The sequence below is a fragment of the Equus quagga genome, chromosome 5 (assembly GCF_021613505.1).
Source record: "Equus quagga isolate Etosha38 chromosome 5, UCLA_HA_Equagga_1.0, whole genome shotgun sequence".
Taxonomy (NCBI): domain Eukaryota; kingdom Metazoa; phylum Chordata; class Mammalia; order Perissodactyla; family Equidae; genus Equus; species Equus quagga.
In genome coordinates, this window is record NC_060271.1 from 5,681,021 (window position 1) to 5,753,109 (window position 72,089).

At 41.3% G+C, this 72,089-nt stretch overlaps 1 protein-coding gene across 2 annotated transcripts; it reads left to right on the forward strand.

Moving 5' to 3' along the window:
• The first annotated feature begins 8,726 nt into the window (after positions 1–8,726).
• Positions 8,727–57,743, forward strand: NDC1 (NDC1 transmembrane nucleoporin). 2 transcript variants are annotated; one of them, XM_046662228.1, is made up of 18 exons: positions 8,727–8,960; positions 10,426–10,546; positions 12,963–13,064; positions 15,312–15,486; positions 17,111–17,249; positions 21,194–21,302; positions 22,990–23,041; positions 25,081–25,216; positions 26,037–26,129; positions 27,848–27,929; positions 31,374–31,511; positions 33,751–33,996; positions 34,087–34,199; positions 37,296–37,346; positions 39,339–39,402; positions 40,170–40,270; positions 51,914–52,074; positions 55,229–57,743. In XM_046662228.1, the coding sequence occupies exons 1-18, from the start codon at positions 8,904–8,906 to the stop codon at positions 55,290–55,292; spliced, it is 2,004 nt and encodes a 667-aa protein (XP_046518184.1). In that variant the 5' UTR covers positions 8,727–8,903; the 3' UTR covers positions 55,293–57,743. The 2 variants fall into 2 exon arrangements, with proteins under 2 accessions (XP_046518184.1, XP_046518183.1); XM_046662227.1 differs by having other exon boundaries at positions 8,728–8,960; positions 31,374–31,532.
• Positions 57,744–72,089: the final 14,346 nt, after the last annotated feature.

Here is a 72,089-nt window from a genome sequence, read left to right on the forward strand (position 1 = left end):
TGCCAAGGACCAGTGAAAATTTCAGGAACCAACCAGCACCACCATTTGGGAGCCGCTGCTCCTGCGACTCCCACGTGGCACTTAGGAATTGCATTCGCTGTAAAAGAAGTCTGAGAAGCAGTCCCTTGAACAAATGAGCAGTTTCATTTTTCTCATGCGAATAGAAGTTTAGAGATAGCCATAGGTTAATATGGCTGCTCCATGATTCCATCTTTTTGTTTTTCTTCTGCTCAGCGGTCCTTAGCATGAATTTGTCGTCATCTGATGTCAGGCTGTCTGCTCTTCCTCCAGCAAAGTGTCGGCGGTGAGGAGTCCGGCTCCAAGCCAGAAGCCTGTGTGTGATCTTTCAGGCCCAACCACAGGCAGTTAGAAAGCTGACAGGCCTGGGGAACGCTGCCCGCCCACACAGGCTCGGTGCAGAACCCAGCACTGTGCCCTCTGAGGGGGTCGCTGTCAAGGACTCTGGCCCCACCCCGCCATCACCCCAGCCTGGCTCTTACGCACAGCGCATTTCTAGCTCAGGCTCCACCATTCGGACGGAGGCCTCCTTATGGGGGAAGGAGTGAGACCCCTAGCTGTGGCCTCTCAGCTGCCTCTGCTGAGACCAGCTTACTTGGGGGGCAGGGGTTGAAGATGTTTTCTCTACTCTCGCTCAGTATTCAGTACTCTTCCACTCCTAGCCCTTCCCCCTCCCTCCTCCTAGCCTCCTGGGTCTGTAAAACGGCAGGAGCCTTTTGTTAAGGATCCTTTGGCAGAGAGACAACCCCCTCCTGTCACAGTAAATGATGAAAGGCTTGACTGTTACTTTCATTTTTTCTATTCTGCCCAGAGACCTGGCGGCTCAGCTCTCTCCGGCTCAGCTCAGCTCTTGACAGGCAGGAGGAAGGGGAAGGGCAAAGGGGGCTGGCAGTTGAGTTGATCTGCCTTTTAATGAGCCTTCTCCAGAGCCCCACCCAATGTTTTATGCTTATTTCTTATTGGTCAGAAGCATATCACATGGTCACCCCTAGCTGCAAGGCACGCTGGGAAATGCTCTTTAGCTGGGCACGGTGCCAGCCTGAGTGAAACCAGAATGGGCTTTAGATAGGTAACTGTTACATCTTGGAACCCCTACTTTAAGAAAAGTTAACGGATGGTGGTTTGTCCATTTTGATTTCACTGGTTGGCACTGTATCTTATATGGAATCATAAGAATTGAGAGAAAAGAATTCTGGGAAGATGGCAGTAGCATTTTTTTATTTCCCTGAATTCCCCCCGTAAAAATGGAGGCACTGGGATAGCAAAGCAAAAATCTGTGGACATCTACAACAAACAGGGTGACAAGATGGCACCACAAACCGAACATTCAAGTAGGTGGAGACCACTGGCAGCTCAAAGACTTGCATGGTATTGGCATTTTTGTGGAAAGAAGCAGAGGGAAGCAACAGTGTGTCTAAGAAATCAAAAAAGAAGAGAACCCCACAATAGCCAACAGGTACTCCCGGAAAGTACAGTGGACCAACAGGAGGACAGCTGCTGGAACTGGGGGAGTTTTGCACACCCAGTTTACAGCTGATGAAGCAAGGGGTCCAAAGTAAGGTCTGAAGAAGCTGGAGCAGCCCAGGTCCTGGGAACTCTCAAAGCCAGCCACAGTGTCTTTCCAGGACACCAGCGTAGAAAGTGCAGGGAACAGAGCACCAGTAGGGTGGGCCAGCGATGTTTGGGGCGAAGGACAGGGGAGTCCAGATGAGGGCGGGGAGGGGAACAGAGCCAGGAGGTCTCAGAACCTATGAAGCCGTATTTCTGAACACTCGTGAAAACAGAAAGGGAAGCTGTGGAGCCTTGAATTTCGCAAAGCTGTCCTAGCTCCCCCTCCCCCTAAGAGTGTGCAGGAAGACTAATTTCATGTAAATGAGCAACAGAAAGCACTGCACCCACATCTCACAATGAAGTTATTATAAGAAAAATGAGAACAGGGAGCAGAACAACATCCCTAATGAAATGAAAGCATTCCAGAAAGACAGACCCACAAACCCAGACAAAACCATAACTTAATATTTCAAAATGAGCTAGAGTAAATTAGGGAAATAATACAAGATATGAAACAAAAGCACAAATCAGAATTAGAAATCAGAAATTAGGTAATCTAACTTAGGAAAGAAGTAGAAAAAAATAGAAAACTCATTTCACAAATGAAGACTGGAGTAGAAGGAATATAGTTTTTGCACAACAGATAATGCCTTAAGGGAATAAAAACTGAAAAGAAGGAAAAAATTTAAATTCTAGAATGAATAAAGAGAAATCAAAGAATTCAAGAAAAAAACAACAAATATAGAGGACGGGCCAAAAAAGATCTAATGGGATATTATATGTGTCCCTGAAGAAGAAAAAAATAACGAGGCAACAGAGGAGAATAAATACACAAAACTAGAATTAAAAAAACACTTTCCTGAAAAAAAAATTAAAAAGACTTGAGACTGCATATAGAAAGGGCACACCTCCCAAATAGGGAAATCAACCCGGATCAACACTGAGACATATTCTAGTAAAATTAGTGAATTTTAAAGAAAAAATATTTGGGGCATCCAGCCTAAAAGACAAATTCACTTATAAGGGGAAGAAAGTCTGTCATCAGACTCTCCGATAACAGCACTTTCGGTCAGAAGCCTGTAGACTAACGACGTGGCTAAGATATGCAGACACAGGAAAGGTGAGCTAAGGATTTCACAGCCAGATGAACTGACTTTCAGGTGTCAAGGTCACAAACAAAATGTTATGTACATGGAAGTGCACAGGGAGTGTTCTCAGGAGACCTTTCGGAGGCATCCTCTAGGGAATAGACTTGAGACAGCCCAAATGACTGGTGAGACGTTGACAGAACCGGTGCTGAGCCCTCAGAATCTATTTACTTGCAGAACTAGGAATAAATGATGGTTATAAGGGAGAGAGTATAGTTTATAATGGTTATGTGCCTTGAATAAATATACAGGATGACTAACAAAAATGGAAGGAGAACAGGAAGAACATTTAAAAGGCAGAATAAGCTTGCTGATTACCTCATAGTTATTAACCAGCAGTAAAAGAATATTGCCTCAAATCAGATGCTGGAGAAGAAGGGGAGGAGGAAGTTACTAGATAATGTCAATGTTGTTCATAAGAGGGAAACAATTGACAATAATCGCCCTCCCCAGATAGAGGGGATTAAAGATGTTACATAAAGGAAATGAAACAAAAGTACAAATATTTGTAAATACTAAAACAAAAAAATGGAGAGAACAAGCAAAGAGACCATACAGTGAAAAACTACTTCTATAAAAGACTTGAAATGTTCAAGCAGATGGAGGTGTGAATCCCTGCTTCACTTCACCTCTCTCTGCTCGGCCTCCTCTGTAAAAGATTATGTATGTGTATGTATAATCAATTGTGAAGGGCAAGTGTGAGAATTAAATTTATGTGATACGATTTCCAGGGTCCAATATATAATAATGTTCAACCAAAGCAAAATCTCTAGCTTCTCAGCCAGGGAGGGGCAGAGCCAGGCCTTGAGAGCAGGACTGTCTGGCTCCAAAGCCTGCCCTTCTCTGCTGTGCACCTCGAGGCGGGCTGTGTCCACGAGTGGGGGCATTACAGGATTTTCAGAAGGAGAGATTCGACAGGAAAGGCTTCATGGAAGACGTGGCGTTGGAAGACATGCGAGTCTGGCTGAAGCAGAGGCATGAAGGAGAAGCAAACAAGATGTGTTGGTGAGGAAGCGAGGGGTCAGTAGGCAGATCTTAGGCCCGTACTCACCCTTTTTCCAAGAATGACTTACAAACTGAAAACTGATAACCAGCCCTGCTGGATGCATTAGTTGAGAGTCTGGTTTAGGAGAGTGAGTGTCTGAAGATGGGGCCTGTACCCTAGGCAGGAAGGTCCTGATGGCAGGGACTCTGCTCCTACGGACCACACAGCGCCTGGCCCATGGGATTGCTGCGTAACTTCTGGTGGGGCGAATTAATAAGGTAATACATCGAACATAAAACAAAGTTTTTCAAGGACTTTTCAGGCCCTCCTCAGGTAGCTGCATCTATTATCTCACTATTTGTGTCATTCGGGATCGGTGAGATTATTCTATAACATACAACTCCAGAATATCAGTAATTTCAAACAACCAAGTTTTATTTCTCGCTCATGTTGCAAGTCCATCACAGATTGGCGGGGAACTCCTGTTCACTGTCGTTGCTCAGGCCCCGGGTTGACGAGCAGCCGCCATCTCAGATGTTGTTGGGCGCTGGGCCAGAGGAAAAGGGAGCTCTGGAGGGCCTCCCAGTGGCAATGATATCTCCACCTGTAAGTGACACGTGTCACTTCTGCTCACAATTCATTGGCTGAAACTGTCACACGGCCATACCTACCTTCAAAGGGGGCCATGAAGTGCAAGCCTGTTATGTGCCAGAAAGCAGAGAGCGGGAAATACTTGGTGAACAGTATTAATGACGATCACACTATTTGGAAGGTAGATAATGGGCTCAATTCAGACGGGTAGAAAAAAGAATGAACAGTGTTCACTGCCGTCCGCCTTTTTACAGTTGAAGGGGCTGATGCGCTAAGCGGTTGAGTTCCTCGCTCACGCTAACCTGCTATGAAGCAGGAAGCTGGATTCAAATCTGCATTTGTCTGGCTCCAAAGCCTCTACCTCTTGCCTCCCGGGCCCTTGGGTGTTCACAAAAACTTCTGGTCCTGCCTCTTCCTCATGTGCTTAAAGACGAGGCACCTACTAGCCTCACCCTCACCCACAGATTTCATTTCACTGTCTGTGTCATTGGCGGAAGGTTAAATCAGACTTTGTAAACAACCTAGGCCGGTTTAAAAGGGAGAAAAAGGGGCTGCCCTGGGGCCAAGTGATTAAAGTTCCACGCACTCTGCTTTGGTGGCCCAGGGTTCGCAGGTGTGGATCTGGGCGTGGACCCACTCCACTCATCAGCCACGCTGTGGATGCATCCCACATACAAAGTAGAGGAAGACTGACACAGATGTTAGCTCAGGGACCATCTTCCTCAAGCAAAAAAATAAAAAGAGAGGAATATTGGCAAAGAATGTTAGCTCAGAAGAAAATAAAAAGAGAGAAAAACCCATTTCTGAAATCTAGCTTACAACATTTCGCTTGTACTATGTGGATTTTCCCTCAAGGATCTCACTCTGTCTTCATTGCTCTTTCTTTTGAAATCTGACCCCCAAGAAAGAGGCAGTGGAGGCCAGCCCCAGCAAACAGCCAGCAAGAGGTGCAGCCCGGCTCCAGGGAGGGGGCGTCAGAGGAGAAAGGAGGATGCTGCGCCTTAAAAGTTTGGGGGATCTTTCGAATTCTTCCCCAAGGCTTGGAGTTTGGTTAAAAAGAAAAAAGGACTTAGGTTAATCCTGGGGGCTATGTGTTCTCTACGCCCCCGCTAGGAAATAGCATCCAAGTGTTTTCAATTTATTTTTTGCTTGACTCATCAAAATACTGTTGCACAAGAGACTGGATGTCCAAGGAGCTGTATTTCAAAATAAATGTCTTTTATTTTGCCTTTGGAAATGGCTAATCACATTTTCTCAAGACTCAGCAGCCTTCTCTCCTGGAAGGACTGAATTTGATACTAAACTGGTTACAGATGGGGAGAAAGAAGGGTTATTTGCCACCACCACCCCTTAATATTTTTCAGGGTATATGATGCCCAGCACTATACAATAAGTGAAAGTTTTAAAATAAAACTTTAGGAAAATGATGACTCATATTAAAATATTAGGACAATTTGAGAAAAAGTAATTCCCACATCCCTGTACCTTGTTGGGAGAGAGTGGTGGTTTAAAACGCAAGTCCAAGTTCTTCAGGGGCTCCCATTATCCACATGTTAGATCTTCTTTGCCTATCTTCTCTATTTGTTGCTTTTTAAAAAATCCTTTCTGGGGCTGGCCTGGTGGCATACTGGTTAAGTTCGCACACTCCGCTTTGGCAGCCTGGGGCCCACAGGTTTGGATCCTGTGCATGGACCTACACACTGCTCATCAAGCCATGCTGTGGCAGTGTCCTACAGACACAATAGAGGAATATTGGCACAGATGTTAGCTCAGGGACAATCTTCTTCACCAAAAAAACCCCACCAAACAACCTTTGTTTCCTTCTTTCTTCTTTTTTTTATTAAAAAAAGTCTTTCCTTTGTTATGGCATTACTGTTGTTTCTTTGTTCTTGAGTTCCTTCTAGTTCAACCTTCCTTTTCAGAATGATTTTTTCTTTGTTTCTATTTCTTCTTAGAGTCCTATCTCATAATTTCTGAGTTTTTCTACTACTAATTGGTATTGTTCTTTCATATTTCATATTATTTTTCTTATTTTATTCCGTTTTGAAGGATTAGGTTATGGTTTCATCTATTTAGTGCTCTTATCTTTCTAGCATGCTTTCCTTGTTTATAGCAATGCCTCTTACACAAGCTGAGAAAGACACAGTGACTTTCTAAGATCCTACAGTTCCTAAGTGGTAGAGCAGACATTCACACTCACATTTATGTGACACCAAAGCCTGTAATGTTTCTGCTGATAACATTTATCATATATTGAAAGCCTACTGTGTGGTGAGAATTTACAAACAAAACCTCATTCAATACAACACCTTGCAAGATGATTTTCTTATTGATGAGGAAGCTAAGGCTCAGAGAGCAACTGCAGGTGGTTTTGGGCATGTGTGGTGGTTTCCACAGTTGCAGGGTTCGAGCTCCTCAGTTCCCGCTCAGCAGCGATACTGTGGTCCTACTAGCAGCAGTGGCACTACCCCAGCAGCTCAGCATCAATTGTGGGTTCAGGGGCAGAAGCAGCAGCATCTTCCCCATATTTGGGTAATAACTCCTTTCTCCCTTTTGCTACTACAACCCCATTCTTTCTCCCCTATGCTCTTTCAGCTCTTCCAATACTTTGGTTATCAATTTCTTGCATTAAATCCTTATTTGATTTAGATAACAAAGTTTGTTTTCCTGAATAGACATTGTCTGATGTAGTTATTTTCTTCCATTCATTCATTCTTTTGTACATTTAACAAACATTTATTGACTACCTGCTAATGTTAAGGGCATTTTGGAAACAATGATAAACAAGACAGACAAAGCCCCTGCCCTTGTGAAGCTTGTATACTTGTGGGAAGACAGACAATAAATAAGTAACTACACAGGATGATTTCAAATTGCGGTAAGCGCTTTAAAATTCAAGTGGCTTAAACAATAAATATTCGTCTCTCGTGTAAATGAAGTCAGGAGGTAAAGGTAGGTAGCCCCAGACTGGTTGCTTCAAGTAAGCAAGTCTCCCGTTAGCTCAGCACTTGATTTTATCTAGAGCATGACCCTCTTCCTGTGGTTCAATATGGCGCTAGAGCTCAGGCAACACAAGTTCCACACAGCTGGATGGAGGAAGGGAGGTGGGAGGGGCAAAGAACACGCAAGCCCTCTTTAAGGGGCGATTCTGAGAAGCTGCTGTGCAATACTTTATTTTATTGGCCTGAACTCAGTCACCTGCTTCCATCTAGCTGCAAGAGAGACTGGAGAATGTAGCCACACATCCAGTTAAAATTAGGGATTCTATTACTAAGAAAGAAGGGGAGAATAGATACTGGGACAACTAGTAGTTTCTACCAAAGGAACTAAACAAGGTGATCTGCTTGCAAGTCACCTGAGGTGTGTTTATGGACACTCATTTAGAAAGATCTTCATCTTTCTCACCACCGGATGGAAGGTTTCTTCATGGCGGACACTTGACCTACCTTTGTTTTCTGTTTGTCCTGCAATGCTTCAGACACAATTGGTATTAACATGCTTTTGGAAGTGAATGTGATATATCTTAAAGCAACTCAGGAAACCATTATTAGCAAACACTGCAGAGCAGTATGTGTGATGTTTCTCTCACTAGACTGTGAGCGCCTTCAGAGCCCGTAAATCGCTGAACCTCTCTCTCTGTCTTTCTAGACTACTGAGTGTTGACCGTCTGTGACTGGGTATTACGAGGTGTTAGCAGTATGCCTCCAGGGATCTCACTGAGGCCTAACGCTATAGGAAGATTTCATCAAGTGGGACTCGGGTGGTGAAAAGCCTTTGTTCTCACTGGCAGGAAATTAATGACAATCAGTATTTGCATAGCATTTTATCACAGGTTCACAGCATCACTGGATGCCATCTTTATTGTTATCCTTTTTTTATATATGAAGAAATGGAGGTTGAGAGAGAGTCAAGAGATTCCACTTAGCAAGTGGCAGAGTTGGAACGAGAAACTAGTTCTTACGAAACCAGATGCTCCTATAGGGAAACAGATTTTTCCATTTCAGTAAAATTAGTAACTTTGTGGAGAGGGCCACGGAATCTTTTGATTTCACTTTCAGGCGGTCGATAAAGTGAAATCAAGAGAAATGAGGGCGAATCATTTTGCCAGATCTGCCAAAGTGCAGAATTCCGATCAACCAACCCTGCGACTAGTATCGGCTTTATAAACACTACGATTCCCACCATGCTACACGGTACCTCTGGGAAGACTTCCACTCCCAGCATGCCGTACGCTGGAACTCCGAGTCCCAGAATGCAACGCTCCTCCTCGCGCCCAGAAGGCCGTCGAAACTACAGTTCCCAGCATGCAGCGCCGCCCCCAGTTTCTGGAGCTCCGCTGGACCCTGCTTCGGAGAGACCTTTTGGACTCCAGAGGGCGGGTCCTGGAGTCCAAGTTCCCTTGGGGGCACGTGTCTGCAGGGCAGTGCTGGCCCGTCCGGCCTGTCCAGACGAAGCATCGAAGGAATGGGTTGGGACCTGGGCCGGGCTTTGCTCAGGCAGCGTTTGAGGCAGCCCCAACGGGGTCCTCCTGGGACCTTCCTCCCTTTGAACTGCGGTGGCGGGCGGGCTTCCCGTCGCCTGCTCCCCGCAGAGCAGGGGCCGCCATCACCATGGCCACGGCTGTGAGTCGGCCTTGCGCCGGCGGGTCGCGGGATATTCTGTGGCGCGTGAGTCTTGCCCGCATCGTGGCGCGTTCTCGGCCGCTTCGGGGGTCGGGCTGGGCGGGCGCCTACGGCGCGTGCGCACAAGGCGTTGGAGGGCTGGCTCGAGGGGAGCGCGCGGGGAGCGCGTGGGGAGCATGTGGGAAGCGCCTGGGGAGGGGGCGGCGTGACACCCTGGTTGCAGGTTGTAGGGAGTGGGCTGAGGGGAAGCTGGCTGCGGGATGTGTGTGCGCGGGACGTCCCAGGGCAAGCTCGTTACGGGATGAGAAAGGATTCCAGAGGGGACTGGTGCGACTGGGAGGGATGACCTGCATGGAACTGGGCAGGGAATGGGGAAGAGGTTTATGCAGGAGTGGTGTACCTAGAGGGGGCAAAATAACTTGGTGATTCCCTGGGATAAGAAGTGGCAAGGGGTGTCCAGAATGGGAAAGAAAGTGGCGTGGCCTTAGCAGAGGCTGGGGTTGGGACTAGGTAAGCGGGACAGGTATTCTTTGTAGGTTAGAGGCGTGTATGCACTGTGGGGCTGAGAGGAGGAATCACTTCTGTTGAAGCTGCATCCACAGTTCTGCATCCATTCTGTGGAGGGCAAAGGGAAATAGTAACACACGCCAGCGGCACTGCCCTCTACCCTGTATCCCAAGCTAAAAACTTTTGAGTCCTTAAATCTTACATATTCTTTACCACCTATGTTATCAATCACCAGTGTCCTGCAGATTGTACTTTAGAAATGTGGCTGCAATTTGTTTCCTTTCCGATTGTCCCTGCCTTCCTGCAGACGCTGACTGTAATTTTTGACTTGGGCAGTTTCCATGGCCTGCCTCCTAACTGCTTCCTGTCTGGGTCTTGTCCCTTCTGATCCATCTTCATCATAGCCACCTTACAAACACACGGCTGTTTTACCTTCCAAAACAAACCCGTTTGTCACTTTCATGCTTAAAACCCCTCAGTATCTCTTCTTATATTCACTTATTCAACCATAAATCCTGTTTACGAGTTCTGAGTATGATAGGCACTGGTGCTTCAGACATGAATGAGATGCAGTAAGTTGCCCCAAAAGGAGTGCATATCTAATAATTGTAAACACAATTACAGTATGCAGATGGTTCCCCTAAAACGTATACAGCTTTTAGATACTGACATATCTATCAATTAAACCTAGAGAGACAAGTAGAAGTTGCTGTAAAACATACTTGTAAAACTAGATAAGACCATCCCTCCCCCTCCCCCAATGTGTGATGTTTAATGTGCTGCCTGACTTTGGACTAACAGGAGCATCAGTTCACTGATATAAGATTCCATAGCAGTATGTAATGTTATTCATAGTGGTAACCATTGGAGTTTATATATAGCTGCATGAGCAGTGATGTGAGTGTCAACATTAGTGATTCGCATCTGTATGAAGAGATGGGATTTGCATAACTGAAATAGTTTAACTGGCTTCACAATTGAGGTTTTGTTGGTTTACTTGTAGGTCTTGGGCTGGAGGATAGTCTCAAGCATTGTCTGGTCAGTGCTGCTGCTCCCCGTCTGTACCACAGTGTTTATCATCCTCAGCAGCATTGATTTATTTCATCCTATACAGTGGCTGTCTGGTAAGTGATAGTCAGTTTGGAAAAAACAAATTTACACGACCTGCTCCTCAGCATAAAAATTGCGTTGTTTCAAATAGTTCATTTTTAATTACTGCCCTTTACTTCAAGGTAGTCTTAAAGCATGGCCTTCCTAACTAAGCCGCCTTTTCCTTATGTAATAAGATTAGTAAACCCGTCAGAGACTTTGTCACATCAGAAGACCACATAAATGAAAACTTAAGCTTTGTTTCTCTTTTCTTTTTGACAACTTTATTGAGATTGTCTTCTTAAGGAAGAGAGTTATTTTATTTAAAAATTGTGGATAGAAAATATGACATGTATCTCTTTAAAAAACCTGTCTAAGATTAAGAATACTTCATTTCTATATTGTGGCTAATAAGAAAGAAATATGAGAAGAAGAAAAGGAGGAAAGTTAAAGACTAAGGAATGTAGAGTTAAGTGCAAAGATTGGTGAGGAGGAAAAGATTGGAGCAGGCTGAATACTTCTCAGAATCCTTGGAGACAAAATAAAATTACTAAATTCATTAAAGTATAAACTATTTTATGTTAACTAAGAATAGCTACCAATTATTGCTGTCTTCGGTGTGCCAGGCCCCCTGCTAAGCTCCTTAGGTGTCTTACCTCTTATCCTTCTTACAACCCTGTATGGTAAAGAGGTGTGATCCCTCCTTTATTTTACTTTTCCTCCCAAAGCCCCAGGACACAGTTGGATATCCTAGTTCCAAGTCCTTCCAGCTCTGCTACGTGAGCTGCCGCCACAGCACGACTGCTGACAGAGGGCTGCTGTGCCTCTGCGCCTGGGAACCGAACCCAGGCCGCCAAGGCAGAGCGCAGCGAACTGTACTAACCACCAGGCTGTCAGGGCTGGCCCTGTCCCTGCTTTATAAATGGGGAACCTGAGAGTCAGGTGGTCAGTCTGTGCAGAGATGCGCAGCTAGTGAGGAACTGAGCTAGGACTTGAACACTGGTCTCTGACTTCAAAGCCTGTGTTTTTCTAGTATGCCCACACTAGAATTAAAAAATGGAAAAAGAGAAGTGTTGCCAAAATAAGTTTTGAAGTCTTTAAAGTCTTTCTTAAGACTAAGAAGCGCAAATACTTTTGAAATTCTTTTATTTCCCTCTCAACAGTAGTAACAGTAAATTTCTTTTCTTTGGAAAGTGGGAAGTGTGTTGTTAATTTTTCAGAGGAAAACGCCAGTTTTCAATTAGTTAGAAGCTTTACCTTGTGGCCTTTGGAGATGCTGCTGCTGAAGAATGAAAATCACGTTCAGTTTTTTCTTGAGACGTATCAGCCACTTCTTGGATGGGTCCCACAGGTCGCATGAAAGTGAGCCCTGAGGCAGAGCGGGGATGGCAGGGACTTCTGTCACCGCCTTGCCCAAGTCTGCGTCACTCATTGGCCCTGGCTGTCTAGCCGCAGCCTCAGAAAATTCAGCATTGCCGTCTAGAGCCGTTACCAGTGGTAAAGAATTCACACTTCACAGAAGAACTTGTTGCCATTTCATGGCCAAGGGCTTTTTAACCCTAATAACACTTTCTCCCAGGCTAGATTTGGTTTATGCCGTCTTTCTCCTCAAATGTTACTTGTCTGCTGCAACTTTTGCTTCATAAAGTCTTTTCAGAGAAATTGTACTCTTTCCTTACTTATTTCCAGTCATTTGAGTGAGTTCTTTCATCTTTTTAGCTCAGTATAATGCTTGGGTTTAATTGTGAATACTTAGTAAATATTTTTCATTAATTTTGGTCCATGAATTATGCTTCTAAAAATCATTGGTTTCATTATTGTCTTAGTCTATTCAGCAAACATGTCCTTGTTTTTATTCTCTTGTTCATGTTTTTAGGTATATACATATTTTAAACTTTGCCATATTTTTGAAATGGAATATTGATTGTTGAACTACTCTGAAGTGTGAATATATTAGTATTTTACAGAGATATCATTTTTTTGTTTTTTAATTCAACTCATTTTGATGATTTATGGATTATGCTATTTTCAGAAATGTTACTTTTTTAGCTATAGGGGCTAATTGCATTTATTAAGAGATCTGAAAAATATTATTTACATTTTAAAAAGAAACATTGTTGGTTTATTGCTAAATATGGTACCTCTCTGTTTCACATGATGAAATATGTTTGCATATGGCAGTATTTTGTCTGACGTTAACATCTGGGTTCTCTGAAAGAAATTCTGCTATAATTTTAAAAGACTTACAGCTTGGTCCAAATAGCTCACACCGTACTCCTTGAGTTGATGTCCTGTGGGACCTGTCAGCATGTATGAGTAAATTCTCAAAGAAAACATAACTTTTAAAATTAAAATTATAGTTTTGGTTCAGATCCTTTTTCTTTTTCAATATACTGAGTGTAACTACATGACTGAATGAATTTACTAATTCGTCTCTCTTAAATGTTTCAGATTCCTTCAATGATCTATACAGTTCCTATGTAATCTTTTACCTTCTGCTGCTGTCAGTGGTAATAGTAATAATAAGTATTTTCAATCTGGAATTCTATACAGGTGAGTTTTCAAATGTTAACTGTCTTAACAAATATCTGAATTTATTTTACTAAGGGCAGACTCAGTGCGTTTTTACGTGGGTGTGTATAAGAGGCTGTGTTTTGTGTCAAAGTTTAAAAAATATATACAGAATCATATACTTTAGATGTCTTACCTTAAAATTTATTTAATGCTGGTTTCTCTGTTTTTAAAAAATATTTAGAACTCTTAGGACAAATATTATAAGATTTCACTTATATATATTAGGTACCTAGAGTATCAAACTCATGGACACAGAAAGGAGAGTGGTGGTTGCCAGGGTAGAGGGGAGGAGGGAATGGAATTGGTTAGAGGGGACAGAGTTTCAGCTGAGGAAGGTGGAAGAGTCTGGAGGCGGATGGTGCTGATGGTCGTACAGCAATGTGAGTGTACTTATGCCACGGGACTATACATTTGTGGTAAGCTGTATGTATATTTTACCACAATAAAAAATAACTTAGATCTTTTAATAGTTCACAGCTGGTATGAAAGTTGTGTTTCAGCACCTGTGTTATAAAAATAACTGCTTTATAGGGTAGGAGATCAGGGCTGGGTGGTTTCTCCATCCTTTTCAAATATAAAAGTCTGTAATTGTGTGGTTTTCCAAAAAATTTAAAATATTACATGTTTTTTCTTTTGAAGATTAGCCCTGAGCTAATGTCTGCTGCCAATCCTCCTCTTTTTGGTAAGGAAGGCTGGCCCTGAGCTAACATCCGTGCCCATTTTCCTCCACTTTATATGTGGGACGCCAACCACAGCATGGCTTGCCAAGTGGTGCCATGTCTGCACCCAGGATCTGAACTGATGAACCCCAGGCTGCTGAAGCAGAATGTGCGCACTTGACCACTGCGCCACTGGGCCGGCCCCTCAATAAGCCTTCTTTATGCATTTACTATGTGCCATGTATTGGGGGGACTAAGAGATAAATGTTATGGTCTCATTTTTCCCCAGAGGATCACAGTTAATGGGGAGACAGACAGTAAACATCAAGTATATTCAAGTAGAATATACTGGCCATCATGGGAGTTTAGAGGAACACCATTTACCCAGCATGGGGAGCTTCTGGATGAGATGATGCTTAAACCAAGCCTTGAAGGATGAATTGTATTAAGTACACAAAGAAGGGAAACGATGTGCTAGGGAAAAGGTATAGCGTATAAAAAGGCTTAGTGAAATGAGAAGGTTTGGTGTATTCAGAGTATTTTAAGTCAGTCGCGCAGTTAGTAGGTCCTCCTGGGCCTTTCCAATGGGGCGGGAGAGGTGATGGCAGCCTCTTCCCCAAAGGTAAGGCACCTGAGCCCTCTCCCTTTGTACCTAGTTTTCCGCCTCCCCACAATCTCTTTACTGGGCGGATATTAAAAGAAGATTGCAGAGGGCAGGGAACCCTGTGGTAGCTGTTTTCAAAGGTCAGCATCCCTCATCTTCTGCTCACACTCACCTCCCTCAGTTCATTTCCAGAAAGTTTTTTTGGACTATCAGAGAGGTATTAGGAATACCCATGCAAGCATTTATTTTAATATTCAGTATTGTTGTTATTTACCTAGTTTGTGGTTTATTTTTCACAGATGGACTATATATTGATAATTTCAAATGCTGAAATAAAGATAACTTGCTGGAGGGCAGGCACCATCTTTTTAAAATTATTATTATTATTATTATTATTTTAAGATGTTATTTTTCCTTTTTCTCCCCAAAGCCCCTGGTACATAATTGTATATATGTAAATATATATATTTTTTAGTTGTGGGTCCTTCTAGTTGTGGCGTGTGGGATGCCACCTCAGCATGGCTTAATAAGTGGTGCCATGTCCTCGTCCAGGATTCGAACCGGTGAAACCCTGGGCCGCCAAAGCGGAGTGTGCGAACTTAACCACTTGGCCACGGGGCCAGCCCCTGTTATTTGTTCTTTTATGGCACTTACAAGAGTGCCAGCGTAGGCACTATTTGAGCTATCAGGAAATTTTAATTAAAAAGAACTGAAAATTGTTAATCATGTTGTCCTTAGGCTTCATCTCTCTAGGTTCTTTGGTTTTTGTGTGTGTGCATCTCTTTGTGTTCAGTCTTTTTTCAAATTATTTTAACTTAGAGTTGTTCTGTACTATATTTTACATTCGCCCTGGGTTTCTTCCTGCCCTTTGGAGTGTTTGTACAGGATGGAAGGGAGCAGTGTAGGTCCTCTGACTCTGTGTGCTGCAGATTGTAACATGACAGCCGTGTGCTCTGTTTGCAGTGGTGCCTTCCGTTCCCTGCTCCAGGCTGGCTCTGATCGGGAAGATCCTCCATCCTCAGCAGCTCGTGCACTCGTTTATTCATGCCGCCATGGGAATGATGATGGCCTGGTGCGCTGCTGTGATAACCAGGGGTCGATACAGTTTTCTTGTGGTTCCCTGCACTGGTGCTGAGAGGTAATATCAAATACAGTTTTTCTAAGGACTTTGTTTAGTTACTAAGCTGCAGGTGACCTGTATAGCTTAATAGTTTATGGATATTCTTTACTTTCCAGACTTCTACAGAAGGTGGTTTTTTTTACATACCTCAAACTTTTTTGATGTTTTATGTTTGTTGAATTCAACAGTTTTTTGGTTTTTTTTTTAAGATTTTATTTTTCCTTTTTCTCCCAAAGTCCCCCAGTACATAGTTGTGTATTTTTAGTCGTGGGTCCTTGTAGTTGTGGCATGTGGGATGCCACCTCAGCATGGCTTGATGAGCAGTGCCATGTCTGCACCCAGGATCCAAACAGGTGAAACCCTGGGCCGCCAAAGCAGAGCACGCGAACTTAACCACTCAGCCATGGGGCCAGCCCTTCAACATTTTTTTTTTTTAAACCATTTGTTCTGTGCAATGTGCTATGCTAGATGCTGTTGGATTTTTGAGAGTGATTCACACATGGACTCAGCTCCTTGAGAGTTAACAGTAGGGGAATTAAGACATGGATGCTAATGGATGTAACAGAAAAATAGGAATGTTTGAGAGAGAGGATGTAATAGGAAGAAAGTGAGATGTGCAGATAAAACTTGTGGGAGTTTTTATCTTCAAGGGAGCATCCACACGTGGCTTCTTGGAGGAGGTGGCATTTAGGTTGGAGTTTGAAGGAAGGATAGTTTGGGAAGCACAGATGGGCACCTGGGCTAACATCTGTTCCCAATCTTCTTTTTTATTCTTCTTCTCCGCGAAGCCCCCAGTACATAGTTGTATATTCTAGTTGTGGGTCCTCCTAGTTCTGCTATGTGGGATGCCGCCTCAGCATGGCCTGATGAGCGGTGCCATGTCCACGCCCAGGATCTGAACCGGTGAAGCCCTGGCCGCCTAAACAGAGCGCTGTCAACCACTCGGCCACGGGCCGGCCCCAAGAAAAAATTTTAAAATAATTATAACTACCTTCCTCAGTAGAGTACTTCTGTGGTTTTGAAACTTATACAGTTCTTGAACACGTGGCCTTGATATAAATTTCAAGTTGATCTTCTGACTTGAAAAATCAAAAAAGATTACTGGAGTTATCTTAAGTTCTCTGTTTTCCACTGACTTTAAAACAGTGTTCATGAGTACTGTTGAATACTCAATTTCCTTTTGTCCCCCTATTATATAAGGCAGTTCTTTTCCTACTGTGATAAATTTTCTTTAGTGAAAAGGGTCCTCATGAGGGCTGCCCGGGTGCAGGAGACGACGCAGAGAGAAGCGCAGAGTTGCAGCTTCTGTGTCCGGTGTATCGTTTATTTGCAGTCCCGCTCAGTCCCCGTGCAGTTTCCTGCCTTGCAGGCAGTGTTGCTTACTGTCACAGGGACATTCTTACTCTTGTCAGATTTCCAGAGCTCAGAGCTAGAGACTTAACTAAAGTGCAAATTCTCATGCATCAGGGAAAAGAGTTTTGTTAATCTTTTGCCCATACTTAACCTAAAAGGAACTGTTTTATTAGAATTTGGGGTGTTTCTTAAGTGATTAAGTCAAAGCTTTGCTTTCAGTGAATATTGAGCCTAAAACAGTGACGTGTGTCCCTGACTGTTGAGTTAATAACCTAACTTCTCCCTTCAGTTTAGAGAACCATTCTGCACAAACCTGCTTAAATGAGTATCACCTTTTTTTCCTACTGGCTGGAGCATTTATGGGCTATAGCTATAGCCTCCTGTATTTTATTAACAACATGAACTATCTTCCGTTTCCCATCATACAGGTAAGACGGCATTGGAGCATTACCTTATGTCAGAATTTGGCAGAGTTAAAATTGCCTTGGTAGATATAACGGGCCTCATTTCTGATTAATTCAAGATTTGATCGGCAAAATTTAGCCCTGAGATCCTCAGAGTGCCATTTGGAGGGGAGAGATTAGTCTTCATGGGACATTAGCGTATGTCTGAGGGCTGTGGGTGCCTTCCTCTGCCCCTCCCAGAAGACCGCTTCCTGCGGTCCTCCCTCCCTGCTAGGCAGAGGCAGTGCTGTGACCTGGCAGGGCTGGGTGAGGGTGATGACATTCATGCAGAGTGCCTCTGTGCAGCTGCCAGCTTCTTTCTGAGCCTAAGAACCTTAGAGGCTTGAGGCTATGCGAGTTACTGTCTCAGATCCTTTTCAGAACACGGCGTGATGTGTATAAACAAATAAATCAGTGTCAGCTGGTTTGAGTGGGACAGTTTAAACTATCTTTTGGTTAGGTTTTTAAAAATCTGCTAATCTGGTGGGAACTGTCTCTGGAACTCAGAAGCACGTCCTCGGGCAGGAGAGAGAGAGAGAGCGGTTGGGATTTCTCCTGTGGCATCAAGGCTCTCCCCAGCCTGTTCCCACTCTTCCAGACTGTCCCATTGTTCACTTCATTCCCTCTGTGGCAGGCTGAGGACTGGGCTTTGGAGCAAAATGATTGGAACCAGCCCCTTCCCATGAGGACCCAGTCTGGTGGGCAGGGAGGGATGTGTAAACACGTGATGTGTCGTGAGAGTGTGATGGCCTAGGGTTCTGCAGTGCTCACACGCCTGTAGTCCCCACGAGAACATGGTGGTGAAGACTCCGCTGCGGGAGATGGTGCTCACAGGCCAGGACTGGGCCTTCCTCCCTGGGCCTGGGCGTGTGACGGAGGATCGTTGAGAGATTCCTCACGTCTTGTGAAGATGAGTTAAAAGCAGAGTGTCAGCTTTGCCACCTAAAAATTTCACAAGGAGAAAAACCCCAGAATCCTGTACAGAAGTAGCCATGGTAAATTATCTTTGAGCCAAACATGATTAAGAATACAGAGAAAGAAGAAAAAAGTGTTAGAGAAAAATGAGATACCCCCAAATCCCTTCTCCTCCATGAACTCAGCCGAAAGTACCTGTTATTTAACGTCCCAGATGTGCAGTAGAGCAAACAGGAGCAGTCCAGTGAGGGACGGTGTTCAGAAATTAGAGTTTCTACCATGAAGTGTCACGTTTGTAACATTTGACTAGTAAACTTTTTGTAATTTCTTTTGATAAAATTTTAGATTCATTTTTATATCCTAGAAGTTTATTCTCTGGTGGTAATATTCAGCTTTGGCTTCAGGTTCAACTTTAGCAGAATGTTGATTTTTAATATTTGGCCGTTGAGTATTTTGCCAGAATATATTTTGGGGTCCTCTGTTGTGACCGTGAGTGTGCAGTGGTGTTTGGTCTGCCCAGCTGGGTGCTGTTCCTCAGCCTCGGGATGGCTGGAGCAGGGCTCTTGCTGGGCCGGTGCAGTGGAGAAGGGAGGTGAGGATTTGGGCAGGAGTGGTTGAGATGATGGATCTTTGTCCTGGGATCAGAGTTTCTCATCCATCAGGTTTGTAACTGTCTGTTTGCCTAGCTGGGTAGATTTGTCTCCCCTGAAGACTGAGGGCGAAGGAGGACCCCATGGCCTAGCTTTCTTTCGTTAGCTGTAAGAGCATGGCGCACAGAGTATGACCTTCCCTTACAGGTTTTATGTTGCTCAGGTAAGCAGGCCTTGATTGTCAGGAAATCGCAAGCTTGATGTGAGAAATCAGGCCCATTCCTTCTGCTTCTGAGCCTCCATAAAGTGATGTGATGGCTGTAGCCATTTACTGTTTTTGTTAACCAGCTAAGCTGACCAAAGAATGTTAGACCTTAAAAAAAATTGGTTTTTTACAAGCAATTATTATCATTGTTATCATTATCATTGGTGCTGCCTGTCAGCCAATTTCCTAAGTAGAGTGTTAGCATTTTTATTATACAACGTTAGTCACATACTGTAGGTAAAATGGAAGTTCTCTTTGGCCAGTCTGTCGCCAGTCTCAGTCTTTGCCTCAGAGATAACCACTGGGACCAGTTTAGTGTATATTCTTCCAGACCCCTTATCGTACGTTTACTTCTATAGTACCTATAACATCATACATTTTGTGGGGTGAGGTTTCCACAGTTTTATATTGTACATATTATTCAGTAACTACTTCTATTATGTAACAATATGAAAAATTAGACCTTTTAAAAAGTCTGCTAATTTTAACCAATTTGCCATTAGCCCATTAGGTTTTTTCCCCTAAAGTTGCCTATAGTACTGAAACCAGTTTTGCTGCCCTTATCAAATTCTTGATGACAGACTGATAGGGGAAAGCAGATGCTAGCATGGAGTAGGGAACAAAGAAATGGATGCACACCAAGACAGGGCTTGGCAACCTCTAGGCCAAGACTGTTTGAAAGTATTAAATGAGTTAAGATTTCTAGAGCCTGGCACACAGTAAATATTCAGTGAAGGGTATCTCAAAGCCAGATCACAGAAGAAACCCAACAGGGAATTGAAAAACACTTCATTTTAGGAGCAAGAAGAAGGCATGTTAGCTATTCTCTGCATATCTCCTGAAATGCCTGCGTGCTTCCCTCCCTCTCTGGAACCTTCTGAGTAATGGTTGAGGTGAGAACTGCAGTAGGAATACTACAGAAACTGTGCCCTTTTTATTGGGGGGATTAAGGGGAGAAGGTGGTAGCACGTAGCAGCTACACAGAATAGGGCAGTTTCACATCTTGGACTTTGAAGATACCTGAGTAAACCAGGATACTGGAGGCTGTATGGTTAGTGACAAGTATTTCTGTGGGCTGATTTTTGTAAGATACTGCAGGAATCTGCTGACATGGTGTGAAGATGTAAATAACCTCCACCCAAGTGCTATAGTTCTTGGCTGTACTTTAGCTTCTGAAATCCCTTAAAGAAGGATGAGCTCTAATATAAGCCAAAAGCGGAGCAGAATTTGAGAAGTTCATCTTTGGTTTGTTAGGTTTCCTTAGATTCTTTCCAATAATTTAAAAATATTTTCTCCATTGGCATTTTTGGGGCAGAGACTGGATAAGGCCAAACAACCCTTGTTTCACAAGAAGTATAGTTTTTTCAGGAAAAAACTTTTTTTCTTATTTGATTCATTTTTCTTAAATTGTTATAAGTGGAAGATACACGCTACGGAACTATTTAGCTAGTTCAGCCTTATCTCACAGATGACTAGATAGAGAGGAGACATGACTTGCTCAGTGTTGTAGAGAAAGAGGAAACACTAGAACTTGGGTCCCTGATCCTTAGACTGGTGTCTTCTTCACTGCCTCCTATTTTTCTACAAGCAGCATTTAGAAAAATTTAGTGTAGAGTACAGTGTACGTTGTCTTTAGGATTTCAGGCTCTAAGGTCAGTTTGCCTGGATTAAAACCTCAGATTTTCGTTTTGCCAGCTGGTAAGAGGGGTTAAGTTACTTAAGCTCTATGCCTTGGTTTTCCCATCTGTAAGATGGGGATAATAATCGAACCTCCTTCATAGGGTTGTTGTGCGGTTTAAATTGATTAATGCTTGTAAAGTGCTTAGAACAGAGTTTGGTATGTGGTAAGCGCCCAAAGAATGTCACCTGCTACTGTTGTTGTTATGTTTTTTTATATTTTCTCCATTTCCATAGTCCTTAGTATCAAGTATAGATTGATATTGTCAATTTTCTCTCTTCTGATCTCATATCAATGAGATGTAAATATTAAACATTTTAACATCAGAAGTAGTTGATTTTTTGCCTCTGGAGTAAACGTTGTCTTTTTGTGCAATGATTATGTTGTATATGTGGACAGTTATAGTTATGTGCTTGCTTTAGAATGAAATAAACCTCTGTGTGGATGCGTCATTTGATTCTGTTTTCCTTTTTTTCCACAGCAGTACAAGTTCTTGCGCTTTAGGAGATCTCTGCTCTTACTAGTTAAGCATAGTTGTGTGGAGTCACTGTTCCTGATTAGAAATTTCTGCATTGTGTATTATTTTCTTGGTAAGAATTTCTACTTTTTGATACAGGGTATGTGTTAGCTCATAGCTCAGAAAATGTCAGTTACAAAGTCATTCTTGGTTGTATTTGTATGTTTCCTAGGCTTGTAGTATGTGATTATCCAACCAATTCATTGTTTAGATTTTCAAAGTGTTTAGTTAAGGGAAAATATTGCTAAAGAAAATGTAGTATATACATGCAATGGAATATTATTGAACGTTGAAAAAGAAGGAAATCCTGTCACATGCTATAACGTGGATGAACCTTGAGGACATTGCGCTAAGTGAAATAGGCTAGTCACAAAAAGACAAATGTTGCATGATTCCACTTGTGTGATGTATGTAAAGTACTCAAACTCTTAGAAACAGAAAGTAGAATGGTGGTTACCAGGGGCAGTGGGGAGGGAGAAGGAGTTGTTCAAGGGGTACAGAGTTTGAGCTTTGCAAGATGGAAAAGTTCTGGAATCTGTTCCACAACAAGGTGCGTATAGTGGACGTGCAACTAAAAGTGGTTAAGACGGTAAATTTTACGTTCTGTGTTTTTTTTAACCACAATAAAAAAGAATGTATTCCTTTAAAAAAGGAAAATATTGTATGTCATTTGATCATTACTCTAAAAATAACGTACTGTTTTTTATAAGTTTGTAACCTGTTACTAATACCATAGAAATGTCCTGTTGCTAAGGGAACCTTGTAGCATTTATTAACATGAATCTCAAGCACAAAAATACAGCTTATTTAATATAATGAGCAGTACAAGTTGAGTGGAAAACATTAATCTCAATAGCAACCCATAATAATATAAATAAAATCCAACATTCTAAAGTCCTGTTTCCAGACTAACTTTTTCTAATCCTACTTTTTTCTATGGATATAATTTTACAAAATTGTTCTCACTGTGTAGAGGCTATTCTGTTGTCTAGTTTTTTCACTTGTAGTTTGTATAATCCGTTTTTCTACACAGCTCTTGTCATTGTCATTCTAATGTTACCACTTTGCCGTGTTGGATTAACTTCACTACAGTCAGCCTGGCAGTTCCTTTGTAGTTGTACGTTTGGGCTGACGTAGCGGCTGTGTCAACATTTCCATGGTCAACTATTTCTTCTATAACTCCATTTATGTCCCATTCAAATTTCATTTCCAGTATTAGCACTTTATTTCTTTGCTGCCCCTTGGTCTTTTTTGGCCAGTTTCCTCTTTCAGTTACGTTTGTACAATGTCATGTGTGTCTATCGTAGGAGACAACAGCTGCATGCTTTGCTGTCTCTGTGAACTAAATAACACATGTGAGTGACTAATTACCAACAGACGCTGAAAGAAGTGACATGGCTGGTCACAGATCATGGTGTGCATCTGTTATCTCCATACTGATTTGTGTGCTAAAAAGCCGGAAGTAGCACATTCAGTTCCTCACAGGTACTGTGCCACAGTAACTGAAATTTGAATTGTGGCGTTGAAGGCTGGTGTTACTTCACTAAACCATACTGAAATATGTACATATTGGAACTGCACAGCAAGGACTGCCTGTATTTAGAAATTACTCTTTTCCTGCTCATTCCTGATCAAACACTCTAGCGTTTTCACTGAGGTCTTGGTGTCGACTTGGTTGTCTCATCAACTCCATATTCCAAAGCATGATTAAGATTTATTAACTTTCTTATGTTCATAGCATGGTGTTCTTTCCCCCTTAGGCCATATTCCCAAAGCTTGGATTAGCACTGCTATGGACCTTCGCATAGATGAGTAAGTGATATATGAAAAGTCTAATTTTAACTCTTTTTAGATGTTTCCATCCTTTTAGATGTTTGCTACTTTCCAGATATTTTGTTTAGATTTAGGCTTTAATTTTTTTTTAAATTGTATTCATTTTTGAATACACATAGTTCACATAGTTTAAAATTCCATTGGTATTTAACAGTGCTTACTGTGAAAGAGACGCCTTTTGCTCCTTTCTCCAGTCACCCAGTTACTGTCCCCAGAAGTGAGCAATGATAATTCAGTTTTTGTTAGATACAGCTTTTATATTATGGACTTACAAAAGTAGACTTCTTGAGTTGCGTGGACATGCCGCTCTTTTGTTTTTCTCCTCAGTGACCATTGTGTGCTTTGTTGTAGACAAGCACAGTGCTGTGGTGTTACTCTAATTTTGTCCATGAGGAAACCATAATTGAGCAAGGTCAAGTGACCAGTTGAAGGTCACAAGTGGCAATTGAGTGGCAGCACTGGGTGTATTGTTCTAGTTACCACGAACTTTGCACCTAGATAAAGCTTTAATCTTTATTTGTCAAATAAATGTAAATTTCTCTATTAGTGTTTGTTCTTTTAATTTTTGGTTCCTCCACTGTGAGACTTTCTATATCATACATGGCCTTCGCTAATGCCAGTTTCTGGGAGTGGAATATTTGCATTTATGGGTGTTTGAAATATTATTGCCACAGTATAGGTTTCAATTCCTAACTTTTAAAGCTTACCAGGAAAATTTAGTTTTGCTTTCTGCTTAATTGCTAAACATGAAACCAAATGCATGGGTCATTCATTATGTTAGCCCAGATTTTTTCTTTTTTAGGAAGGTTAGCCCTGAGCTAACTACTGCCGATCCTCCTCTTTTTGCTGAGGAAGAGTGGCCCTGAGCTAACATCCATGCCCATCTTCCTCTACTTTATATGTGGGATGCCTACCACAGCATGGCTTTTGCCAAGTGGTGCTGTGTCTGCACCGGGGATCCAAACCAGCGAACCCCGGGCCGCCAAGAAGCAGAATGTGCGCGCTTAATCACTGCACCACTGGGCCGGCCCCATTAGCCCAGATTTTAAACTGGGTCAAGTGGAAAGAGAAAAATGATGCTTGATAGAAATTTATCATAGTAGTTCTTTCCTCCTTCCATTTAAAAAATGTTTTGTTTATGTGGCAGTGCCTGATATTCTCTCCTTAATGTATGCCAGCAAATGTTTACTTGAAAGCTGAAAATAACTTCATTTATTGTGTGGCCCCCTGCCCTCCAGTGAATGTCAAGCGCTATGCTGGGCACTCCTAGTAAAGCTGTTTTAAATCTCATAATGGCCCTAAGAGGCAGAATGAAGAGATTATGCCACCGTTACATGGATGAGGTCACTGAGGAGGGGGAGGTCACTGAGTGGGGGGAGGTCACTGAGGAGAGATAGGTCAAGGGTTTACCTGATCACAGCACTTACACATGACTGGGTCAGAGGTTCACATCCTGTTTTTATAATTGCTAGTTGTGTGACTGTAAGATTATATTGACTTTGCTAATTGATCTATTCAAGGTTTTGGCAAAATAGCATTCACTTTAGCATTGTAACAGTTTCTTAAATTATTTAAAAGTAAAGGTTTTTAGGTTATTGTTACTTTTAACTACTATGAAACTGTTTATCGGTATACAGATGGAGCTGAAATCTGGTCCAGGAGAGGTACTGGTCATGTTGAATGGGTTTTGAGTATCAAACTACAGAAATAATAATAAAATTTTATCCACCCTCTAGGGCTTATAGGCTCAGTTCATTCTTCATAGTAAATGACAGTGATGATCTGGAACACAAGAAACTGAGTGCCAGTTTAGATCTCCTCTTCTCTTAAGGCTCCCTTATGTACCTTGTAAGACAGTATTAGGGAGAGAACTCTATAGGGTACAAAAGGAGAGGAGTCTATCACCATTATTATTTTGAAATTGGATTTATTTGTTTCTCAGTGTGGAGCCCCAAGTCTGTTAAATGGTTAGATTGTGTTTTTCCCATAAGATTAAATAGTAATTTCTTCTTTTATAGGCAGTTTCATAGGCCTCTTGACACTGTGAGTGGCCTCTTGAATCTCTCCTTACTCTACCATGTCTGGTTATGTGGTGTCTTTCTCCTGATGACTTGGTACAGCTCCTGGATACTCTTCAAAATCTATGCCACAGAGGTTGGTATTGAGTTTTTTGTTAATGCTTTTGTGTTTGGAGTGCACAGATTAATTTTTAGTAGAGCGCTTGTCAGCATGCTCTTAGGCCCAAAGCCATCTTGAGAAGTTGGGTTTGGTTTCTCTTCTGAGACTTCGTTAGGGACGTATCATTTACAGCTGTCATGTACGTGGTATTTTCTTCTGACGAACAGTGTTGGTATTCTTAATTGTTGGAAACTGAACAGAGTGGACTGCTGATGGTACTTACTATGCTCTATCTACAGTTTAATTCTCTTCTGAAGGTTTCCGTTTTCTCTATTGAGTACCTACTAGATGGGCCTGAATTTTAAATTATTTTTATGTGCTATTGATAGAGATACTATTAAAATATTTAAGTATAAGGCAATAAAATATTTGTTCTTTGAAGGAAACTTTTAAAGTTTACATTGAAGAAATTATTTTAAATGAATGGGAGTTACATTGTCTTTATCATCCAAGTGTTTGTCTTGGGAAACAAGTGTTTCTGTTTCATTTTACTGTCTCTGTAGGTTTGTGTCCTTCAGTGGCTTCAGAGAATCTGTTTCTACAATTTGTTTCTATTATTAGAAGCCAGAGATCTAATAAAATTAGGAGAGTAACATTTTAGAAAGTAGTATGTTTGGGTATATGTAACTTAAATACAACCTATTTTTGCAAGGAACACTAAAGATGTTAATTTGTTTGTATTGTTTCCTGTTTAATAAATTTCAATTGGTGCTTAATGTAATAAAGTATTACTTAATGTAATAAAATCACAAATATAATAATTTTCATAGTCCTCATATTCGATTATATTTGACAGGCTCATCTGTTTCCTGTTCAACCACCATTTGCAGAAGAGTCAGATGAATGCCTCCCGAAAGTTTTAAACAGCAATCCTCCCCTCATCATAAAGGTGCCAGAATGGTGCATTTTGTATCTTTATTCAGTCATCTTGAACTTATCTGAAGGAAGGACTTGATATTTAGCATATTTAGCAGTTTAGATATATTTTCTGAGGGCCTAGAATATTCTAGGACTAGTGTTGTAAAAATCACCTACACGCTACCCTGAATGCTGTTTCCTTTTTCAGTTTTCTTTCCCTTTTTTTTTTTTCCTGAGGAAGATTAGCTCTGAGCTAACATCTGTGCCACTCTTCCTCCACTTTATACGTGGGTCACCACCACAACGTGGCTGACCTGTGGTGTAGGTCTGTGCACAGGATCCAAACCCATGGACCTAGGCCGCCTAAGCAGAGTGCACTGAACTTTCCCACTTCGCTGTGGGGCAGCCCTAGTTTTCTTTCGAAGTGACTAAAATGCAAGTATGTATTGCAATGGATGTATAGAAGCTAAGCTCATTCTATATTCAGATTAGATTCAAAAATATTTCCAAGCATGAAATATGATGATGTACAACCATATGCATTAGCTTTTCACAAACTCATGGTAGCAAAACAAAGCACCCTTGGTTTTTTTTAATCTCTGGATCAAGACGTATTTTTGCTTGTGTGGCATTTTGTTGGCTGTGATGATCAAAGGTGGTGCTTGGTAGTATGAGGCCTTCAGTGAACTCTCTTAAAATGTGGATAATGGTAGTGATTCCAAAACATTTTAACCAAAAGAGTTTAAAGAAGTTGCAATAAGTTTACAAATCAAGCTAAGTGAGAATAAATTTGATTTTAAATTGCATTTTTGCAATTTTAAAGTAGATCTATAATATGTGTGATCCTATTAAGAGGACATAGTACTTGAAAAAGAATTGAAATAGTTAGAATCAGAGTTTTGATTATGCTCTGGAAAAATTATAACTAATAAGAAAATGAACCATTGAGGCTCTGATTACCTTTAAATAGCAATTAGGACTAACTTTAATATATAAACAAAAATATAAGTAATTCATTTAGTTATTTAACAAATCGTTATTTACTGGGCAGGTGTCAGTTACTGCCGGTTGCTTAGGGTATAATGATGAATAAGGTGTTACAAACTCTAAAGGAAAAGGCAGATACACAAAATAATGAAAATTTACTATGCTAAGTGCAGTGGGAACCACTTACTCTCCATGGGACCAATGCAAGAGAGTTTCACAGAGGGGATGGTGTCTTGAATGATGAGTGAAGAGGTATGCCAAGGAACAAAATGAAGATTTTCAGTAAAAAAAAAGTACAACATATGTGTGTGTCTCCTATGTGCTAGGCACTGTCTTTGGATGGGGTAGCAAGCAAGATGTAGTGTGGTGGGTGGAATGAGATGAGACAAGTAAACAAGCAATTAGAATAAATTTTGTTAAGTGGCACGATTGAGAACTGTGTGAGTATGTGTTTGTGCAGGGGAGGCCAAGGAGAGTTCCAGGAGGAAGTGATGTTTAAGTTTCCTACCACAGGTCGGAAAGAACAGAGAGTTCTGTAGTGTCCTGTAGCTGGAGCCTATGGTGGGTGGGGTGGCCAAACAGAGGGTAGAGGCGGGAACGTTCTGGAAGTCTAGAAAGGAAGGTTATAGTGCTGAAATACTATTTCCTTTGTGAAAAATTTCAACTCATCTCCCCATAGATATATAATGCTAAGCCTAATTCATAAGTAAGATTTTATATGGAGATTAAACAATTAAATAATGTATATTTTTTCTCTTTTAGTATTTGGCCTTGCAGGACCTGATGTTGCTTTCTCAGTATTCTCCCTCACGAAGACAAGAAGTTTTCAGCCTTAGCCAACCAGGTATCGCTAAAAGTAACAGACTTGATTAGGCATGTGTATGCAGAAAGTATTCCACTTAAAGTTTTTGATGAGAGAGGTATATTTAATAAAATTTTATACATGAGCAAGTGCATTAAATGAAGTCTTGATTTCAATCTTAGACACCTAAGTGTTTGCATTGTTGTGGTTAGAAGTTATATCGTTGAGAAAAGTTTTTTTTTTTGTTTTTTTTTGGAGGAAGATTAGCCCTCAGCTAACTACTGCCAGTCCTCGTCTTTTTGCTGAGGAAGCCTGGCTCTGATCTAACATCCATGCCCATCTTCCTCTAGTTTATACGTGGGACGCCTACCACAGCATGGCTGCCAAGCAGTGCCATGTCCGCACCCGGGATCCGAACCAGCGAACCCCGGGCCGCCGAGAAGCGGAACGTGCGAACTTAAGCGCTGCGCCACCGGGCCGGCCCCAGAAAAGTTTTTTTTTTATTGAGGTCATAATAGTTTACAACATTGTGGAATTCCAGTTGTACATCATTATTTGTTAGTCACCATATATATGTGCCCCTTCACCCTTTGTGCCCACCCCCCAACCCACCTTCCCGTCTAGTAACCACTAAACTGTTCTCTGTCCATGTGTTAGTTTATCTTCCACATATGAGTGAAATGATACGGTGTTTGTCTTTCTCCGTCTGGCTTATTTCGTTTAACATGATGCCCTCAAGGTCCATCCATGTTGTGGCACATAGGATGATTTTGCCTGTCTTTGTGGCTGACTAGTGTTCCATTGTATATATATACCACATCTTCTTTATCCACTCATCAGTCGATGGGCACTTGGGTTGCTTCCAAGTCTTGGCTATTGTGAATAATCCTGCAGTGAACATAGGGGTGCATAAGTCTCTTTGAATTGTTGATTTCAAGCTCTTTGGATAAATACCCATGAGTGGGATAGCCAGGTCATATGGTATTTCTATTTTTAATTTTTTGAGAAATCTCCATGCTGTTTTCCATAGTGGCTGCACCAGTTTGCATTCCCACCAGCAGTGTATGAAGGTTTCTCTTGTTCTGCATCCTTTCCAACATTTGTTATTTTTTGTCTTGGTGATTATAGCCATTCTAGCGAGCTTAAGGTGATATCTTAGTGTAGTTTTGATTTGCCTTTCCCTGATGACTAGTGACAATGACCATCTTTTCATGTGCCTGTTGGCCGTCTGTAAATCTTCTTTGGAGAAATGTCTGTTCATGTCCTTTGCCCATTTTTTGATCAGGTGGTTTCTTTTTTTGTTGTTGAGTTGTCTGAGTTCTTTATATATTTTGGAGATTAACCCCTTGTCGGATATATGATTTGCAAATATTTTCTCCCAGTTGGTGGGTTGTCTGGGAAAAGTTTGGGTTTTTTTCCTTCTTCTCCCCAAAGCCCCCCAGTACATAGTTGTATATGTTAGTTGTGGGTCCTTCCAGTTGTGGCATGTGGGATGCCGCCTCAGCATGGCCTGATGAGCAGTGCCAGTGCCATGTCTGTGCTCAGGATCCGAACTGGTGAAACTCTGGGCCGCCAAAGCAGAGCGTGCACACTTAACCACTTGACCACAGGGCCGTCCCCTGAGAAAAGTATTTTTAAACTTTTATATTGTTTCCTTCAGCTCTGTCATTCCCTTAACCTGCAGAAATTATGAGGTAGCTTAATAGTTTTAGAAGCAGAAATCACAGTTTAAGAATCCTAAAAGTTTTGATGCTACAAGGGATCTTAAAAATCGGGTGGTCTAATCTGCAGATGGGAGCCCTAAGTCTCAGAGAGATTAAGTAGCTTAAATAAAGGTAATGTCAGAGTTGGAGTAAGAAGTTCTGTCCTTTAACTCCAAGCGCAGAGTTCTTTCCTCCTGCCATGACACTGTGCCTCCCTTAAAGACTAATAGAAAGGAACTGGATTTGATGGTCACCCAAGGGTGCTCTTGATGACTCGGAAGCACTTCTCCACTGTTACTTGCCAAACTCTTCAAGACTAGTTGTGCCAGTACTCTGCCTTGTTTCTAGAGAGAGAGCATTCTAGCTCCGGCCACCAACGGGGAACAGAGAACCTGGTAGCTTTTCATCTTCTCTCATTATCTTGCCAAACTTGCCAATTCTCAGATTGTAAAATAAACCTTCTATAGTTAAATGTTGCATGGGAATGAAATTCAGTTATATAAAAATATAAATGTTTGGAGCCCCTGTCCTTTCAGTAGTGTGAAAAATCCAGAGTTGATGCTGTGGAGAATTAACCGTAGCCATACTTTTCTCTCGGACTTAGCTTCACTTAGGAATCTCTATACATTAACTATTTTCACCAGATACTCAAGTAAGCTGTAACAGGGTGGTATGTTCTCTGGCAGAGAACTTGCATTCTAGGGCATATTATTAACATTTAATTGGACTGTTAGATGGTTCCCTAGTGGTCCTGAGTTAAGCAGTACAAAACATCCTGGGGTCAACTGATGGGCTGTTTTGTTTCTGGGATTCCCCTGGAGTTGTAAATGGGGGGCATGTTTAAGGAGCGACCTAAGTAAAGAGAGAATGCTTATTTGGCACCCAGGGGAACCAGTTCTCAGTGGGTTCCTCTGCTATTCTCAACTCCTAATGAAGCATAGTGGATTTTTACGTCATAGCTCTAGGGGATAAAGGTCTTAGAAAATCAAAAGATAATGAGAAATAAGGGAAAATAAGAGTGTGGATCACAGTAGTTTCAATAACCAGACAGCAGATATGTAAACTCTCCAAGAGTAAAATGTGATCATTATCAAAGAATATGTCACTCCTAGAGATACACGGGTATCCCCTGCTTTTCGAAAGTTCGCTTTGTACCACTTTGCTTTTACAAAAGGCCTATGTTAGTTAACTGAAGGAAATCTGAAGATGATTTTCACTGTTAGGGAAAAAGGTGAAAATAGCATTTTCGCTTTATGCTGTTTTGGCTTGTGAAGGGTTTCATAGGAACACTCTGCGTTCGGATAGTGGGGGAAACCTGTAATAACAAACGGACTGGTGTGCAAACGAAGGTGTCGGGAAGCACAGTGGGTCAGACACAACAGTTGAGAGGTCGCCGGGGCCAGAGGGTGCCTCTCCGTAGATGTGCTCATGCTGGTTGTCTTAGGCCTCAGTCTGCTCAGTGCTGCTAGTGCAGTAACCCTGGGCTTTTTCACTCCAGCTCTGCTGTCGTGTTTGGCTTTATTTTAGCGATCAGTTTGAGAGGTTTTTTTTATGGTAAAATAGCAAGTTTTTGCTTGTAGACTCTTGTGAAAATTATTTCATCCAAATATTTATTGGACTCCTGCTGTGTATTGGATGACACAATTATAAATAGTAGCTAAACTGAGAAAAGGGGGCCCTGATGCAAAGTGTAATGGAGTGTTTCTTACTGAGTTTTCTCCCCACTTTGAGCAGAGACTGTGAGATTATCTACATTTTAAAAGCTGCTGTTTGGACCTCCTAGGTGGACATCCCCACAACTGGACAGCCATTTCACGGGAGTGCTTGAATCTTTTAAATGATATGACTCAGAAACTTGTTCTCTACCAAGAAGCTGCTGCTACGAATGGGAGGGTGATGTCTTCCTCATACCCAGTGGAAAGTAAGAAATTGAATTGTCCAGGTAACTTCTTCTACTCCCAAGAGAGGGGAAAGCATTTACATTTTCTTTCCTAAGAAAGATAACGGTGGTTAATCTAAGGATATGTATATGAATGTGAGGTATATATTTTTAGGGAAAATTGATCTAATATATGGGGTATTGTACTAAACCAAGAAAAAGGTCTGGGTATCATTGCAGATTGAAACAGTTAAGTCCAGTGTGGTGGTGGGGTTAAAAAGGCTGACAAAATGTTGATCATCACAGAGAAGACTTCAGCTTACTCTGATACAAGGCCAGGTGCATCTCTACAGGTAATATTGGATGCTGTTCTGGTTGCAGTATCCCAGAGACAAAAAGTTGTTGGACAATGTCCAGAGAAGAGCAGTTGAAATGGAGTGATTCAGGGGTGGGGGCATCACATTTACTGTTTTAAAATAGCCTAATAGAATGTTAGTACCCCTTCAGTTTGAGAGATGAAAGCTGAGAGAAGGACGTACAGGTGGAGGAACCTATGCTGTTTTACCAAATCCCGTAAGTAGAAGATGCCTAGGCGTGTAAGACTGATAAAGACTTAATGTTCAGATGCCTTTGGAGCCAGACATTTAATGGAAGTGGGCGAAACTGGCTGGGTGAGGACGCCGGTAAACTTGAAAGCACAGGCTTCATCTGAAGGGGGCGGCTGCAGGTTAGCTTCAGTCCATTGTTCCTGTGTGGGAATTCGGACCCAGTATCTGGACTTCTGTTCTTTTTTTTTTTTTTGGAAAGAAGCCTGAAATCTGAAAAAAATTTTAGGTCAAATCTTCTACTTTTTAAATGTTGGCAACTAATCTGTTTAAAAAAATCTCTATATGGGCCAAAGTAAACACATCTCTGTTTTTGACTTCATTACTTTGGACGGATCATAGACCAAAAACAGATTACAAAGGAAAAATGATTGAAATAAGTTCATGAATTTTAAAAGATTTTTAAAGCTTCTAGAATATTTCAGAGGTTATCAACTTTCAGGTTAGCATTTATTTATTCAACAAATACTTTACTGAATGCCTACTGTGTACCACAAAATGTGCCAAAAGCCGGAGAACCAAAGATGGAAAACCCCTCTCAGAACTGACCTTTTAGTGGGAGGCCCATGAATAGTAACAAGATAGTATAACTGCTAAAAGGAAATCTGTCAGAAAGGAACCCCAATGGGTAAGATGATGTTTGATAATGAAGGGAGGCCTTGGATGTGTGAAAAGGAGTTTAGGTTTTATCCTGTAGGGATGTGGAGCCATTAGAGAGTTTTAAATAGGCTAGAAACATCAAATTAGCAAATTAGGAAGATTATTGTAACCTTAGGTTGGAAGGATCATGGGTCTGACCAAATATGGATTATTCGTTATTTTAAATTGTTGTCATATCCCATTACTTAATCAAAAGTGACCTTCAATTTTGAAGAATAATTGCAAAACTTAAAAACCCCAGTCTTAATTTTTCAGTTGGTGATTCAAAGATTCTAATTGACACTAACCCTTAAAAAGTCATGTAATGAAAATTTGGCACTTTAAATGTTTAATGTTTTATGGTGGTTTAAGAAGACAGAATGCTAATATAATTTGTCTTTGTGCCTTCTACTGGAGTGGCAGGAAAAATGTTCCTTTGTTTTGGTACAACAGACTCTAAATTAGTAGAGTTAGAATTTTCCAAGAATCTATTTACAGAGCAGATTTGTAGGGTCAGATGTATAGATGTCCTGGGCAGATTAGTCTTTGCTGTGACTTTCGTTAACTTGAAAGAACTTTGGAGAAAATAGGATAAGGTTAGCACTCTCTATCTGTCCATTTTCACAATAGAAATTTGGCGTGTTTAGCTGAGTAATAGGTACAGTAGGATCATGCTGTAAAACTGGACAGATTCTAATGCAATAAAATTAAAGTTGTTGCCATTTAAAAATAAAATATAAATTGACAAGTTCATTCAAAACAGCTTAGAGTTAGAGAAGCTGACCTTGAAGATAAGGATATTCATAGAGCGGAAAAAACAGGAGAAGCTGCCCCAGTCTGCCGTGAAGAGGTGGGTGAAGCTCCTCGGGCTGCAGCAGTGAAGTCTGGCTCTTGAGAAATGACCCCACGTGGAAACAGCCGGCTGAGCCTGGGGAAGATGCGTTAGGCAAATGATGGGGACGTGCAGGTCTTGAGAACTCCCTGCTGGCCTGCTTGAATCAGGTTGCCTCTTCAGCACTGGATCTGTTCTTTTACAGAAGAAGCTACTTTTCAGACCCCGACGTCTAACCAGATGCCTCGGCCTTCAGTGCCACCATTAGTTAGGACATCACTGTTTTCCTCAAAATTATCTACGCCTGACGTTGCAAGTCCTCTTGGAAGCCCATTTGGCTCTGGTGTAATGAATCGGATGGCTGGAATTTTTGATGTGAACACCTGCTATGGGTCACCTCAAAGTCCTCAGCTAGTAAGAAGAGGGCCAAGATTATGGACTTCTGCTTCTGGTGAGGACTATTTTTTTTCTCAAATTTGAAATGTCATAGTTTCAGAGAATCAGATAGCCTAAGTTTTCACCTTCTTGGGTTTTTTTGTAGATCAGCAAATGACTGAATTTTCTAATCCTCCATCTACCACTGTTAGTGCTGAGGGTAAGACAGTGAGACAGCCCAGTGGGATTTATTCATGGATTCAGAATAAACGTGAACAGGTAGGATGATATGGTTACAGGATTTACATTTGGGCATGTAACATTGAGAGCATCAAGGATCTCACATGAGGAAGCCATCAGGAATGAATAGGACTTTTCTTTTGATGCTTCTTTTATTAACTTGACCCATATGAAATTGCCAGTACAGTAGTCTCCCCTTAGTTGCTGGGAATACATTCCAAGACTCCCAGGGATGCCTGAAACTGCAGAGGGTACCAAGAGCCCTGTATATACTATGTTTTTTTTCTATACGTATATATTTGAGGTGCGACAGCAAAACTAGCATGAATTTATTTTTCCTTCTTCACAATTTCTGGATAGATTTGTTCTTACTGTGGATCTTAGCAACCTCAGCATATGATTTTTTTTTCTTTCCTTATTAAGTTAAGAACTTTCACATTTTCACTTAAAGGCAGCACTTTATGGCTTCTCTTCGGCATATCCAAATGGCCACCATCACTGCTCTTGCGCTTTGGGGCCTTTACTAAGTAAAAGAAGGGTGACTTGAACACAGGCACTGTGATACCGTGACAGTCAATTTGGTAACCAAGACAGCTACTAGGTGACTAAGGGTGGGTTGTGTATACAGTGTGGATATGCTGGACAAAAGGGTGATTCATGTCCTGGGCCATACGGAGTGGGGTGGTGTGAGATTCCATCACTCTACTCAGAACAGCGTACAATTTAAAACTTATAAAATGTTCATTTCTGGAATTTTCCATTTATTATTTTCAGACCACAGATGACCATGGATAACTGAAACTGGAAAGCGAAGCCACAGTTAAGGGGGGACTACTGTATTTGACTAGTTTGGAGCTATATAAATTGCAATTTAGTATAGCTTAACCTAGTACAGTGCCTTTGATCTGTGAATTCTTTAAGAGAGATTTATTGAGTTCTTTATATATGCAGGATGTGGTTTTAGGCACTGGGAAAATAGCAAACAAAAGTCCCTGAACGTATGTTTACATTGTAGTGAGGGCAAATAGATGAGCAAGAAAATGTATTATACTATATTTCTTTGAGTCTACAAAAACTATTAATTGTAAGACTTATTTTACGTACTACTAAGAAAAATTTGCCGGTTAAACCGTGACAGGCTATTGACTGTAAGGTGCATCCTGATATGTTCAAAATATGAAAAATATATGTCTTAAAAGGGAAGAAATTTGATCTCTTGAGTGCTCTATAGAAAGAGAGCAAGTAAGGGAAATGGAGTGCCTGGGGCAGGAGTACCATTTTATGTGGGGTGAGCAGGGGAGTCTCAGTGTTAAGGTGATACTTGATCAGAGACCTAAAGGGAGGCAGGGAACAGCAAAATGCACAGGCCCTCAGGTGGGAGCGTGCTGGGCTTGTGTAAGGAACAGCATGGACACTAGTGTGGCTGGAGCAGAGAGTGCGGGGAGAGTGCTGGGTGGGTGATGAGGTCGGGGAGGTAGCAGGCATCCAGAGCTCCTCGCTGTTGTAAAGACTGCCGTTTTCTCTGAGTGAGATGGAAAGCCGCTCGATGGCTTTGCCCACAAGAATGACGTGATGTGACCTTACGTTTTGAAAGTGCTGCTCTCGCTGCTGTGTGGAGACTAGATTCTCTGCGGCAGGATAGAAGCAGTAGAGCTGCTGGAGGAGCGAAGGAGGAGGAGAGGAGAGGCGGTAGTAACGCTGCTCGGGGAACTGAGTGGGAGATGCTGGTGCCTGTGACCTCAGCGGTTGTGGTAGAGACTGTCAGGTGTGAGATCAAGGCCTGACTGTGTTTTAAGGGTAGATGTAATAGGATTTGCTTGTGGTTTGGTTGTGGTGTGAGAGAGTCAATGTTGACTCTAGAGTTTTTGGCCCAGCACTGTATTGAGTTGCAATTTACGGATGATTCTGAAAGAGGAAATTTGATAGAGGTTAGGTGGGGACATCAGGGGAAATAGACGTTTCAATTTTGAGATACTTATTAGACAAACAAGTGAAAATACTGAGTAAGAAATTAGACATGTATCTGGAGTGTAGGGGAAAATTCTGGGCTAGAAATGAATATTTGGAAGTCATCAGAGTATAGACAGTATTTTAAGCCGTGAGACCCCATGAAGACTCTTGGGGAATATAGATACAGAAGAAGAGATGCAAGAACTGGGACCCTCCAGTGACTGGAGGTCTGGCAGAAGAATAGCAGAGGAGACCAAGAGGCCATTGCCGTGAGACGAGGACCAAGAAAAGAAAGTGTTTCAAGGAGAAGTGTGGCAGTTCTGTTGATAGATAGCATGAGATTCAAACTAAGAATGAGCTGTTGGCTAGAAATGTGCAGGTCATTGAGTCCTTGACAAGAGCTTTGGGGGGGCGTGATAGGGATGAACGCCTGATCGGCATGGGGTCAGGAGAGACTGGGAGAGGAATTGGAGACCACAAGAAAGGCTGGATCTTTAAGGAGTTTTGCTGTAAGGGGAGCAGAGACATGGGGTAATAGCTGGGAGGAGTTGAGGGGTCAAGGAAAGGTTTTATTTTTTATGATGAGAGAAATAACATGTTTGCTGATGGAATGATCAGTTTTTAGAGAGGGAAGAACTGAGGACGTTTTAGTAACTTCAGGATCCCCATCTATGGCTCTGTATGCCGGAAGTACTGCCTTGTCATGAATTCACTTTCAAGTCAGTTGGGCTATGTAGCTTTCAGCTTAATACTGAGGAAATTGTTTTCCATGTAAATGTCAACTAGTAGAAAAACCACTTCATGTCTTCTAAGATTTTTTTTTCGGTAGAGGGAACACATTCTTTTTTGATATTAAGAGGTTAAAAGGCAAGACAACTGTGGAGAATTGAGAAGGAATATGGTCTAAGAAAATGTCACCAGAACCCCTTTGAATTCGTTTTATTATGACAGAGCTCTGATTTGGGGGTTAGACGTATGTATGTGGGAATGCAATTTAGGCTAGATGGCGCATCCTGGTTATCCAGTTTATAATACAGAGGTATTTACTTAGGTAGTTTATTGTAAATATTGTTCTTTCTCTGTAAGATGTGAGGTGTTGAAGTTAGTGTCAGGAAGAACCTGGAAATGTGTAATACTTGAATAGAATTGAAAACTAAATGTGTTAATTCTTTTTTTCCAACTCAGATTAAGAATTTCTTGTCAAAACGGGTGCTGATAATGTATTTTTTCAGTAAGGTAAGACTATGTAGTTATAGCTACGTTGGGATTGGGGGGGAGAGGAAATGAAATAAAAAATGAAGTAGCAGATAGAATTTGACTTGTAAATATTTAGCTTGATCCTAGCAAGCCCAACAGCTTTGCCTAGTGCTTCACTGAACCTCCACGTCGTTGACCGATGTGCGCATCTCACCTCGCTGCCTCCCTGTGGCTTAACTCTGGTTGGCCTCTGAGTCTCTGGGCGGCTGGCAGCTTTGTGCTGACGTGCAGCCCTTCCAGCCATGAGCAAATCCATGACTATCTGATCCTCCGTGGCTCATTGTCCTACTCTAACATCTTTGTTGCCAATTTGGTGTTCAAAAGAAAGTTGACTGGGTTAGATCGCAGATGTTAAACTTGTAATGGATAAGAAGTAATTTCAGGCCACAAACTTAATGACTTTCCGACTTGTCTGTCAGCTATTCCAGCTGCCACAGGAGAGTAAATCTCAGTTGCAGACACTAAAGATTCGTTCCTGTTTTCACTGGCTACATCTGTTGTGTGTTAATTAATCCTTTGATGAGCAAAACCTTTGCCCATATGTAGGGGAAAGAATTTTTTAGTCTTTTTAATCTAGCTTCTCTCTTTCAGCAGATATTGCAGTATCAGCTAATAATGCACTCGATTAATGCCTTTAAGTGAAAATTTGCATTGGCATACATTATTCATTTTTATTGTTTGGGATTCATACTCTGGTGGGGAGAGAGAGCTGACTAACTGATAGGGTGTGGATACACATCACAAAGAAGTATTTCAAGTTCTTGAAACTTTTTTCGCTATGGTGGCAGGGAAAATCCACCCAACTAGCAGTTACCTTTACCAAAAATAGTCTACCTTAGGCTACCCATTAAAGCTTTGGAGAGCTGTCAGGCCCCTGAGGAAGGTGTCTTATCTTCCACCAGGAGGAAGGGAGGTGGTTGGAAGTTTGACTTCAGTTATTTGTTTCAGAAGGATGGGAAGAGAACTCACCTTTGTGTGTCTTATGTATGCCGTGCTCTTTTCACTCAAGTGCCCTGCTTTAATTCTAACAGCATTCCGGTGAGATTCTTTGTGTCCTCATTTTACAGATAAGGAAACCTGAAGCTCAGAGGGGTCAAGTAGCTAGCCTAAGGGCACATAGCCAGTAAATGGCAGAGCACACACTGAACAAGATCTCCTTTTTGCTTGGAGGTGAACGGCCACTTTTGATTCTGATTTTGCAAGGGGATCTATTGTATGATAAGGAGTTGTAGACACTGCTACTTGATGCTGAGAAGTGTACTGTGCTGGTGTATTTACTTGACTTCATTGGGCGCATTACCAAAGCCAGCAGTTGTTTAAATGGGCCACTTATTGCCCCATACTGTTCAACCTTGCTATGTTAAAGAAGGTCAGGTGATTTTTCTTTGGAATGGGCTTGAGGGTAGACAATTTAAGAGAGGTAACATGTATTTAGGCAGTTCTTTTGTTTTAAAAAAAAGCTTTTGTGGGGCTGGCCCGGGGGCGTAGTGGTTAAGTTCAGTGCTCTGCTTCGGGAGCCCAGGGTTTGGGGGTTTGATTCCTGGGTTCCAATCCCGGGCGCAGACCTACACATCGCTTATCGAGCCATACTGTGGTGGTGTTCCACATGCGAGTGAAGGACGATCGGCACAGATGTTAGCTCAGGGCCAATCTTCCTCACACAGAAAAAAAGCTTTCCTAATCATTCCGTTAAGTGATTGCTCTACTAATCCTCTGAGGTTGATTGAGCTTATGTAACTCTTATTTTAAATGAGAAACTGAGGCACGTAGAGATTTAGAGACTAGGCAAGGGTCACACAATAAGGTGGGGGCAGAGTGCTTTATTGCAGTGAAGTCATATTGTATAAGTATTTCAGATTTTAATTCTTGAGAGGCAGCTGTGAATTTATTATTGTTAGACTCTACATAGTCGATTAGATGAAAATAGAGTTTTTGCCTGGGGGAACTTAAATGTTTTTGTTGTGTTTGTAGCACCCAGAGGCCTCCATTCAGGCTGTTTTTTCGGATGCCCAAATGCATATTTGGGCATTAGAAGGTAAGCAATCTCAGTGTCCTGCAACTGTGTTTTAATTATCAGTTAAATATTGAAGGATATCCATGAAAGGTCAGTTCTGGACTTTGATGTCAATCTTTGAATTTTCAAATACATTTTTCTGTCTTGTTTTCTGTAGATCATTTTTCTTAGGTGTTTAGGTGTCCTTTAATTTGGGCAGAAATTTTCCTTGTATGTGAGTAGACAAACTGAGCCTGGGATCCCTGCATCTTCTGTACTGCAAAAAACTGTCATTAATGGATTGTTTTTTAACTGCCAACTTGTGTTGACATGACTTATTTAGCATATTTTAACATATTGAACTTAGGGTAAATAGTGAAAATTTAGTTGTTAAAGAGCTGTTTCTTTCCGTCGTACAGCTGCCGCCTCCTCAGTCTTAAATGCTGCTTCCTCAGAGATGCCTTTCCTGGCCCCCCGGGAAAAGTGTCCTCAGGATTCCTACTCTGTTCCCTTACTGTGCTTTGTTTTTCTTCCTAGCACTTATTCCCAACACAGTATTATTTTTAAAAAAATGTTTTTCCCTGCCGGCGCATAAGCCGAGACTGTCGCTCACTCGTGACTGCTGTGGCTGAGCACCTTTCAGGGCCTAACCCAGACTTTGGCCCCTCTGTCTATGGTATTACCCACTCTCCTTTATTTAGAAGTTTGTTATAGATTCAGGATGTTAATTGTTTCTCAGATAGACGTATTGCAAATAGATTTGCTTAATTTTGATTCACTTTTCACTTTTTTCTTCTTTTCCCCTTGAGGTCTGTCTCACTTGGTAGCAGCATCATTTACAGAAGATAGATTTGGAGTGGTCCAGACGACACTACCAGCTATTCTTAATACTTTGTTGACGCTGCAAGAGGTAGGCAGTACGTGGGTTGGTGGGGCAGAGATTGCGTCTATTCATTTCCCCACCTCCCCTTGCTTTTTCCATTTGTTTTTTATATATCACGTTTATTGAATAACAACACATATGTTGGAAGTTAAAATAATGGTACTATTCTCTCTCTCAGGAAATTATAATCTAAGAGAGACCATGAAGAGAAACTTTTAATTCATTTATAAATAATTTTATAGAAATTGAAAAAGTATACTAAACTTGTAGGAGATACCTCTGGTACTAAACGGATTATTTAGGATATTGGAATTCTGTTCAGTGATAAAAGTTTGGATCCTTACCACTTATAGCTATTGAAAGTGACCTGTAGCTAAATTACCCATGCAGATAATGAGTTACGTATTGGTCAGAGGCTCAGGAAGATAGAGCTGAGGGCAGTGGATGTCTGCCACGAGGCTGGGTGGTTAGTTTTAAACTAACAGATCTTTTTAGTCCTGGACTTAAAGAAAGGCAGAAAAATAAAACCTATGCTTCTTGCTTTCCCGGACTTCATGTTGGATGATATGTTTTACACCGCCTTGTAATATTAGTTACATGGCACATGAGGGAGAGAAACACTGAGTGCTAGAGACAGTGAGAGGTGTGGGGGTTGGGGCGGGCAGTAGGTTTTCTGAAAGAGGTGCTTCTGAACTTGGCTTGAAGGATAACAGTGGGTACATCATAAGAGAAAACATGCTTCACGATTCTTCCAATCTCGATTCATTTTACCTTTTACCCATCAAGGCCAGTGATTGTTTCTCTTTTACTTTGAGTCCTCTTTGTGCTCACTTTCTCGTGTGTCACTTGAGACATGTCTGTACACATGGATAGTTTCATTATTTCTGCCCTTTTGCTAGCTACCTTTCTCTAAAAAAATAATTTCCCAGTATTTCTCCACACTTCTCATATTTGGCCTGTCTAACCACATAATGGGTAAGCATGATTCAGGCGTATCTTTGGTACTCATAGCAGAGTTTGTTTCTATCACTCTGGCTGTGTCATCTAAAACAGAAGGGCAACAGAATAATGACTTCATGTCATTTTTTTTTTTGGCTCTTCATAACTGTCTTGTGAAGTAAGCAAGATGGAGCTGTTTTAGCTGTTTGACAGACAAGTGCTCGGCGGCTCGTGGGCTTCTCAGGTCTCACACACGGGTCTCGTGGAGGCGGAGCTGGGACTAACTGGAGCTGATTCCAGGGCACCGGCAGTGTAGGACACCCCAGAGGAAGCTACACATCCACATCCCTGCTTCTTTCTGAACTTGTCTACCATCTTGTCCCGGGCTGCTTTTTTTCATGTAGGATTCTCTTCAGAGAGAACGGTTCTGCCCCTAGAACTGTGGCTTTCAAACTTTGTGGACCATGACCTACAGTATGTTTATATTAGACTCAGAGTACACACCTGTGTGGAATAGAGACAAAGCTTCTTAGAACAGTACCTTTCACTGTGTGCAATGCCTTCTAATATTTCATTAAAAAAAGGCTAGTTGAAACTGAGTTGATTGACGAGGCTTACACGACCTCACGCTAGAGGTGTTGCACCCCAGTTACTCTGTTCTCACCTTCCACGCCATCACAATTTCTAATTCTTCTTCCTAGTTGGTTATGGTTAGGTATGACAAGGAAAGCAATCTGTTCATTCCATTATTTATAGTCATCCATACCATTGGTTAGGAAGATAAGAATCACACATTTGTCAAGAGGTCAGGCCCTATTTCCTTTGAAACAGAGGAGTTGGAGAATACTTTTGAGGGGCAGAGTGGAAAGAGGCAAAGAGGCATATTTTTGAGAGTAGGGAAGAGGTAAAAGGAAGAGGTATACTTAGCTTCTGAGTATAAAACCTTTTCCTTGTGTGAGGCTTGTGACGTCTGCCCTCCCCTACGCCGCACCACAGGCAGCCTTTTGGTTATACTCTGCAGCCATCAGATTTTGCAAACCACCGTACCAGTCTTTCCGTTTCTACCCCGGATCCTGAGATTGATTGTAGTGAGTAATTCAGAGCCCACGTGGATATGTGTCCCCGCCTTGGCTGCGCAGTGCTGTGACTTCCTCCTCTTCACTCCTCTTTTGTATACCCTTCAGTCTCAGCCCGCGACTACCACCTGGGCCTCATCATGCCCTGATTCTCCACCTCCAAAGCTTAAAACACCCGGATTCTACCCTCTGAGCCAGAGTCCTGAAATGTTTTTTGTGCCAAGGGTCCCTTTGGCAGTCTGATGACGCCCATGGACTTTTTCTGAGAAAAATGTTCTTAATGCGTAAAATAAAGTTCTTAGGATTAGAAAAGAAATCAGTTATATTGGAATATAATTATCAAAGTGTTGAATTTGTGATATAAGAATGTGTGCTTCTTAATTAATGCATTAAATAACAAGATCTATGAGTGAGCCTAATAACTATCATCGTTTTGAAATAGTGGTAAGATGAATGGTATTTCAAGATACTGCAATAGTAATGTAATGTGAAGGTTTGGTGATTTCTGTTGGTGGCAGAGTCGCAGGAACTGCTAATACTGTTGTGATTTGTTGCTTACATTCATAATTGAAAGAAATGCTAAATTTTAATTGGAGCTTAGTGAAGATAAACATCTAATTTTTATCCCAAAGTTCATGCCCCTGCATTTTACCCCAGGTCTGTGGGTCCCTGGAAGAGCCATCCTCCAGCACAGCCTCTAATGCCCTTGCTTATTCTGTACACTTTCCTTGTCCTTACCAATATTTTCACTTTCTTTGTCTTTCGTTCCCTCCCGGCTACATATATATCTTTCCCTACCCAATTTAGACCTTATAATCTGTCATGTCAACCATTTTATTCCTAATTTCTTCGACAGCTTGTCCCCATGTTTTTAGCTGCACCCATGTGGCAAAACCCCAAGGGATCAATCCTGTATCCACTACCCATCTGTTCTCTTTTGCCCATCACTCCTGCTTCAGCCTTACTTGGCATTCCTGATCTGCATTATTACTGTGGTCTCTTGGCATTACTAGCTCTTGATGGAGATTCCCTCACACCGACTCTGGCTACTCTTCTGTCCCTCCAGTGAGCCCTCTGCTCTAATGGCCACCATGGACTGTTCAGTTTCCCCCCCAGATACATATTATTTTCTTAACCCAACTCTATACATGATGCCTTTTCTTTCCTTTTTTGCCTAGAACACATTTATCTCCCCTTTTCTGGCTCTGCCCTATAACCCCCATCGCAACACTTTAATACGTTGCATCTTAATTGTCCATTTACTTTTCTTGTCTTTATTAGTCAGAGTAGAGGCAGGGACCTTGTCTCATCTTTGTATTCCTAGCATCTGACATGGTACCTGGCAAATGACCGCACTTATTAAACACTTGTTGGATGGCTGCTGGATAGCTTCATGGTTGGTTCAGTGGGTGAAGCCGTCTGTTCTGGGGCCTGAATTGAGTGACAGTTCTGATGCAATGAGGTAATTATAATGATCCCAGCGGTTTGATTTTGAGAGGAAGGATGTGATGTGACTCATACGAGCCCTGTTAGGTGTTTTCGGTTTTATGTTCTTTCATCTAAAAGGGATACTTGGTTTTAGTAAAGAGTGAGTTCTAAGTATCGCTGTCATTTAAGGCAAGTTGTACAATACTGGCTTCTGGATGTCACTAAGGAACAATTGTATGGAACTGTTCTTTTATTTTGCTTTTCACTATCAATAACATCAGCCATTTCACTGTGAATCATTAAAGGCAAAATGTGAAAGGAAAGGGGAGTCTTTTACTCTTCAAACCATTCAGAGGGCAGGGAGTGGAGGGGTGGATGTGCAAGAGTGGCTGTTCTACCCGTGGGCCAAGCTGTCCTGGGACAGTCGCAGTATTATAGGGGGTTCATGAATCCACACGTACGTGCTGTCATCTGAATAACTCATGGGTGTCTAACATATCTGCAGCTATTTTTCAGAGGTTTATACGTGCTGTTTTGGTTAATTAAAAAACAAATTCATTTGAAAGCATTGCCAAGTTTGTCGTACTTACTCCTTTCCTCCATTAGTGGATGGAGAACAACTGTCCTTTGGAGTTCCACAATATTTACTTTTTGTCCTTAAAGAGGGTCCTTATATTGCCAAAGGTTGGGGACCAAAATGGCAAAGTTCTTTTTTTAATTAAAAAAATGTTTTTAATTGTAGTAAAGTATACATAACATAAAATTTACCATTTTAACTAATTTTTAGTGTTCCATTCTTGTCATTAAGTACATTTACATTGTTGTGCAACCACCACTATCATCTGGCTCCAGAACTTTTTCATCTTTAAGAGTGTTTTAAATTCTTGAAAACCCCTTTGTTTCTGAAAACCTTGATGCAGGAGATCAGCTCCATTATATTTTTTGCCTCCTCGTCTGAAGCTCAAATTTTGATATACTTGGAATATTGAAGTTGACCTTTTTGCCGTTCACAGATCCATTCATCCAATAAATATTTAATTATCAAACTCAGCACGTGCTAAGATGCAGAATGGAAAAAGACACACGTGGTTTCACCCTGCAGGGGCTTACAGACTCTAAAACAGATAATCACACAAATAGTCAACCACGATTGAAATCAGCACTACAATGTACAGAAATGCAAGATGATCTCTGAACATAGGACAGGTGAATCTAAGCTAGCCTTGTGAGTGAGTGTAGGAAGGAAGAGTGTGAAGTCATTGAACGCTTCCCCGAGGAAGTGATATAGATGTTAGAAGGGAAAAGGAAAGGAATATTCTTGAGGGCCAGAACTCTGGAGGTTCGAAGGCCCAGAGACCCTTGACCAATATTCTTCTACAAGTCACAGTCTGTTTTTTGTTTCTCTAGAATTCTGTGCCACTTTACCTAACATTTGTGTGGTACAACAAAATAAATGCTTCTTTTAACTTTTGTAACAACCCTATAAGATTAGAATAAGGCTTATTTGGCATGACTGAATCTCTCTCAGGAAGACAGTATCTATTGGTATGACTTGTTCAGGATCTTGCCCAGCGTCAGCCCTGATGGCCGCCTATTGGTTAAAGTTTGGTGTGCTCTGCTTCCGTGTTTGGTTCCCGGGCATGGAACCACACCACTCGTCTGTCAGTAGCCATGCTGTGGCAGCAGCTCACATAGAAGAACGAGAAGAATTTACAGCTATACACAACTATGTACTGAGGCTTTAGGGGAGATAAAGGAAGAAAAAGGAGGAAGATTGGCAACAGATGTTAGCTTAGGGTGAATCTTCTCCTGCAAAAAGAAAAGAAAAGAAATCATGCCCAGTAAATGCTCGAGTCAGATTTGAAAACTGGCTGTCAGACCCCAAGTCTTTTGCTCTCCACCTGATCAGATTATCTCTGAGGGCTTGGCAGGGGTATGCATTTCTTAACCTCTTTTCTTAAGGTAGAATAGCAGTGTGTCAGAAGGGCCAAAGTGTGAATCTAGGATCAGATCTGTCTGTCTGAATCCCAGCTCCTACTTCTTCCTAGCTGTGCAACCTTGGGAAAGACATTTACCATATTTCATTGAATCTAAGATACCATTAATTAGAAGATACATCTCTGTTTCAGAAATTATAAAATCGGGGCGGGGGAGTACATTGTATAACCAATAAACGTGGTAATCTCTAAACTCAATTTCTGTGTCTGGAAGTGGGGATGATGATGATAGTACTTGCCTCATAGGGTTGTGAAAAATCAATGAAATCATCTTTGTGAAGCACTCAGGGTACCTGGCCTGTATTAAGTGCCCCCACAAATGTTAGCTCTTAGGACTTTGACGTCATTATTACTGTGTCGTATGACAGAATTCTTGTACAGAAGAAAATATCTTTCAAGATTAAAAAAAAATATTTTTGTCAATACTATGAACAAGCAGTCTAGCAGACGCAGTGTCAGACTGGTGCCCAGTTCAAATCCGGGCTCCACTACTTTCTGAGTGACTGAGGGTAATTTATTAAACTTTGCTGAGATCAGTGTCTTCATTTGTAAGATGGAAATAGTACCTTGCAGGGTTGTTATGCTGGTTAGAGATAATATCTGTAAAGAATCTAAAATGTTAGGCAAGTGTTAGGTATGCAGTAAATGGCAGGTACTATTATTGTAAAAACATCTAATTAAACGAAAAGAAGCAAGTTCTCTCAGTTACTGGCACAGTAATTGCAGTCCATGAATTTAACCATTGTCATCTGATGTTATTCTGTACCCGTGGCTCTCAACCAGGGGCAGCGCTGTGTTTCTCAGGAGACATTTGGCAGTGTCTGGAGACATTTGGATTGTCATAAGTAGGGGAGTGTTACTGGCGTCTATTGTGTAGAGGCCAGGGATGTGGCTAAACAGCCTATAATGCACAGGACGGCGCCCACAACAAAGAATTACCCAGCCCGAAATGGGAGTAGTCCTGAGGTTGAGGAACTCTGCCCTGTAGTCAGGATTTCCGGTAACACAGTCTGCTCTTATCCTTAGCTTTTGTCTGGGATTCTGGCTTTAGTGGAGTAAACCTGTTTTAACTGGGTTATAAGTAGGATCCTTGACACCAGGGACTTCTAAGGCTCTGCACAGTGGACATTTGTTAATAACACTGATAGATCAATATTCAGGGGAGAACTACTGAAGTTTTCTCTTATTTGGCTATTGTGCATATACTACTACATATAAATGTAAATGGACAAAAGGTTCCTGTTTTCATAGTATAACCCCCCTTTTAGGCTTCTACTAGGGCCAAAGTAAGGCCTTCATAGAACTTTTTATTTTTCCTCAAGAGTATATTGTTCAGTGATGTATTGTACTCACTGCTTACTCTTTTCATTGTTTGGGACACTTCTTAGGTAGATATTCGAGATCCCAGTTGTGTGATCTGAGTGTTCAGGGCAGGGACCGTGCGTAGTGCATAGAATGAGTCCTCAGTGGGTGGCTTTTTCAGTCTCACAGCTGATTAAGTACTTCAGTGCTTCTAACCATAGGGCACATCATTAAATACTATGAACCACTGTTTCCTGGATTTGAGTGATTCCTACACTACCTTCATCGTTCTTGTCATAACTGTTGATTAACACAGAGTATTGTCCTAATTTTAGTCATATTTATATACCACCTGAACTATTGTTTATTTAGTATTTTAAGTCATTCTTTTTTTTTTTTTAAGATTTTCTTTTTCCTTTTCTCCCCAAAGCCCCCTGGTACATAGTTGTGTATTTTTAGTTGTGGGTCCTTCTAGTTGTGGCATGTGGGACGCTACCTCAGCATGGCCTGATGAGCGGTGCCATGCCCGCGCCCAGGATCTGAACCGGGGAAACCCCGGGCTACAGAAGCAGAGTGTGAACCCAACCACTTGGCCACGGGGCCAGCCCTTAAGTCGTTCATTTTTAACTTAAATTTATGTAAAAGGAAACTTTATATCACTATTGTAAAAGGAAAACTAGTTTGACTTGCTACAAATAGAATATAGGTTTACAGCCCCTTCTCTCAGACCCTAGGATATGTGTCAAAATTCAGATTTTTTGGATTTTAAAGACGTGACATGGTTTACTTATCATATATTACATAAAACTCCTATTGGTATCTGAGGTAAAATCCCCTTAATCAGATACATTAATACTTTTCTCCAGCAAAGTGTTTGATATTCATATTTAGTGGGATAGCCTGTGTCAGCTCAGGTCAGGTTTTACTGCCAGATGAGGTTGGGTCAGGTCAGCCTTTGCCACCAACAGAGTTAACAAAAGTTTTTGTTTTCCGGGCTTTTTGGATTTCAGTATTGGGGGTGAGACAAAGTGAGAAAAGACAATAGTTTTAAGCTCTAGGTAGATACCATTGTTTGCTGAAGTGCCTGCACCTGAATCCTGCTTCTCCTTGGTTGTAAAAAGAGATTGATGGGGAATAAAAGGGACACATTCGCCCCACGTGAGACTTTCCCACCTGACTTGACCCTTACACCATTCCAGTCTCTTGTGCCTAATTTATTTTTTGCATTTCTTTTTTGAGTTGTTCCAACTACTTGTAAGGATTGATATTTTATGACTTATTCTTCCTTAGAGGTCTTTCAAAGAATAAAGAGAAAACAATTCAATAGAATTCATTCTTCTACAATTACCCTTTGGACCCTTTAAAACCTAAGATGTATTGTGGAATCTTAGTGATTTTACATTTCCAGTATCTTGAAACAATTTGCTGTTTGATCATCCTAGGAATTATTTCATTATTACTCATCAGTTATTCGTAATTGTGGTAGAAAGCCTAATAAGAAAACAGAAGAATGATGAAATCATGTAGTATTGCATCATTTTTCAAGAAAAGATACATAAGTAGTCTGGACACACATCTTTACAGTCTTTTTTTTTTAGCTTTCATTGAATACAGTTGCTAAATCAGATTTTTAAAATTTTCTACCCACAATGGTAAAGGGAAGAAAATTGCCGGTATGTTAAATAATTATTTAGATAAATCAGAAAATGAATGCAAAGAGACACACTCTAGGCCAGCTCTGTCCAGTAGAAATATGATGCAATCCACATGTGTAACTTTACATTTTCTAGTGGTTACATTTAAAAAATACAGATGAGGCTAATTTTAATAATATATTTTATTTAACTCAGTATGTCTAAAATATTTTATCATGTAATCAACATAAAATTATTAATGAGATATTTTGTATTCCTTTTTTTTATACTAAGTCTTCAAAATCTGGTGTGTATTTTTCACTTACAGCATTTCTCAATTCAGATCTGCCACATTTCAGAGGCTGGATAGCTACATGTGTCTGAGTGGTTACCATGTTGGACAGCACAGCTCTAGACTTTAATGATGGTGGTGAAATTGATCACATAAGAGGAATTTCACACTATGAATCTTCAGATGATAATGTTCTAGATATATTTTCTCAAACTCAAGAATTGATGACAGAACAATATATTTTTTAAGGAGAAAAAGGAAATATATGTGATATTTTCATATAGTAAGCCATTCAACAGGAAGGACTTTGTCCCACAATATTTTATAATACGAACTTGAATCATCCCCTTTTGCTAAAAGTGCACATGACAGTATCCCTGCATCCTCTGTGACGTTTGTGCACCGTACATAGATAAATGCTGGAGGTATGCAAAGGTGATTGGAAGGAAATAGTTGATGATGAAATGAAACAAGTCACTGGGTTGATCATTTGAATTTGTCTTTATAAACCTAAGAATGAAAATGTTTTGCAATTATGGTGCAAAGAAAATGGCTGAACTCTCTTCTACAAAATTAGGAGCTGTCAAAAGTTTTAAAAAATAGTACATTTTGATGGTGCAAATGTGAGAAAAAGAACCAGAAGTAATGATAAGCTAGAGCCTATTGGAGATAATGTTTTCAATTTGAAATCAGTATTCTAAAATGGTTATGTTCCAGGTTTATGCGTGATAGCTGATGAGCAGCTAGTTGCATTCAAAGGACATTGCGCATTTCAGATGTGTATGTCGTCAAAACCTGGCAAATATGTTTATATTCTTATTTATATTTCTATAAAGTTATTTTATGTTATTCTGTCATTCTTACTTCTGTAAATTTTTTGTAAAATGACTTTAAAAAGAATCCATTGGACCCAGGTGGTAAATGATGATGATGACTATTTTTCCTAGTATGCTGAGGGTTAATCAGAAGGTTTGCAAGAAACTTTTCCATTATGATTCAGTGTTATTTAATGTTGCTTAGGTATGTCACTGAATTCATCTTAAATGTTCCCAGTTTGGGGAAATATTCTTCTAAGCTACTGTTGAAAGAACAAACAGTTGGACTTGAAGTTCCCATGACAGACTGAACACACGCATCAAATCTTGTTCCTTCCCCCAAACTCTGCTAACGTACAGTAAAAGGACTATTAAAAAGACGTAAATCCATAAACAAGAGAGGAGACAACAGCAACAGAGTTGTCAAAGCTGGAGAGCAGATAGCTGAGATAACTAAGTGAGCACGCCCCAGAGGCAAGTCTGAAGTTGGTTGTGAGACAAGCACCAGATACCTCTGGAACCAAGGGTGAAGGGACAGGTACCTAAATAAGGAGATTTGAGTGAGAGCTGTTTAAAAACCAGTTAGATCCCAAATTCTCTGCAGCTGGTGCTTCTCCCTCGCTCCAGCAGAAGTAGAGGTTTATCCTCTTGCAGGGGTAGAACATCGGGTCTCTAGACCGGGAGAGTCCAGACACAGCTGTGGGGACTACCCTAAAAGCATAGGGATGTGCTCATAGCTCTGGCCCCCGCCTGGCTCTCTGAGCACTGGGGACCAGGCCCTCCAGACAGGGTCCTGGAAGACTCTTCTCTGGGAACTCTGACCCATCCAGGAAGACCTAAGGTTACTGCGTTGGGCGCTTACCCAGAAAAAGTGGACGCAGATCACCTGTTGTGAAGCCTCTTGTCAGTAACTTCAACCGTGTACTCAGAGCTTTTGGTCAGCTCTTCAGGAGGTCTCCTCTCAGTCATGAGCCAAGGGCCACTAGATTCTGAGGAAGATCTCTAATGCAGAAGATAGAGACCAAAAGAAGCAAAGAGGGAAAAAGTAGCTTGGAAGAAACTCTAACAAACCAAAAACAACAAAAATCATCAAAATCCTCAGAAATAAGAGAGTATTGCATCCTTGAAACAAAAATAGGATGCTAAAATAAAAAGGATCACTCAGGTGACATAAAAGAGCTCTTGAAGTTAAAAACATGATGGCAGATACCATTTTAACTATCGTTTTTAGTTCTTTTGGTGGTTACATCCATAACTATAAATAATGGGTTTATACTATGATTTCTTGTCACTTTAGACATTATTTTGTTGTAGTAGATTAACACACTTATATTTCTCTTTCTTCATTTCTCTTTCTCTTAATATACTTATATCATTTAAAAATATTATTTACTTTTGGCCTTTAAAAGATATACTTAGATCTCTATTTCTTATTCTACCAACTATAAATAAAATCAGTTTCACTCGTGAATTCTCTCTCTCCCCTCCTAGTCTTGTTCATAGATGCTTTATCACCTAGCATTGAAGAGGAAGATACGCTAGTTTAGTAAATAACTGTAGGGGCTGGCCCCATGGCTGAGTGGTTAAGTTCCAGCGCTCTGCTTTGGCGGCCCAGGGTTTTGCAGGATCAGATCCTGGGCGCAGACATGGCACTGCTTGTCAGGCCACGTTGAGGTGGCGTCCCACATGCCGCAACTAGAAGGACCCACAACTAAAATACGCACAACTATGTACTGGGGGGCTTTGGGGAGAAAAAGCAAAAAAAAAAAAGATTGGCAACAGTTGTTAGCTCAGGTGCCAATCTTTAAAAAAGAAAAAAATAACTTTATGTAAAGTATAAAGTTTTGGTCCTTTTTTTGGTGAGATTTATAATGAAAGTAGCCTTGCCTGTCACACATCACAAGACCAGGGTGTCTGTTTTTCACTTCCCAGCTTTGCATTCCGAGGCCGTTGAAGCATGGCTGTCTCGTGGAGGGTAGTCTGGACTTCTCCCTGTAGCTGCTGAAGGGGCTGAGCCTCAATGCATTGTTGTTCCAACTGTTCTGTGATCCAAAATAATTTACAGTTTGTGTCTGTGTGTATTTCTCCATCGACCTATCTATCTGAAAGAAAATCTCCTTAACCTTTGGACTAAGTTCGCTTTGTTGATAGTCTGAACTAATGTGTTTTCTTTCTTTCTTGATCTAGGCAGTTGACAAATACTTCAAGCTTCCTCATGCTTCCAGTAAACCACCTCGGATCTCAGGAAGCCTTGTGGACACCTCTTACAAAACATTGAGATTTGCATTTAGAGCCTCACTAAAAACTGCCATCTATCGAATAACTACTACATTTGGTGAACATCTCAAGTAAGTACCTGTTTTGATCCATTATAATAATTCACTTGCAGGAGTCCCCCTGAGAAATAGGTAGGAGAATTAGAAAGGCTCACATGTTGAAAGTCTTCTTTTGAGGACTTCATGATTCCTGTTGGAAATGAACGGCTTGGATTTAGACTTAATATTTATATTTTAAAATTTAGCCTATCAAATAAGGTTTGGGGCATTCTTTTAAGCGGACAAAAAAGAGGATAAAAAATTATAAAAGCAGCAAATGTAATTATATATATATTTTTTAATGACCAAAACATTAATGGAGAAAAAAGGCAAAAAACCAAGTACCTTGCCAGAAAAGCATATTAAAAATAATTATCTTATTACATCTTGGTCAGCAAACCAAGACTTAGGGTAGGCAGAGTATTCCATGAATGAGTCCTTGGTGCTTTGTGAATTATGCTGGAAAAACAATGACAGATCACGGCACCTTGAGAAATGAACCTAAAAGGAAATCACAAACGCCAAACCTGTTTGTATTTGGTTTCCTTGATGTCACTGCTTTCTTCTCATGAAGTCGTCTGGCTGGGCAGGATAAGGGATATTAGTTCGTCAACTAGACTATGTTTATCATAATTACAAATGTACTTTAGAAGACATGAGCGCTTGCCCTGCCTTTTCTGTATACAGTCAATAAATAGTTTAGAACTTTCTCATACCACCTGCTTTTAAAGACAGGTGGTGTATTTCCTTTTACTTCGGTAACACTAGGCAGCAGCAGTAGCAATTTTTTAAAGGGAACACTTTGGTTCTGTGTGGGAATACAAAAGAGCTGTGGATAATCCTCTATCCTTAAGAGGTTTTATTTACTTGTTTAAAAACAAACAAAAATAACTATTTATTGAGTGCCTTTTTGATCTGCACTCTCCAGTAGGATAGCCATGCATGGCTATTTAAATTTAAATTAATTAAAGTTAAGTAAAATTAAAAATCCAGTTTGTCAGTCATGTTGGCCCTGTTTCAAGTCCTCAGTAACTACATATGGCTAGTGGCCACTGGATTGGACAGCTTAGGTATAAAACATTTCCGTCGTTTCAGAGAGTTCTATTGGACGGTGCTGTTCTAAACGATGCACTTAGCACGTTTTATGTTTTTTTCATTTACTCTTCTCAAAGAGCCTGTGAGGTGTAGAGGTTATCTTAATTGTACAGATATGGAAACTGAGGCTTAAAGAAGTTAAGAACTTGTCTAATAGCACAATCTAGTGAGTATTAGAACATGAGCCTGAAATCAGGTCTTTCTTGCTCTTAAAATTCCACCTTCTTTCCCTGTACAACACTAGATCGCCTCTAAATGTAAAGTGCCATGTAGACACTCTCAGAAAACACTTGATGAATGTAGAGAGTGAACTAGATATGATGTATATTGATGAGAGAGCAAAAATGGAGAGAAAGGGGAAAAGAAAGATTTCTTAGGTAAGAAAGGGAGGTAGATGACTGACAAAATATGAGAAGAGCCATGTTTTGTATATGCACTAAAACTGATGAGGTCAGTAGAGACTATTTTGTAAAAAAAATAGGATAGATTGGTATGGTGGAAAAAATAGCAGATTTGGAGTTCAAACATTTAGATTTGTGTCTGGTTACATCACTGGACTATCTGTGGTTGTGGGCAAGTTAGCTAATGATTGAAGTAACTTGCCCAAGACTATGCACGTACTAAGTTGCAGAACCAGACTCCAGACTCCAGTCTCTCTGACCCTAGAGTTCTGTTGACAGTGTCTGTCCTCTGTTAACCAGCAGACTGCCGTCTCCCCTGACCTCTGGATCTTACTGATACTCTTTACCCGCCTGTGAAAAGGGGATGTTATCCATCCCACTTTGTTCCATTTGCTGTTAATAGATGTAAAATGGGGTCATACATATGTAAAGCCTGCCCTCTGTGCCTTTTATATTGTTGTGGCAACAACTGTTATCACTGTATAATACCTAATTTATTCATTCCCCAAAGCTCTGCCTTTGAGAACCAGATGTAGGTGAAGTAAACTCTTGAGGCGGGAAGATTAACGCAGGCCAGTTACTCATTGGAGACACTTGTTTAGCACCTGTTTACTCTTAATTTAGGCAAATTGGGTTCACTGGTTTTCCAGCCTATAACATTAAACTCTGAGGGGAAGAGAGTACTGTTAGAGTGAGGAGTATGACGACAGTAAGGGATAGTTCACTGCCTGCTAGCAGAGGGAAGAGGCCTGAGAAGAGCTGCAGACCTGGTGTTTGAGAGTCCAGAGCCGGTTACTTAGCGACGACAGCCTCGCCGCGCCTCGAGGGAATCTGCACGGGGAAAATGCTTGAAATGGTTCCGTTAGAGGCAGCTGCACGCTTTAAGAAAGCAGAGATGTGTATGTGTAAGATGTATAAGGCATTTTAGGATGATTTGCAGCAAAATTATCGTGATAAGACTCTTTTGGCGCTTTTAAAAGTTACTGACCTTCAGTAACCTGGAATTTTATGACTCAGTAATGATATATTACTGTTCAACAACTAGAAAACCAGAATCTTTCATTGTGTTTAATTTTTGCACAAAAGTTTAAAAGGAAGTTGTACACTAGTTTCAGCCTGAGTTTTGTCAAGGTGATGTGTTTTTTTTGTAGGGGTTAGGGTGGGGAGAGAACTCAGTTTCCCCATCCAAGACATAACTTATGTTCAAAGGGAAAAGTAAATCTAAACCACCAAGCTGTTACCTTTGAAAACGATTAGTGGCGTCTATTATGTTTTAACCAAACATTTTAGTTTAAAGGATTTTATATTAAAGGCAATTCAAATACTCCACAACTCAAAGATAATGTTGGAATCTGGTTTAAATAAAGTAATAAAATCCAGAAAACCTACTGCAAGGCCTGGAACTCTGCACAGCAGGTTCCGTAGGAGAGCAGGTTAGAATCGATGCCTTCCCTTGTCAGTCTTAATTTGTTTTGGTCTTTAGAAGGTAGAAGCATGCCATTACTGGATGCAAGTCCTCCTCCTCATTAGATTAAGGAGGGTTTTCATCCAGCTTTTTCAGAAGTACTAAATAAGTGAAGATTTCTAATCATTTTTAATTGTTTTGAAAAATATTGACTCTCTGCTCTGTGGTTCACTTAATATGCTTAATGTAAAATAAAGCTTATGCTTTGAATTTATGTTTCATTTAGTGCTGTGCAAGCATCTGCAGAACATCAGAAAAGACTTCAACAGTTCTTGGAGTTCAAAGAATAGTTAAGTAATATAAACTGTGTTCATTACACTGCTGATACAACTACAGATGGGACGGTAAATGTTCAGCATTCTTGCATCAGAAGAAAATGGACTAATTAGATGCTTCCTTTGTCGTGGTGGTTGCTTTGAAAACTATACTTTAATGGGAGAAATCATGGGAAGAAATTCTCAACGGAATAACTAAAAACTGCCTTTTCTGTACCGATTGCTTTTTGTATGTGTGGTATAATAAAATCTTTATTAAATTTTACAGAAGCATCTGTGGCAGTGGACTTGTCTCTAGCTTATATAGATTAATAAGAATAACTAGACAATTTTTAGAATTTACTTTTGAGAGGAGTAGAGCCAGTTCAGAAGGTAAAACCGGGTTGACTTGATCCCGTCTTCCTTCCTAATCATTCTGAGAGGTTAGCTCTTTGGAAACTCGCAATACATAAACTTTTTAAGAGTAGTTTCTGTTGACTGAAGTATAAAAATGGTAACAGTGGAGAAAAATTCACAGAAAAAATATTGTCTAAAGCACATGTTTTGTTAATCTGTTAGGTTGTGCTTTTGTTTCCAGGGACAAATTAAATTTGCATGATTGTCCAAAAAAGGTCTCAATTTACAGAATGCCAACTCTATATAAAGGAATGTGCAAAAATTCAGTTCTTAAGTTACAAGATTAAACAAGCACATTTGGTTTTTGAAAGACGATTGACTGACATCTATGAATTTATTTCGCATCATGCTAGTAAACAGTAAGTGTATGCGTATTTTCCCAACTAGTTTTGCTTTCTTTTTCTGGAACAAAACATTAAGTGATTTGCAGAGCTTTTCAAGTGAGAGAAGAGGTTTTGCAAGAAAAAGCAGGAGACTTTCCCTTTTTCCCCACTCTGCATCTTCATTAGATCAGATTATTTTGCAAAGTTTGTTTTCACAGACTTTCACAGAGGAGCAGCTTTTTTTGTGTTAACTGGCTAATTAAAATATATTAGGAAAATCTTTAAGCCAGAGACAACTCAGTCATCGAATAGCTAGTGAAACCAGAACTTCAGGGGTCGCTGTGCTTGGTTGCGTTGTCTGTCCCACACTGAGCATGGGGATTTTCTAATTTATTGGATCAGCTTCTTTGCAGATGAAAGATGCTCAGTCCTGCTGGTGGATATTCACTGGACTAGCTTGGACTGAAATGCTCCCTTGGAGTTCTTTTCCTATTATCTTTTCCCTCTAGTGTCCTGAAATGTTTTCTTTAAAGTCAAGCACAGTGTTGTATATGAATCTTTAATGTGGTATATATGTCTGCCATTGTCTGATTGCTTATGTATTATGTCTTTATTCCCTTTATTTGTTGCCCCTTCAACCAGCACATGCCAAATTTTAAGTGAATCCTGCTGGCCTTTAAAGTGTCTTTATGAGACAGTTCCCCAGTTGTCAAGTGTTTGGAGCATTTAGGCTGTTGCCATTGCTTTTCTGTGTATGTGTCTGAAGTGGAGTGGGTCTCTTTTTTGCATATGAAAGTTGAATTTTGAATGTGGTTACTTACAGATGACCAGAAGATTGTGGCTGGGTTGGCTGAGAACTGTTGAGTTCCATGTTTTAAAGCCATTGAGCTTTTTGTATTCCATTCTCTGAGGGAAAAGGATTCTTAACCTTCTGCTTCCATTAAAGAAGAATTGTGGTATTTAGCCCATTGGATTCCTGAGACTGATGATGGGATGACCCTTTAAACTTTGATTTACTTGGATACAGTGTCTGGCTAGGTTTAAGTTTTTGCATTTCCCATATACTTGGGGCAAAGGTATGTTTGATGAGCAATGTGAAGATTTCTGAGGTGTTCGTCCCTATTTTCTCTCAAGAGAATGAACTGTGTACCAAATACAGGTCACATAATGTCTGCCTGGTAGAGATTTGGAAAATGCCTCCCCACATCTGGATTGTGTGTTTAGTAGATAAGGGAGTCAGTTCCTTTGCCCACTGTGTGTTGCTTATCTACACAGCGTCTTTTGGGGTGTGGTATGGCTCAATCACCTGTTCTTACAGAGAGCTCCTTCTCCTGTGTCCAAGGAGGGGGTCTTAGGAATGCCGAGAGGAGAGAAGCCTTTCCTGTGATGAAGTCACATCCCGCCTATGAGCTCACCGATGCTGTAACATTGGCCTGAAGATTAGAGTGTTCTTTAAAAGCTTTTCTCTGTCAGGACAAAACATGATGCTGTCAGCTCTTGTAATCTTTGCTTGACCCTTATGGAGGGTGTAAACCACATAACTTCTTTCCTGGAGGACTAGGAAACGGTCCTAGAGTAAACCTTGTACAGTTGAGCGACGTGGATGAGCAGCTGTTTCTTAGTTTGCTGGATTTGTTCCTCAGTAGTTGTTTTGTGTGTCTTCCTGTAAATATGGTAATCCATTTATATCCTTTTGTATATCACTGACACTGAATTGGGTAGAAAAATAAAATCGACAGTTTTTCAAAATGGGACTGTTAATTGAAATACGTGTATCTGTGAAGTCAATTATTTAATTTCTGATGTGTGTCTTTCCTTGGCCATTTCAGTTCCATCTTAGAGTTGTTGTTTATAAAACACAAAAAGGTTTAACTTCTTGAGAAATAAGCTTTTGCCCCTAACTGGACTAATTTGGGGGTGATCTGTGTTTAGTGGTAACTCTGAGGAGCCTGAATTCTAAAAGTCTCTTTCTTCGTTGTCTTGGCCGCCTTTCTTCCACAGCTAAACAAAGGATGCAGGTGCTGAGAGCCGCCTCCTAATAGAGATTTCTTTTCCTGCCAGAACAGTGCTTCTAAACGGATCCTGTGCCCCCAGGGTAAGAGTTATGGCTGTCAGCTTTACTTAAGTAACTCAGAACTTCACCTCAAGGTAGCTGAGGTACTGTACCAAGGCCCCCAGCGCCCTCTTCTCTCCCAGTCTGCAGTCATCTTTCTTTAAAACAAAGGTGGCTTTCATTCATCACTTAACAATCCAGGTATTCTTAGCAAGCTACTGACCACCATTTTTAAATAAGCAAAATCATTATTTTGAGGGGTAGGAAGTGGGCTAGATAAGCACATACCCCCTGTAGTTCTCCGTCATGGTCCTAAGCAGCCCTGGCAGTTGCTGTAGTGGTGTGCAGATTAATGCAGAGCTCGCTAATCACTCAGAATATGCGCTGAGTGCCTGTTGTGGCCTGGCTATTAGAAACAAATTTAACTGTGAACGAGACAGTCCTGGCCCTTCGAGGAGTTTGTAATCCAGGCAGTGGCACTGAAACTTGGGATGAGAAACCTCAGACTCACAGGGAGTGCTTGTTAGAGTGCAGAGTCTGCTTCAGAGGTCTGGACTGGTTCCCAAGAGCCGGCGTTTGTAACACATCCTAAGCAGTGGTCTGAGAATCACACTGCGAGAATGGTTTATTTTAGATCAGGAGTTACCAAACTTAGCATGCATCAGAGTCACTTGGAAAGCTTGTTTAAACAGATTACTGGACCCCACCTCCAGACTTTCTGATTCACTAAGTCTGGGGTGGGGCCCAAGAATTTGTGTTTCTAACGAGTATCCAGATGCTGCTGATGCTGCTGGTCAGGAGGGCACACTTTGAGAACCACTGCCCTAGTGGATTTTCTTGTATGTGTTCTCTCAGATGAGTGTCTGAAGCATATGAACTATCATTTCCTATAAGGTGGAGTTTTTCCATCTGATTCATTTATTGGAAAGCTTGAAGAAAACGGCTCGATCCCGTAGGTAACGCAGGAATGCTGAGAAGTCCTCGGGTGTTCATCTGCTTGTCTTGAAGTTGCAGCTGTGATGTGAGCGGAGTAGCTCTTTCACGCCATCGTCTGCTCATGCTCCTGTTATTTCCTTTGTCTGAATTGCTGTCTTGGCAAACTTCCCTTTCTTCACGATGAGCTTCGCCTTCCCACATACTCCCAGATAGATTTCCTTGTGTTTTTTCAATACTTTGTCATTCCTTTTTTTTTGGACCATATCATATTGAATTGTAATTTCACTGATTACAAACCTGCTTCCCTTTGTAGATTATGAGCTCCGTCCTCTTCCAGGATTCCAGTTAGACGCTTTCTCGGTGTTTCATCTGGGTCTTAACCTGTCTCCCGTACTGTAATATTTTTGACTTTCCCTGCTTTATTCTGGGTAGTTTCTTCTGACCTGTCTTACAAGTCATTTTCTTCAGCTGTGTCACATCAGCAGGTAACTGAACCACGGACTCCACGTGGACTGAGCTGCACTCACAGGAGTTTCCCAATAGAGTGAACATTGGTAGTCCTTTCTAGGTACTTGAGTTTACATCCTTAGCAGAACTTTATTTATAATTCTGAAATCCAGAGGTTTTTTTCAGTTGGTAAGTTTGCTGACAAAATTTGTTTGGCAACTAAGCCCGACCTTAACTGATGTGAGGCCATTTGTAAACTTAATTTATTCCATGTCGTATGACTGTACTTAGACTTGCCGTAGAATATTTGGTTATGAGGTGCTGTCCCAGACCCCATGGGAGTATTATGTAACACGCATCAGTATTACCGTTCTAAAATCTGAAAACTCCTTTATTCTGAAACATCTAGCCTTGGGTTTAAGAAAAGGTGTTGCAGACTGTCTTTGTGAAATGCTGTTAGTTCTTCCATTCACTCGTTCAGCCCGCTGTATACCAGGCCTGCGCTAGGCACTGATGGTACAGACTCACAGACCTTGCCCTCAGAGAGCTCACTGCCGTGTGTGGGAGAAGCAATGGAGGCAATCCTTGTTTACAAAGACACTTTTTCTACTTATTTACAAAATTGTTGTCTGTCTTGCTGTTGCTGCCTCAGTGCTCGTTGGTTGCGCAGCTGTTCTATTCTTAGCCTGCACGAAAAGCAGCCTCTCCTTAGGTCCCGGTGTTTGCCTCTTTGTCACTGGCATTATTTTGCAGAAGTTGTGTAGCTCTACTTGCCCCCAAGTGCTCCTCTTCTCCCTGCGCACGCATCTTACCTTGAGTGTGCCTTCTAAGTGATCCTGGTGGTAAGGTAGTTCTGGAAGATCTGTGGGATGTCTCTGGCAGAGAAACATTGGAAGGTGACCTCTAAATCACAGGTCTTTACCTTGACAGTCTTTTGAACATACGTTTACTCTTGACTGGTTTATTCTTTTTATCTCTCAACTTAGTAACAGTGGTCTACAGTCTTGAAAAAATATTAAACGCTAGTCCCTCCCTAACTGCATTATGAGCCTTAGTTGCAGGGACACAGTCCCCACCTCAGCCTAGCTTAAGCATAAAAAGGAGAGTTGATCCTAAGGGCACAGAAAAGTCTGGGTGAGCCCAAGGATAGATTTCCTTCTGGGCCATGTGAAGAACCTGGAAAGCTCTCAGGATCTCTAAAGGGTTCTTCTCTGCTTCTTTGTGCATCAGTGCTCTATTCTGTCTCCCTGCCTACTGGCCTTCTACCACTCTCTCCATCTGCCCTCTAGCTCCTGAGTTTACGTGTAATAGAGGCTGACCCGCTATTTCTGAATGTCAACCAAATTCCTGATTGAAAGAAATTAGCCTAAATGGATCGAGTGTTCGAAGGTCTCATTAGGCTCCAGGGACCAGGTCATGCAGTACCAACATGCTTCTGAGAACTTAGCTTTGTTGATTGGGATAGAGTGGGGTGAAGGGAGCTCCCAGAGCCGCCCAAGATTCGGGGTTCATGGCCTGCAAAGAGGGGCTTATAATCCCCTTTGCTTTGGGGTGGAACCCCAAAGGGCAGCACCCTAGAAGGAAGGGTGAAGAGGAAGTAGAGTGCACGAACTGTAGTTGAGTTAGAATCCTCACTACATTGAATTGCGGTAGTCTCTGTTTGCCAGTGTTTCTGGGTCCTGGGAGAGGCTGTCATAAATCCTCTCTGGAGGAAAACAACACCCTGGGCCTCAATTGTTTCTACAAATAAGTTTTTAAATACAGTGTCTGCACACAATTAAAAGTAACCAGGGGGCTGGCCCCGTGGCCGAGTGGTTAAGTTCGCGCGCTCCGCTGCAGGTGGCCCAGTGTTTCGTTGGTTCAAATCCTGGGCGCGGACATGACACTGCTCATCAGACCACGCTGAGGCAGCGTCCCACATACCACAACTAGAAGGATCCACAACGAAGAATATACAACTATGTACTGGGGGGCTTTGGGGAGAAAAAGGAAAAAAATAATAATAATAAAATAAAACCTTTAAAAAAAAAAAAAAACGTAACCAGGCACAGGAAGAGACAAGACAGCATGAATGAAAACAACCAAAGCAAAAGACAATACAATAGACCCATAGGGGCTCTCAATAATAGTTATTAGAGATTTAAAAATAATTATGATTACTATGTTCAATAAGATTAAAAAATGAAATTCTAATTCATTAGAGAACTAGAAACTACATATATATGTAGTAGAAACTACACCCACAGAGAAATTCTAGGACAGAAAAATAGACTGACTAAAATGAGCAGTCAATGGATAGGTTTACCTGCAGATTAAACATAGCTAAAAAGTGACTTGGAAAATAGGTCAGAAGAAATTATCCAGAATAAAGCATGGAAAGTCAAAAATACTGAAATAGAGAAGACGGATTAAGGCACAGATACTATAATGAGAAAGTTTCTAAGTGAATTGGAATCCTGGAAGGAACTGGAGATCGAATGGAGCAGAAGCAGTTTGAAAAATGTGATAGCAAAGAACTTTCTAAAATTGATGAGACATCAAGCCACAGATTGAAAAGGCTCTATGAAGCCTAAACAGATAAATAAAAAGAATACACACTGAGGTACCTTCATATTAAAAGGGCTAAAACCAAAGACAAAGTCTTAAAAGTAGCCAGAGGAGAAAAAAGACCACCTTCAAATGAGCAGCAATAAGACAGCTAACTTCTCAACAAAAGCACTTGAAGACAATGGATTGGAAATTTTAAAGTGCTGAAAGAAATTCACTAACTTAGAATTCCATACCCAACATTAATCTCCAAACATGGTGGGGAAATAATAACATTTTCAGACAAACAAAAGCTGAGAAATTTCATCAACAGATCATAGTAAGAGGAACTTAATTTATAAAGGTAGTATTTTCAGGAAGAAGAAGGAAGGATAGAAGCAGGAAGAAATTAAGAACAACAAAAAAGGTAAATATGAATACTGATTTACGAAACAATGATGGGATTTTTTTTTTTTTTTAAGATTGGTGCCTGCGCTAATACCTGTTGCCAATCTTCTTTTTCTTTTCTTCTTCTCCCCAAAGTACCCCCGGTACATAGTTGTATATTCTAGTTGTGAGTGTCTCTGGCACGTCTAGGGACTGGTTGTGCTGTGTGGGACGCCCCCTCAACATGACCTAATGAGCGGTGCCATGTCGGTGCCCAGGATCCGAATCGGCAAAACCCTGGGCCGCCAAAGTGGAGCGTGCAAACTTAACCACTCGGCCACGGGCCGGCCCCTCTGATGGGATTTTAAATATGTAGAGAATTGGAGTACCCACACAAAGGCATATAAGTCAGAGTATTTGGGAGTTGAAATATCCTATGGTCTTTACATTGTCTGGGAAGAGAGTAAAAGTATCAACAGTAGACTTTACTAAATTAAAGATGTGCATTGTCTCTTAAGGATAATCATAAAAGAGTAGTAAAAGTTTTAAACTAAGACAGGGAAAAAATGGAATAACAAAAAATAATCTAAAAGAAAGTAGGAGGGGAAAAGAAATCTGGAATAGGCAGGACAAAGAAAATGCACATAGTTAGATGTAGGTTTAAACTCAGATATATCAGGAATTACAGTAAATGTACGTGGACCAAATGTTCCGATCAAAAAGCAAAGATCCCATCAAACTAGATAAAAAACAAAATCCAACTGTTTGCTGTGAACAAGAGCAACATCTAAAACACAGGATAGATGTGTTGATAAGGAAAAGAGAGGAAAGAAATGTGCAAACACGAAAAGAAAGCAGGTATAGTTGTATTAATTTTTGACACAATATACTTTAAGGCAAAAAGCCCTTACCAGAGAGAAAGGGGGGCACTTCCAAATAACAAAAGATTCAATTTGTGAGAAAGATACAGTTCTAAATATTAACGCACCTAATAACATAGCCTCCAACTACATTAAAACAATATGGGCAAAGATGAACGGGTACTTCAAAAGGAGGGTATTCAGATGGTTTATAAGAGAAGATAGGTATTCGGTACCTTTAGTTGAGGGAAATACGCTGAGATACCACCACACACCCATCAGAAGGACTGAAAAGAAAAAGACTGACAATGACAGGTGTTGATGTGGAGCAACTAAAACTCATAATTGCTGGAAGGAGTGAACAAATGGACAAAGCCACTAAAGATAGTGTCTACTATAGAACCTATCGATTCACTAATTGTATGTGCTCAGAAAAGTGAGTGCATGTGCCCACCAAAAGTCACGTTTGCAGGATGCTTACAGCAGGATTTTTGACGATGGCCCTAAGTTGGAGACATTTCAAGTGTCCATCAGTAGTAGAATGGATAAATGAATTGTGCTGTACTTTTAGAATGTAATTTTGCATAGCAGTCAAAAGAATGAACTACTACTACGTGTAACAACTTGAATGAAGCTCAGACATAATATTAAGCAGAAGACGCCAGACACAAAGGAATACATACTGCATGATTGCATTGTATGCATTTCAAAAACAGGTAAAAATGTTAGCACTCTCAGTCAGAATAGTGGTAATGGAAAGAGGGGCAGCATATTGACTTGGAAGAGCATGAGGACACTTGAGGTGCTAGAAATGTTCTGTATCTTGATTTGAATTATGTGGGTGCATACATATAAAAATTCATTGAATGGTATATGTAAGATTTATATACTTTATGTATGTTATATGTTAATAAAAAATACTTAAAAACTGACACAACCACTTACAAGGAGAAAGAGACAAATCCACAATTATAACAAGACATTTTACACACCTCTCAGTGACTGATAGAACAGGTAGATTTTAGAAATCAGTAAGGATGTAGAATAGTTGAATGACATAATCAGCAAACTTGACCTAAATGGACACACATGGAACACTGCACCTAACAACTGAAGAACATGCGTTCTCTTCAAGCTCACGGTGAACATTTGCAAATCTCACAACATGTTGGTCCATAAAGCAAGTCTCAACAAATTTCAAAGGATTAAAATCATTTAGAATATATTTGGCTGTTAAGCCATTAGGATAGAGATCAATTAAAAATTATAATTAGGACATTTCGTATGTTTGGAAATTAAAAAATACACTTTAAAATCACCCACAGGTCAAAGAAGAAATCACATAGGTGGAAATTAGAAAAATATTTTTAAAGGAGTGATAATAAAAATACACACTGAAATTTGTTAGATATAGCTAACGTCATGCCTAGAGGGAAATTTATACCCTTAAATGCATATATTATAATGAAAAGAAGAAAGGCTGAACATCACTGAGCTGAGGATCATCTCAAAAAGCTAGAAAGTGAATTTAGTGTAGTCTTTACCACTTCTATATCTTTTCAGTGCACGTGTAATGAATTACCAGTTTACTTGCTCTTACTGGAAACCGTGATCTATGAGTTCTTGGGTTCAGAGATCATTTCTTATTCTTTGTATCCCCAGTGCCTATTAAAGTAGGTTGCATGGGGCCGGCCTGGTGGCGCAGCGGTTAAGTGTGCACGTTCTGCTTCGGTGGCCTCGGGTTCCCTGGTTCGGATCCCGGGTGCAGACATGGCAGTGCTTGGCAAACCATGCTGTGGTAGGCGTCCCACATAGAAAGCAGAGGAAGATGGGCACAGATATTAGCTCAGGGCCAGACTTGCTCAGCGCAAAGAGGAGGATTGGCAGTAGTTAGCTCAGGGCTAATCTTCCTCAAAAAAAAAAAACCAAAAAGTAGGTTTCACACTATTGGTATTTGTTTGAACTGAATTCAGTTTATCATCAGTGCCTTAGGGTTTTTAGAAACTCAGGGTCTCAGACTTAGTGTTACAAAAGCCAGGCAGGTGATGTGATGTGTGAGGCCAGCAGCATGGGAACACAGCAAACTGGCGAGCACACAGCCCAACTAAAGGGATGGCTGCTGCGGCTGCGTGGCCCTCTGCTGATGGTGCTGTGGGAGAATGCTTGCCTGGTATGTCTAGATCTCCCCATTTGCTTATAAGAAGGCAGAAATTCAGATTTTGATGTGAAATTTCCATTTTTAAAGTGTTGGAAACTAATTAATTAAAAGCAAAATACAGTGAGTGCCAAAGCAAACTACACCACCCTATGGCTGCTAGTTTGTAACCTCTGTTTTATTTCACACCTTAAGAGGTGGGAATGTGTTTTGTGTCTAAATAGCCAGCCAATAGACTCGAGCAGCCTCTTCCCTCGAGCATATTTCTGCCTGAAGAAAAGAGCTGTGAGTGCTCCCTGACAGGATTTCTGGGTCATATCTGTAAGAGGTTTGCAGGGCTGTGTAAAGCCTTCTTTCTAGCTGGCTGTTTACCCCAGCTGAATCAGACATGTGTTCCCAAAGATTTTTTTCCTCCTTTTGTTGTAATATTCTTAATGATGCATCCTGACTTTTTCACTCTGTTTTCCACACATTTGTCACCACTTCTGCTTTTGGATCTTCATGCTGGAAAATCTGAGGCTTACATGGAAGATTGATTTTTAATGCCCCTTGCGTTGTTTTTCAGCTGTAACATTTGCATGCAATTATGACATTTTAAAAATAGGACACCATGGGGTTTGAAAAAAAGAATCTTCTGGGCGGATGAGCAAATGGAAAGGCCAGCCTTTAATTTTGTTAACATCCCAATTACATCGTGGTAACCCTTGTGACGATTTCTGTCTCTTGTAATGCAACACCTGATTTTTGTTCCAGGCACAGGGACCAAGCCTGGCTGACTCAGCCCTTGCTCAATCGTGCGAGTTGGTTGGAAAGCGCTTGCGTGCTACTGGCCAGCAGAGGTCACTGTTTCAAAGTTGTTGGGAGAAAAATTGTCTACAGTCCACACCACTTCTCTTTTGTTTGGGGAGGTTGAATAAAATAATCCTGGTGGGAGACTTTTTATTCACACTTTTCTGTATTTTCCAAATGTTCTTTAAAAAAATCAAAATTTTAATTTATTACATTTAAGGGTGCTGATGGCTTGAGTGGGCGTCTGTTGAGAGTTGCCCATGGAGGGCTAACAGCTACCGTTATAGGCACGTCTAGGGACTGGGCTCTGTGCTCCCCACTCCACCATCATCCTTCACGGCCGGCCGTCTTCCAGGGCTGTTGTGAAGTTTCCCTTAGTTTTCTGGACGAGGAGCCTGGGCGAGCAGAAGTGAGATGATTTGCCTACGGACACACAACTAGTGGAGAAGGGGTTCAGATGCAGGGCCATCTGTCCTCAAAGCCAGACTCCTGATTTTCTCGGGAGCTGTACTTTTTTCCCAAAGAAGAAATATTTTAGCAACTTGAAGCAACAGTCACCAAGAATGCGTGAGAGGAGTATGTAGTTTTGAAGCAAAACCTTACTTTTCTTTCTTCGCAAATCTCGGCCTATTTTCTGGAAGAAGCTAGACTTTACTTCTTGGTCTTTGAAAATGGGAACTGTGATGTTCTGTCAGGCTTTGCTCCTTCTCCACAGGAAAACAAATATTAGTGATACATTATCTCCAGAAATATCTCAAGCTTAAGACCTAGTTAGTAACGTTTACTAAAAAGATTTCTTATTTCGATTTAAAAGTCCAACAGAAAACTTTGACAAGAAATAGACTGTGAATGAAAAGATAAATCTGTTTTAGTGGGTTTTTATTTATTCACGTTTTAATCATGAATAAATCACCAGGATTTTCCATAAAGCTGGAGAGTTACGAGAGGACAGCTGTGTTCATCTCCGGCTAGTGCCTGGTCAGTCTGACCCCTGTTCTCACTGAGGACGTCATGTGAGAACTGGAAGAGAAGGCCTGGTGTCTTCTGGGCTGCTGTAAAAGGACATTTGGTTCTGGAGTCAGTCCCACACATTGGCCTGTGCTGCGCATCATTCTTTCAAATTTTGAAATGTTTTGTAGTTGCAATTAACTATAATTATTATTATTAGAACAGAAAACTATATTACTTTACATTATTTTATATCATCTTAATTAACTAATAAGATGGAGCTGGCTTATTTTTGTTGTCAACAAATATTCAACAAGTCTTCCCAGGGGGAGCAAGTAGCTCAGAGTAGCAAAACCATGGCTCTGGTGGGGGGAGAGCGACAATGAATATAAGCAAACGTCCCGGGGTGGTGAGTATTCTGAAGAACGAGTGGACGGAAGGTAGTGGGGTGGGACTCTAGATAGGGCGGTCAGGCCCCCCGATGAAGTGATATTTGGCCAGAGGCCTGAAGGAGGTAAGAGAGAATATGTGGATTCTTGGGGGAAGAGTTACAGAAAGCAGAAGGACCCCGAGACCGGAGCATGCCTGGTAAGTTCAAGGGTAGCAAGGAGGGCAGAGGGGCTGGGCATGGCTGGGAAGGGGAGGGTGGGTGAGGGCAGAGACGCAGCGGGACCGGATCTGGTAGGCGACGGTAAGGACTTTGCTCTAACTCTGAGTCAGGGCAGCCGTTGGAAATTTCTGAATAACGGCCTACTTATGTTTTAAAAAATTAAATCTGGCTGTTCTGTGGAAAACAGACTGGGGAGAGGGGTGGCAGGTAAGAATGAAAGCAGAGGAAGCACTTAGGCTACTGCTGTAAGCAGGTGACAGAGAATGGTGACCGGACCTGGAGTGATGGGAGTGATGGCAGCGAAGGCGATGAGGAGCAGGCAAGGCCGAGGCTGTGCTGAAGATGGAGGTGACAAGAATTGCCGGTGGAATGGTTGTGGGGTGTGAAAGAAAACAAGTCGTTAATATTGACTTGGGGGTTTTGGCCCGAGCACTTGGTAGAATGAAATTGCCATTTACTGAGCTGGAAGAGGGATGGGTTTATAAGGGGGCAAGTGAGATGGGTTAATTAAATCTGGCTGCATATAACTGAAAAACTCAAAATAATGGTGGCTTAAGTAACACAGAATTTTTTTTTTTTCACGTAAAAGAAGATCCAAAATAGGCTGTCTCAGGGTGACTTCCTGAGGATATCAGGGATTCAGGCTTATTTTAGCTCTCTGCTTAACTAGCCCCAAGATGTCTTCATCCTCATGGTCCCACATGGCTGCTAGAACTACAGCCATCATATCTGCATTCCAGGCAACAAGAAGGAAGAAGAGAAGGGAGAATGGTGTACCCTTTCCCTTTTACGGAGACTCCCTTAGAGTCTACACAATTACCTTTGCATCTCATTGGCTGAAGTGTAGTCACATGGACACATCTCGCTGCAAGGAAGTCTGGGAAATGTATTTTAGAGGTTACGTGTAACCCCTAAATAAAATGGGCGTTTTGTTACTGGGGCTCTGAATGAATGTTAAGGTAGGCGACCTGCAGTCTCTTCTCCACACTCTGGAGTTTGATTTTGGAAGAAATGAGTTCACACTTACCTCTGGCAGTCTCTATCCATGTGACTTTGAGCTAAGATTCCATCACTAAACTGTTTCAACTGCAAAACAAATGAATTGGTTTTTAAGTTCCCTTCTAACTGTAACATTGCATGGATTTTGAGTTTGTCCTATAGTAAGGTGAGTGTAGTGTTCATAAAAGGGATAAGTCTGAGGAAAAGAGTAGCAAGAAGATGTCTATCAAATGTCTTTCAAATTGATTTTTCTAATTGATTCATTTGAAACTTATTCATGAATACAGTTCCTTCTCTTTTTCAGAATGCTTTCTGCATATAAGTATAGATGATTTCAGTATATGCTTGGAAAAAAGCTTATGAATTACATAATACTAGTGTGTACTGGATGAATTTGTTATTTTACATAAAAATTTTTTAATAAAAATGTATAATGAATTATCCCATTTCTTGCTCCATATATACATTTGTTGTAGCCTCTCATCAATTTTTTGACCTGTTCAATCAGTGTAGTACATGTGTTCGAATCCACACGCTTCTGCTTATCTCCCACACACACGGGAAGTCTGTGCGTTCAAGGGGTCTGCAGTTTACTATTGGGAATACAACAGGACACAGATGCATACATATTAAGGCAGAAAGGCAGTGCTCTGCGAGGGGCCGTGTGTGGTGAAGGGGCCATTTGCGGTGAGCCCTGGAGATCTGGATGGGTCCCGGGGAGAGTCATCAGCCATGAAGGTATTCTAGATGAAAGGAAAGGAACCATCAGGCAACAGAGAATGTTCCAGTCCAGTTGGAGATGAGACATGGTGACACAATGGAAGATCATGATGTTTAGGGTCAAGCAGACGCAGGGCTGGGCCTGAATCGGCCCCTTGCTAGCTGAGACCTGGGGCAAATCACTTAACTTATTTGGGCTTCCTTTTCCTCATCTGTAGTGGGAGACAGTACCACCTCCTTCATAGGGTTGTTGTCTGTACTGAACGTATATGTGTAGTGTCATCTGCAGTAACTTATGTAGAAGAACCTGCCACAGGGCATGGTGTTCTGTGCTGCTGAAAATCACAGGTCCTTCTCCTATATGGATAACTGATACTGTGCCTCAGATCTTTTCAAGCTGTCAAGTCTTACTGTCCTCATTAGCAGCATTTGATGTGCATTTTATATTAAGTCCGATTCTGTTTCTCTACAAATACAGAGCCATGCTGAAAACCAACTAAAGTTTCTATGGAAAAGCAGCTGCATAGCAATGAGAGTGAGCAAAGGGTATAACTTAGTGGCCTGGTAATTGTGGCATCTTTGCTTCCAGAAACCAGTATTAAGGATGAAGGATGCCTCGGGCCACCCAGGGGAAGTTCCAAACTCTAAAACTGCTGTTCTTCCAAACACCCGGCCACTCCGTTCCCTTCCCTCCCATCCCCCAAGCTTGTCAAGTGTACTTCCTAAGTAAAGCTGCATTCCAGCCCCTTCTCCTCGTCTCCACCAACCCCTGGCTCCTTGGCATCTCTCTTCCGGACTTCTGACTATTCTTCCAGCGTCCACTCTGGCCTTTTCTCAATCTATTTTCCTCACAACAGCTAGAAGGATATTTTCAGAACAGATCTGATCATGCCAGTCTCCAGCCTGAAATCCTTCACTGACTGGATCCAGGCCTTTCCCTTCCCCCATCTCATGTGGTGCCCTGGCTCCTCGCTCCGCTGCTCCAGACACATGCCCTTCTTTGCCAGCTGGAAGGGGTCTTAGTTCCTCTAGTCTCAAGACTTTCGCATGTTCTTCTCCATCTGGCTTGGACAGCTCTTCCTCAGCTCTGCAACCAGTAACTTATTCTCTTAGATTCTGGTGTAATCATCACCTCCTCAGGGAAGCCTTCCTCGACCCTTTAGACTCTCGTAAGCCTCCGACCCCCTCCCCACTCCATGTCTTCTCACAGCGTGGACATTCCTCCTTCAGGGCCTTGTCACTGTTGGTGAGTATGCACGCATTTGTACGATGAGGTGAATATCCTGTGTCTGCCACCAGTCGGAGGCTCCAGGAGTCCCTGACACCTAGGACAGCACCCGGCGCGTGGTAGGTGCTCAGTATTGTTGGATGAGGATGGAGGGTGCTCCAGGATACGAATCTTGGTGCTTCCTCCCTGCACTCTTAGCCATTCTCTTCTGACCTCTCTGAGTTTCTAGAGGGCCTGCACGTCCTTCAGTCACTCCATCATCCAGTTTATGAACTTAGGCATTTATTAACCATCCTTCACTGAGTGAATAGGCACCAGGCACTGTGCTCGGTGCTAGGGCTACAGTAACAAATAAAACAATTCCTGGCCCCAAAGAGCCAGGGGCACTGAGAAGGCTTTAAGCTGGGGGAGCAACATGGTTGGCTCAGTGATTTAGGAAGACCATTCTGGCTGCCAGGAGTAGGATGGATTGGAGGGGCCGGGCTGGAGGCAGGGACACCCAGCCCGGAAGCTGGTCCAGTGATTCAGGCTAGAAATGCTGAGGCCTGACGACAAGCCACAACTGTGGAGATAGAGAGAAGGGGCAGTTACAGAAGGTACTTAGGAGGCAGGAATCACAGGCCTTAGTTTCTGAATATGGGTGGAGGGAGAGAAAGTAGCCTTAGGATGACTCCTAGGATCCCAGCCTGGTGGTATCAGCATTGTGTAAGAGAAAACACAGGATGAGGAGGGGAGAAAGAAGAAGCAGAGGGAGAGGAAATTCGTTTAGTAGAATCTGGCTTCTCAAGCCATCTAACAGTTTGTATTTCTAGAGAGTGTCTCATTAACCTGGAGCTTCATTCAGAAGAGACTCAACTTTCAGGAATAATCACATTGACTCTTGTTTGTTTTCAATTTGCATACAGTAAAATTCACAGAGTACAGATCTCTAAGTTTTGACAAGTGTGTAGAGTCATGTACACTCCACACCGTCAGGATACGGAACAGTTGTACCACTGCCCCTCCTCCCGCAAATTCCCTCCTTCCTTCCTAGTCGTATCTGTCCCAGTCCTTAACTCCTGGAACCGCTGATCTTTACAGCTTCGCCTTTCCCAGAATGCCACATGATGGAATCATGCAGAACGTAGACTTCTGAGACTGGCTGCTTTTACTGAGCACAGGGCACGTGAGATTCATCCATGTTGTTATGTATATCAATAGTTTATTCCATATTATTACTGAGTAGCATTCCATTCTGTGGATTTACCACACTTTACTCTTTCTGCAGTTGAGGGACATTTGGTTTCCCATTTTTGAGGATTACAAATGAAGCTGCCAAAAATCTTCATGTACAGGTTTTTGTGTAAATGTAGGTTTTCAGTTCACTTGGATAAATATTGGGAGTGGGATTGCTGGCTCGTATGGGTTGTATGGTAAGTATTATGTTTAACTTTAT

Excerpts from the sequence above, each read along its gene's own strand:
- NDC1 (XM_046662227.1), top strand. The coding sequence starts at position 8,904 with ATGGCCACGGCTGTGAGTCGGCCTTGCGCCGGCGGGTCGCGGGATATT. Across the intron at positions 17,250-21,193 it reads TTCCGTTTCCCATCATACAG|CAGTACAAGTTCTTGCGCTT; the intron begins GTAAGACGGCAT and ends TTTTTTCCACAG. Across the intron at positions 39,403-40,169 it reads GCATATTTGGGCATTAGAAG|GTCTGTCTCACTTGGTAGCA; the intron begins GTAAGCAATCTC and ends TTTCCCCTTGAG.